The following is a 72,089-nucleotide window of genomic DNA, read 5'->3' on the forward strand; positions in this document are numbered from 1 at the left end:
TTTCTTCTATATTTTTCCTTTTTCTGATCCCTTCCCATACTTGACGAGGAAGCAATATTCCTAACAAAAACAAAATTACACATGCAAAAACTTGACGCCAATCCCAATGTCTGAACTACTGTAAAAACAAAACAAAGAGCGAAAATTGAAAGTTACTTTAAAAGCCTTACTTGAATTAATTACAAATATTTTATTTATTAACAAACATAAGATGGCAACAGTTAAAAATTTTAAATCATTGAGATAACATTTCCGATCATTTTCATACAATTAAAATCACGAGAAATACGCAGACGACAATCTATTACGATTTATCTTTCTTATTGTTGCATTAATAAAACTATTTTTATTCGCAAAAAAAAAAAAAAAAAAAAAAATCAACACCTCTTGGAGCGATTGGAGTCAAAATTGAACCAAAGCCTGTTTACGTATGGATTCACATATATTCCAAATTTCAACCAGAACGTAGCATTACTTCTTGAGATAGGGTACTCACAATGGAAAAAAAGAACGGGCGATTGCGCTACCCCCTTTTTAGCTGTTGACACCAAAATAAAATCAGCTCTTATACCCACTAAGAGCTACTTGTCAAAAAATTTTTGTTTCATTCCGTTCGTTATTTCTTGAGATACAGCAGTCACAATTGATGACAAAAAACGTTCTATAACTGAACCCCCGTTTGAGCTTTTGACACCAAAATTGAATCAGCATCTGCCCCTGTTAGGGGCAACATATGGACCAAATTTTGTTTGATTCCGCCAGTTACTTCCTGAGCAATAGCAAGCACGCGTAACTCAAAAAACGTCCCATTGCTCCACCCCCCTTGGAGGAATTCGCGCCAAAAACCAATGGGCACAAGTTCACATAGGGGCACATATGTGTACCAAATTTCGTTCAATTTCATGCGATAGTTTTTGCTGTAGAGCGGCCACAAAAAACTGGTCACACACAGACGTGACACACATACACACACACACACACAGACAGACAGACAGACATTTTCCAAAAATAGTCGAAATGGACTCAGCACACCTCAAAACGTTCGAATCCGTCAAAATTCGAAATTCGAAAATTTGCACGAATTTAATACTTTCTTCTATATATTAGATATAGAAGAAAGTAAAAATGGAGTGCTGGAAAAACCATTGACATGAGAATTAGAATTTTTCCAAATATAGTAAGCTTTCCAGAAATCGAGGTCATAAACCGAAGAACATTTACAAATTAACCTTTCAGATGAAACAGGGTGTGATACAGGGTACTGTATACAGGGCCACCCTGTATAACTTCGTTAGGAAGTTTATGCAATCTCCCAAAAAATTTTCATGCCAGAAGCCAGCGTATTTCTGTATGGAAAAGTACTCATTTGTGTTGACTACTCATGTCTCTAATATGAATATAGTTGAATAGTATGCTGGCATAGCGATACAAAACACAGTGACGGCTACAACTACAATCTGGCGTGGCATTTTAAATCCTTGATGTATATATATATATATATTTATGATTAATTTACTGTGGTAAATATTTTTTGCCATAACTGACTCGTGGCGGAACCCTTCTCTTCCCTCGACGGAACCCTAGGGTTCCGCGGAACACACTTTGAGAATTGCTGACTTAGAGCATTTATGTCAAAAGCGTATTGAGATAAAATTTCAAATTAAATAAGTTTTCTGAAGTTCTAAAAAAGAAGATTATACTCATTTTGAAATTCATAAAAACAGGTGTACCGAATGAGTTGTTAGTTAAAATGCTATGCTGGCTCTTGATGATCAAAACTGATTGATGGAAAATAGCTTGAGTATTCTATTTACATTGCTGGCGTTAAGATGCCATATTAGTTTAAATATTTTGCATTTCCGTTGCATAAGTGAAAAATCTTTAAACATTATACGCTAGTTGTTATTCAAGAAATAAAATTTATTTTAATAAGTAAAGTTGTGATACATTAAAGCTACAAAATGCAAAATTGGTGCTCGTATACCACCACATGCTGCGTAAGAAATTGTTTTGGCAAGCTTACTGTTTTAAAAAAGTTAAGTGCTTGAAACCAGTTTCAAATACTTCAAAAAGAAAAAGAAAAAAAAAAGAGTTGAAACAAAATATCTACTTACAGTTTAGTTACCGAACTGTATGCGTATCGCTTTGTTAACTCAAAACAGCTATTATAATTAGAACGAAAGGAAAAACTGAAAAATTGGCAGGTTGAGTGTAATTTTTTGCAGATAATGCGTTTAAATTCTCTTAAGTGGGAAACGACGAGTTACTTATTTTATTTCCTTCGGCAAACAGGTGGAAAGACCAGTTTTCTCTTTTATTCGCATAAAATAACACATTCTGAATGATAAGAATATTTCTTGGCATAAAGAAACATTATAACTTTAATTTTCTTTCATGTTTTACTACTGTTTTTTTTTTCATTTCATTTCTATTGCACAAATTAAAGTGGTTTTTGTCAATTCTGTTTTAATTATTTTTTTCATTTTACTTATTTATCAAATATGCTGCTACTCTTCAAGAGAACACCATTTTGTTGACATTGGACTAAAACTATTTCTATAGTGGTTTTACGACATTTCAAACACATATTAATTTTTAAATTATGATTCCTTATGTATTGAGCTTGAAATAACTGCCAAATATTGTTTTTATACTATTTATTAATGAGCAGCAAAATACGAAAAATTACTAACTGCTCCGAAAAATGGATCCTATTAGTTTCTCTAATATGATCACAAGCCAATTACGTGGTTTTCCTTTGCTCCATATTTTGCTGTGAAAAAATTCTAGACATAGAAATTTTGTTTCACGAAATTTTGCTTTTCTTTTTGCTGAAAACGTACCTATTTTTTTTCCATCAAGTTTGTTTATAAATAATGGATTGTTAAATTTTGATTCCCGTTTTTAATATGATAAATGCTACAATATTTATATTATGTTTACATTTAATAATATAATTTAGCTTTATTTTTTGCAAAGTAAAAAAACAAGTCTGTTGGCAAATAATTGTGCGTTTTTCTTGGATTAAATATGCGGTATATAGAAGATAAGTTTTTGTACAGTTAATGTAATATTAAAAAAATATTTTTCATATTTAAAATTACTAAAACCAAGTGACCAATTTTCTGCGTAGAAAATAACAAAAAATAATTTTCGGTATTTTTCTCATTTTATGTAAGCTTAAACATGCTTTACTGCATGTAGTTAATTGACGTTATGTAAATGAGGGAAATTCATAAAACACAACCTATCAAATTGCTGTTCGTTTTTCATAATCTTTTACTCTAAATATAATGTTTATATATTTTTATTTTGAACCCAAGTAATGGATTTTGTATTACAAATTTGTTCCTAAGTGGAGGAACCTCATGCATTCATGTGTATCAAATTTAGTACAAGAGTTAATTATTGCTCGCTTTAAGTTCCTATGGGCCATTCGTAAATTAGGTAAGGATGATTTTGGCCATCTTTGACCCACCCTCCCCCATGTAAGTGTACGCAAGATTTTTCAAAACACTCCCTCCTGTTCTTACGTAAGATTCTATTTCGTTTTTCAAAATAATAAAATAACGTATCTTACATCACTGGAATCGTTATTCAATTCACTATTACTAAAGTAAACTTTTTTGTGTAAAGAAACATTTACTAAAAAGTTGGAACTAAACTGAATGTTTTTTCGACATTTTTTTTTGTATCTGATGCGATAATAATTAAAAATAAACTATGCGATACATAGTATGATTATTTTATTATATTTTACATTATTTATTTTTTGTAAAACAAATAAAAAACATCTCCTTTTAGTATGTATTTTACCCTTCAGACGCAAATGGAATAGGATCCCTGCCAAACCACTTGAACGCACGATTTTTGTAATAAAATATCGACTTGAAAAATATTACGTAAGAATGGGGTTTGACCTCCCCCCCCCCCCCGAAGTAAGCGTATGTAGAAATTTTTCCAATCCCCTCCCCCTTGAGACCCTTACGTAATTTATGAATGTCCCTTTGAGTACACATATCTTATCCACAACTATTTAAAAATAGTGCCCTATTCCCAATATGTGTATGAAACTGTTAGATTTATGAGTGTACTGTACAGGGTGTCCTATCAAGATTGGATAAACTCTACAACAGAAGATCAAACGCTTCGAAAACATGAAAATTTCGAAAATATCTGTATCTCCTCGATCCACGTTTTCGAACAAAATGCGAGTGAAACGCAGGACCTCATATCTGGGGTTCTAGAAAAAGTCTTTAACAGAAACACGAACGTCGGTATTTCCATAAAGTTAGAAGATGTTCCAAATATCCTTTCTCATACCGAGGTGGCATGCCTGCAAAACGTGGAACAGAAGATTACTTTCTTTTTTTTTTTCTGCGCCGGATATGACGTACTACTTTTTCTCTCATTTTTTATGTCGAAAATCATGTGTCGTCAAGATGCAGTTCCTTTAGCAATTTTTTATGTATTCTAAGTAAGAAATCTACCGTTAAGGGGTGGTTTCCAAGGCTGCGTTTTCCAGCGGATTCGCATGCGCCACCGCTGTTCGTAACGGAGGTTCTTCTGCGCATGCGTGCACCGTAGCGTCCGCCACCATTTGCGCAGAGCGGCGAGATCCATACTTGTTTGGTTTGTCCGTCATCCGCTGTCTGCTCCGCTACCTCGCCATATTGTAGAGAGATAATTTGAACATGGCTGAATTTGTGGATGAAGAGCGATTAATTGAATTGATTCGAGCAAATCCAGTGATCTATACAGTGTCAAAGAAATCCTTCAAGGATGTCCAACTTAAAGAAAACTGTTGGAATGAGATTAGTGCCACCTTAAGTGTTCCAAGTAAGTTCTAACCACTTTTGTATTCTTAATTATTATCATTTTCAGTTTTTTATGTATCGATTTGATTTATACTACATGGGAAAGAAATCTATCAAGTTGTACTTGTATACAATTGCCTTCAATTGTACAACTGTTATTTATTGCAGATGTGACCTTAGTAAAACTTACTCGATTATTTAGCAAAGGGCATAAGTCCAACTAGTGCAACTTTTCAGGAATCAATAAAAAGTGATTATTTCAATCAGAAATGAACTAAATTCTGCGAAAATGTTTCTGACTAATCTAACCACAAGTAGGATCATTATCACACCTTAAATTACGTTTCATTTCATCACTGGAATTAATTACATTTTATAACACTATTTAATTAAAGTTAATTTAATAGTGTAAACAGTAAATTTGACAGAAATATTAATAAGTTTTCTTTCAATGCAAAATATCCATACTTGTCATTTTTTGAAAAAAGTAATAGGCTCTATTGTTAAATTGTTGCTCATTAATTTTTTTTATTATTCGATGTTCTTCAATGAAATCCATGTCGTCTACATCAGAAAAAAACCTCATCTCGGATTTTTTAAAAATATTTCATAATATTTCCCGCAACAGCCATAGTTCTTTCGCAAATTCTTTCTTGTATGTTTTCTCTAAGTATAATATTATACTCAGGCACCTGTGGTTGAACTTTGCTTCATAAGCATATTTTTTAGCAGTTTCTATTCCAGATACCTCCTCTGAATAGAAACTTTCTTTTTCCACTATTTTTTATATTCTTGTTTTTTAATTCATTATTTTTTTCACTTTCAACTCTTAGCCTTTCCAAAATATCCTTGTTAATACTTCCTGTAATCGGCCAGCATACATTTAAGTTGTTTTAAATAACTCGTGCAGGTAGTTGTCAAATCTGAAGCTCTTGGTGAAATTGCAGAGAATATTGCACTTTTTCAAATCTTTATAAGGTGACGAAATCGTGCTGATGTATATTTTCAGATTGAAACTGGGGTGTGTTCTGAGAATTCAAAGGTTCATCAGAGAAATTGTGAGGCATAATAGCATCTGATTGCAATCGAATACAAATGTGAGGACCAGCAGTAGGCTGAGAAAATTGATATTTTTTTGCGCGAGTACACACAAACTCTAGAATAAGTATACCGCTGACTTATTATTTTTTTTGATGGAGCAAAGTTTATTTTTTTGTCATGGTGAACTCATGTCTCATGGTAGTGATATGTTTCGCAATGTAAAAGCAAGAAAAATATGTACTCTTTGCCTTTGTTCCAATTGTCATTTAATTTGAAATAGATAGGTTCTATTGTATATAGATACTGTCAACCCCATTTAATCTGGTAACGGATAAACGAATACCCCGCTCATGCAAATAAAATCTCCCGGAACCGAATATTTCCCCATAGGTGTAATGTTAGAGATCCCCGCTTAATCAAATAATTTATCGAATAATAGTGATCAGCTTTCACATATATTTCTCCAGAGTCTTTCCTAGTCTTTTTAGCTTCAGTAAAAACCATTCAAGTTAAGTATATTGAATTTTTACTTTTCTCTCGATTATATTGTCAAAACGAAATTCCCCTAATGTTGCGGATCATGTTAATTGCAAAAGAATGAAGATGTATGACGGCGCAAAAATGCAATTTCTGTTAATTTTTTAATTATCAACTTTCATTTAATCCGATTCTCGTATAAATAGAAATTGGGTTTCAGTCACGAAAATTAGCTCCAATTTTAGTATTTTATTAGATTTGTACGATATTATAAGAATCGTTTCTATGTATATCGCAATTTCTATATATGGTAAATTCCATTTGTGACAGACATGACATGAGACAACTTGTTTGTTGATTTTCAAGTAGTAAATATTAATTGAGAAGGAAAAACTTGCCATGGGGTGATGTGAATACTGACCTCAGTTGTAATAAACACTAAAATTTCGACCTGATAAAAAATATTTGAAATTTATTGGGTTAAAACCTGCTGTGACAGACAAGACAAAATTGCGACATAGATTTTGAGTGACCATATGTTATTATCATTTGCTCTTAATTGGTATGCATGTCAAGTCTAAATTTTTTTGGGAACCAAGGTTAGACTTGGAAATGTGAAGCAGAAAGAAAAATATTAAGAAATTTGTAATCAGTAAAATGATATTAATTATTTATCAGCGTGACAGACATGACAAGGTTTTGCTTGTTAAAAAATCTATGTGGTATTTATATGCATCAAGGAACATGAAACTAGAGGTTAAAATAACAGATTTTCAGTTTCTAAATAAGTCTTGAAATAATTAGTTCTAAATAATTATTTATACAATTATTTTATCATATATTGTTATTTTCTTAAAATTTGACTTCTTTTCTATCAACTAGAACAAAAAACAGTTGATTTAGTTTAAATTTAAAAAATGATGTCTGTGTCGCATTTTCATGGAATTTACCATATCGAATTTATTTCCGCCAATTTGCTACTTCGATATATGGAGGGTACTTAACAATTATACTATTTTGTTGATTACTTAGCTTATTTAAAATAAAATGCTTTTTAATAAAAAATATTTTTTCTTTCTATTACTTAGATATTGATTTATTATTAAGTTTTAAGACAGAAGTTGTCAACCATGAAAGGAAAATCAAATACCCCGCTTAATCTAATAATATTTCTTGGAACCAGCGGTATTCGTTTAAGCAGGGCCGACAGTATATGATTGGTTATTAGAGCAGAAATTCTTGTGGCATTGCTGAAGAGCACATGCTTTACGTTTTCATTTCAAATTTTCCAATGAGCATCGGATACAAAAAATTGATGCATAGGTATGCCAATTAATTGATGTCATGTGCACCATTCATTTTGTTGTTAAAACCTAAAATGTTCTATTGTCTTTCAGCGGAAGCTTGCAAGCAGAAGTGGCGATATTTGAGGGACTATTATACTAGAAGGAGAAAAAAACCAACTGGTACTGCCGCTACATATAAAACTCTCAAGGAAATCCAAAGGATGGAAGCACTTTCCTTTCTGGGGAACACATTGTGCATAGAGAGACCGTAAGTTTCAATACTTCTACATTCTTTAAAATGGGGGCAAAAATATTTAGTAGAGGGGCTAATTTAAGTCTAGATTCTCGGTCTGCATTTTGTGGAGAAAGTTATTTTCAAGAACTTTTTTAATTTTTGTTATTTTAAACTGTTTTTAAATATTTTTGTTTTGTTTTTTTTTTGTATTTTTTCTGAAAAAGAAAGCTGTTTATGGCATAAAGAGAATTTTTTGCAATCATAGTCAGGGTTGGCTTCCACCTCAGTGTGCTTCCTTTGGATGGAAGCACTTTCCTTTCTGGGGAATACATTGTGCATAGTTCTATTCCTCTACTCCTGATCATAGTTCCATTAAGAGATCCCTTTGACTTCAAAAATTTTGCGGACTAGGTAGAATGCATTTATTACTGATTACATGTATGATCACTTCTAAAAACTTTTTTTTCCTGAATGGTGCATAATTGATTTAATCCTTCAGAATTGAAAAAAAGAGGTTTTCTTTTGTATCTTTCTTTTTTAAATCAATGCAGCTTTCCTATTGGGGACATAAGTATAGAAGGGAGACCAACTTAGTGTTTCTAAAATTACATGGAGAAAAAATCCACGTAGCTCTTTTTCTATTTATTCAATTCCTATTATCTTTTACATTTCAAAATATAGTTTGAAAAACACATTTCAACCAAATATTCATTTACTACCTAATTTGCTTGATTACTTAAGATTTATTGAGACATAAATTGTAACACAAGAGAAAAAAAAAGCTTAGGAAGTCCAAGAACATTTATAGTAGGCATAAAATTCTGCTTATACCTGATTTAAAAAAAACTGTATTCTTAAATGTCTTAAACTTTTTTAAAGTTCTGTAATGTTGCATTCCACTTGTGATTCATCTGTAGATACTGCAAAATAGTTTCCGTGTTTAAGAATGCGTGATTTTAACTTTACCTTTATTTTTTTATTCATCGTAGAAAGCTATGATTATGAGGAAATTAATTTATAGGAATTTATTCTTGGTTATTTGTAATAGTTAATAATGTCTGAACTATCACCGGAAATGAATTCTTTGATTATTTATATCAAAGCCCATTTATATCTAGGTATTGTATTTTTTATAATAGTTAAAGATTTTCAAACAGTATTCACCTACAGCAATCTCTACTTATGGGGAAATGAAATGATAATATTTTGCTCTTAGTTATGTAATTAATTACGTCGAAATTAGGTACAAATCTGAATATTGAACATACCTTAACAGTTAATTGATAAAATATTTATGATTTTCTTAGAATGAAATTGTTTTTCTTACAAATAGTGAAAAAACCAAATAATCCCAGTTTAAACCAAAAAAAGAATGGTATATACAAAAAAAAAAAACTTTTTTTTTTTTTTCCAACCCTGCTCGTGGACATTCCAATTTACTCTGAGACAAAATTGTTATTTTTCCGTTACAATTTACTCTGTGAATCTCAATTATCATCTTCCTTCTTCAATATTATAGAAAATTTGAAATTTTGATAATTTCTTTCTAAACATTTAATTAGTATTATAAAAATGTCATACTAAGTAGGATTGTTTAGATTCTTCTTTTTTTTTTATAGGACACTAACAAATGTCAAGTTGCTGAAGCCGGATTTGGATGAAAGTCCTAGCTTTGACAATACGGAATCATCGCAAGATGAAATTGAAATATGCATTCCGACCGAAGACATTTTGGTTATAGAGCAGGAGGAGAGTGACGAAGGTGATACTCCCTGCAAAAAAAGGAAGACGGTTGAAAGTCCGGCTCCTAGCTGCAGCAAAAAATTAACTGCACGGGAAAGAGTTTTAAAGGAACTCAAAGAAAATAGCCAGGAGAGAACAAAATGTATTAAATCTCTCTTGACTGAACAAAATGAAAAAAATCCAATTGACGATTTTTGTAGATCTGCGGCGTCAAGCCTCAAAACTTTGCCCCACCATCTGATGCTTGCAGCAAAGCATGAAATTTTTTCTGTGATTGCCAAGTATGAGATACAGGCCTTGAATGATAATAAATAATTTTTTTTCCTTGTTAAAATAACTTGTTTTATTTGCTTTAATAAGTTAGCTAACACACTATTATGTTTTCTGGGTTGTTTGGTGACCTAGTGATTCATTTGTTGGTACTGTAAAAAGACTTTTCATGCTTAAGAATACATCATTCTAACTTTACTTTCATTCGTGGTATTCTCATCAAGTCATTTTGAGCTTCTAAGTTAAAGAAGATAAAACCTTTTTATAAAGATCAATATATTTTAGTTTTCCCTCACTAATGAGAGTGACTAATTGATTCAAACTGTGTAGTTATGTTTAGCTCAAATACAAGAGTTTATTTGCATTCAAATATCCTCAAACATGGAGGTAGCTTATGGTTAATCAGTTTTCATGCATTATTGTCTTTATTTTTCTGTACAAACAGAAGTGTGGGAATGGCAGATTTCAATAAGCCCTCATAATGCTTAGTAGTAATTAATGAAATGCATGAAGTATGTTCATTACTATTTAACATTAACTGCTAACTTTTCATATAAAATATGCAGTGATAAATATAACAGGGAAAACTCTTGGATATTAAATATTGCCATACTTTATAATTATTCTTTCTTATAACACCATATGAAAATTTAAATATTGTTTAGAAACAACCTAATTAATATTAATCATTGTAATCAAACTCTCAGTATTTCAAATCCATACCTCAATTTTAATGATACTTGTGATTACTTAATGATACTTACAATTATTTACCAGTTTCCGAAGAGATCATACCAAAATCAGTGGTTTAAACAGCAGTTTCAATGATATTTTTAAGACATTTGGCTTGTATTTGTATATAAGATATGTGAAAGATGTTTTTATTCATGACATAACATGTTACCATTATTATAATTTAACAAATCATGCCAGAAATTATTTGCCGATCAAGTGTAAACCAAACGAAAAAATTATTTAAACAAATATTCGGTATTCAGCAACACTGCACAGAATACATTTCAACTATGTAAAACTGAAAATATTTATTTATATGTATTTTAAAATGTGTAAAGTTGTTGGTAGCTCAATGATCATTTCAATGCATAGGAACTAAGTATTTAATAAGCATAGACCAACTTTTAACCAGAAATATATATCTGAATAACACATAGAAAGGGTAGACAAAATACATTTTGAAGATACAGAAATTAAAAAGTAAAAAATGTTTTCACTTTTAAACAGTAAGTAGCACTAGTCTTGGATGCATTATTTAGATGCCTATTTATTGCATAATATAGATAAGTAAAATACTCAGAATTTAAGAATATATAAAGCACTGAGAAAAAAAAAAGCAATAAAGGAAAAAAACGCTTGTTTGATGAAAGCATAGGATAAGCAGATAGATGGTTAATAACAAAATCACAATAGTAATTTTTTCAATGAATGATATTTTATATTTTTATAAGGTTAATGTGCCAAATGTACACGGTCCTCGGAAGAAAAACTAAAATTTTGCCAAGAAAGGGTAAATAAGACAATGAAAGAACTCAAAAAATAAAAAATTGCGAGATATTAACTTTGAAATAGATATTATTAGGCTGGTGTATATGTAAATAATATATTTTTTAATCTAGGTAAATATTTATTTTTATTATTATTTACATTTTGTCAATGATGATAAAGAATTTTACCAAAAGCAATTAAAATTTTAAATATTGAAAAAATATATGAAATTTTAAAAGTAATTGTTTTGAATTTGATACACATTTAAGCTGTTTTTTTATTCAGTCATGAGAATTTCTTTTTTAAAGATTAATTCCACATATTTTCATTCAATGGGCCATTCTACCTCATGGGTGGGAATGAAGTGGCTGAATTTCTATATTTTTCGTTTTCTATCATAGACATTTTCTAGTTCAACTTTTATGACTTTAAAGAGTTAGTTTATAGAAACAAAATAAGAAAAATTACAAACATTTTTGATTGAACATATTGCAAGAAAAGTTACCCTGTTCTATTGACATGGGCATCTTGCCAGGGCACCCGACCATGTTTGCTCATAAAATAATTGGAAAATACCTCCCTAACATTTGAGGGAGCAAAGCTGCTGCGTCTATTCTGTGTTGGAGCTATTCGCTTCATGTTTTTTGTTGGAAGCCTTAGTTTGCCTCCATCACAAGGTACTTTAATATTGTGGTCCCTCAGCATGTTATGCAGTATGCAGCATGCCATTATCAAAAGATCTGCAGTTGAGACTTTCAACGGTATGGGGGTGAAAAAAATACGAAAAACTTGACAAAGAATGCCAAAAGCATTCTCGGAGGTTCTTCTGGCCCTCGAAAGCCTGTAGTTGAACACAGCCATTTTCTTGTTTTTTTGTGCGGCAGCTACAGGATAGGGTTTCATCATCGTTTCAGTTAAGGCAAAAGCTGAATCTCCCAGCAATACATGGGGAAGTAGTTTATTTGAATGAGGAAGAAAACTTGGGAGCGGGAAGGGAAATTGGCCACTTATGATTTTCTGCCCCATCTTAGATTTAGGGAAAATTCCTGCATCTCCCTCTCTGCCATAGGACCCTACATCCACTGCAATAAACTTGTACTCTGGGCCTACAATTCCCAGAAGCACAACTGAAAAAAACCCCTTGTAGTTGTAAAAGCACGACCCGGATTTTTTGGGACATACAACTCTCATATGTTTGCCATCGATGGCACCGCAACAATTGGGGAAATTCCAGTTCCTATGGTACTTGGCAGCAGAATCTTCGAGTAGCTCCTGTGAAGGTTCCGGTAAGAATATGGGCATCAGCTTCAGTACTATTGCCTGAAGAACTTCTCTGACTATGTGGCTAATCCAGGAATGTTTGATCCTATATCCAAAAGCCAGAGACCGCAATGACTCCCCAGTAGAAATGTACCTAAAATGAAAATGTTTCATTTTTAATATAACAAATAAGAGAACAGCAAATTACACTGCTGCTCTGAGGCGGCAATATAATAAATGTTAGTTAAAAGTAACGCCTCAATTAAGTATATTAATATATATTTTATGATTAAAACCTGACGGCACAGACGCTATATTAGCTTTGGCACTCTTGGTTTCCTTAAGAGGTTTTCCATCTGTAGGTAATGTACACATACTCTTTAAAGAAGTTATTAGAAAAATTCAGAATGAAACTCAAATGTCAAAGAGAAGAAAAGGGACCCGATTTATATTTAAAAAAAAAAATGAAAGGAACTAGGAATTAACAAATATATCACTTGGAAGCATTGCAGTTTGCATTGGCCTCTTTTATGCCAATATTTCTAAGTGCATAAAAAGCATGCGCCCATAAGTATGATTACAACACCTGCTGTTGTACCTTTCATTGTGATATATGGAGATAATGTATCAAGTTTTGCACACTTGAAATATTTTTTGTAGCGTCCTGATTTTTTTTCAAAGCTATACTAGGCTGTAAAAAGCATTCAAGATATTAAAATTAAAAATTTTGCTGCTTTTCAAGTTTTCAACATCAACAGTACTATAACAAACTCATGTAAACAGAAAACCTGTAACCAGAAAGAAAATGAATAGTGTTGAGTATTTATAAAATATATAAAGTCAATTGATTGCGAATTCTTTTAAAAATATGCAGATGAAAAATAAAATATCATCACTTTACAAATTTAAAAGAGGTGATTAATAACAAAATATATAAAGGAAACTTTGAATATTAAATTTTGCAATTCTAAGCTATAGTGTTTTACACAATATGAAATATTAGTTGAGAACACTTTAATTAAATGTCAGCTAGTATTCAAAGTTTAATAGCAGTAGATTATAGTGTAAGGAACATTAGGGGTTCTACAAAATTCTGTCACAGAACATGATACCATGCTGATCTGTTATCAAAAATAATTTTTATATTATTAATGCACTAAATGATTATCGATAATTTAAATGGAAATAAATTTACGTTTAATAAAATTACCTTTTTTAAATTAGCATATAAAAAAATTCCAATATTATAGTTAAAAAATGATCCTCAGATGTTATTCAAACGCATTGTACTTGAAATTATAAATGAAAAAAAAAATGCTTACCTGAGGGTCAGAGCAAGCTTTTCAGAGGGAGAAATCGGCTTTTTGTGTCTGTTGCACACTGTACTGGCAATTTCTGATGCTATATTATCGAGAACAAAATTGAAAAGTTCAGGAGTTAGTCTAAAATACTCTCTGAATTTAGTAGTATCGTTCCACAGATGTCGATCTATGAGAATATTATATGCCCCTTCACTTTCTCTATTCTGATAGATGGGATTTATTCTGTCACGAGGAAGTACCTCAATTTCCATGAGTTGATCACTTTCTTCCTCATCAAGGAGCAGACATATCAAAATACACCTTTTCGTTTGCGGATCCATGTTCGCGTCTGACTTGCTGAATGCAAAATGCAATCTCCCGCGCACCGGGAACCTTGTTTGGGCAGTTTTTCGCGTGCGTTTAAGCGCCGTCTTGGAAACCACCCCTGCGCTGCGAGACGCATTGATTCCCGTCGAAACGGACTCTGACGTCATCGACGCGAAGCGCAACGGAGAAAACGCAGTCTAGGAAACCAGAGCTTTAGAGGTTATCTGGTTTTTCTGGAACATATAGTACCATTTCGTTTGAAAAAATAAATAAGTACAGGTTTATTTTATTTCTTTATTTATTTATTTATTTTTTTTTGTACTAGAAATAGAACGAAATTCCAAATAATTGATAACGTTCATAAGTGATATAAAGAGAGCAAATAAGACGGAATACGCTTAGATTCATTTAGTGAAGACAAAACATGTGCTTAGTTTTAGACATATGTGTCATTGACATAAAGCTTTGTTTGTAAAGACAAAAGCACTGTTCAAAGACAGTTTAAGACATTCTGTGTTTTAATTTTATCTTCGTTTTTTTTCTGAATAATGAAAGTGACGTCAAGTAACGATTATTGCATTTTTACTGATATTAATTATTATGCTTATTTTGATTATAAATATTATAAGATGTTTTTTCTATTAGACGGTACCAAATGAAGTGTTAAACAGATTATTTGCTATGACAGTGTTTTACGTTAGAGATTTTTTTTACTTCTCACTTCTTTTGATTGGTTTCCTTGTTTTTTTTATTAATAACGTAAACATCTCAATATCTGCAACTTTGGAAATATTTTCTGCTCATTGATGTGCACAATGATACTCTTAATACAACACACTTTAAATGCTTCACACAATCGCATTTTCTAGCGTTTGAAAAACGTTTTAAATTGAAAAAAAAAAGCAAAAATTGAGAATATTTCTGAAAGCTTTAAACTAGAAAACATGTACCTTAAAATTAATAATACTTAGGTTGGTGGTGAAGCAGCAAGCTTTGAAAACAAACATTTATTCATATTTAAATAATAAATTAGGTTACAAAAATAATTGAACAAGGCACCCGAATTAAACATCCATCCGGGGGCGCATATTTTTTGTGAATAAGTTTATGTCCTTGAAAAGAATAAAACACTGCTTTTACTTAAGTATATAATGAATTTATTTAAAAGAATTCTTAAAATTGTAAAAATATATTGTTTTCACAAAATTTATTTTTTACTGACCTAACTTAATTTTATTTAGATTCAGTCCAGTGCTTGATTTGTGAATCAAAACATTTTCTTTACATTCGTCGGCAACATTTATAGTTGATTAAACTTAATAATATTCCCCAAAAAAAACTATTTCTTAAAACACTAGTAAATTAGGCGAACTTTGTGTGGGATAGTTCGTATTTTCTTGAATGTTATGAGTACTTATCATCCACAAAATGTGAGCGTTTCGCATTCGAATAAATCTGTTTTTAATCAAGTTTTACGACAAGTAATTTAGTTTAACCGACGAAAACTCAGAACATATTATTATATGCTTGAAAAGGATTCTTAAAGCGATTTACTGTGTTATTATCATTATTGTTTTTTTAGCATTTCGAGGAATACGAAAATAGTTTTCTGTTTAAAACAAAGTTTTAAACATGATAAAACAATACATTCATACAATACACATTACAAAAATGTTTGATTACATTTTTCTGGCGTAAGAAGATTAATTGAATACTCTCCAAATTGTGGTAATTGTTTTCTTTCTATTTTCTCAACAGTAAATTGCAGACGATCTAATCCAATTATTATTGTTCACATTTGCAGAAAAGTATTTAAAAAAAAACATACTTTTACACGAATAAAGGTAAAACTACATTCTTGAAAATTTTCTTCTTTTATTTTTTAGCGAAAATAGCTTGTTAACCTTATTTAAAAATTCAAGGACTTTAGTGATTTGTTTTAAGTTTCTTTCCGAGTCAAGCTTTTTTTTCGCTGTACTGAAAATATTTAGAAGCATCTCATTTACAAAACTGAAGCTTTTTAATTGTTTTTGAGTGCAAGATAATTAACAATTTAATGAGATTTGTTGAAGTCAATTATCGGATTACTGTCTTATTGATTAAAATTAGGTTTTTGCGTGGGGAAATTGATTGTGTCCATGGTGTTTCAATTACTTTATAGATTTATGCTACTCGCATTTGCTAAGATAAGTTAGCCTTATGAAACAGTTTATTATCGTAATAATGTTGAACACAACCACACTGCACTGTATAAATATGTACGTACACACTCACACACACACACACATTCACACTTGATCTGCAACGTAATCTGTTCATTTTGGAGCGGTGATTGAAATAGCAACATTATAGGAGTGATTAAAAAAAAAAGATGCGAAAAAAATGAAAAATTTTTGTTATTTGACCTTTTTGTCAATTAAAAATTGTCCTCCTGTTAGTCAAAATTGTCAATCACATTGCCGATTTTTCCGAGAGTTATTCTCTTTTTCATCCAGTTCTACATCTTCCCATTCTTTGTGAATTTTTTTAAACATCTATAGCGAGCACATAATTTATTTTTCGTTTTCTCCATTTGCTGTTAAATTACAATTTTTCCTTTAACTCCACTTACTTATTTTCATTGAAATCAAAATCTTCATTGCACAGTAGTTTATGATTGAATTTGTTATTGGGTTTCAAGTTCCTCTTGCATTCTCATTTTTTCGACTTCGAATTTCTTTTTTGATATTTCACTCCTTCTCTTTTTTACGCATCAAATATCATCTAGTTTATGAAGTTTGTTCCTTACCTAAAAGGCTTTACCAAGCTTTTTGAAAATATATGTTTAACTGTCAGTTTATTTAAACGCATCTGCTAATTTAAAAGCAATTTCTTTAGTAGCATTCACGTATTTTGTAATTTACAGAAATGGTTTCTATTTTCCTTCAATTTTGGTAAAACACCAGTAGGGGCCAGTGCTTCAGTAGTCTCCACTTCAAGTTTTCTTATATACTTTGAAGAAAAAAATGAAGAATAATAATGTGATTTTTGTTGGTACTTAATGTAATTGTCATATTCAATTAATTTTATTCGTCAGTTATTTGAATTTAAAGTAATGAAAATTCTTCGGATGGGAGAATGTCAGATGGACGCTACTGAAATTTTCAGATATTGGACTGGCCGCTAATGGATCAAATTTGAAGCTTGGAGAAAATAAATATGGGAACAAATAGATAAAAAATTGAATAAATTGAAATTCTGGCACCTTTAAAAATGGGACGATTAAGGAAAAGTTGGATTATAATACTCTCATTAAGTTTCAAGAGAGGTAATTAATATTGTAAACCCACAGTTTAAAAATATACTTCACTGTGGTCAATACTAGCGTGTTTTAGACCTTGAAGTAGCCACTACTGAAGCACTGGCCACTACTTGTGTTTTCACCTTACCGGCATTAATAGACAATTGTGTCCAAGCTAGTTTATCTCTGTTGTTTGACAATATGACTTTGCATTCGGCTTTTGAGGTAGATTTAAATTATTAAAAGGGGAACTAATTTTGCATATAACCACAATATTTTGCTTATGATCTAAATATCTAATCAATATCTAAATATTAGCAGGGCTTTCATAATTTTATACGATCCTTTTGAATACAGGTAAAAACATTTTATGCTAAGATGAATACTTATTTCGCGACTTCTTTCATGCATTAAATCAGAGGTTTCCAAAGGGTGCACCACAAATTGTCCATGAAATTGATTCTTACGTCTGTAATATGGAAATAGGGGAATGTGGGACGAATAGAAATTGAGGAGTAAATTGAAATAGTAAAATAATTACCTATATTGCTTCACCACGTACGTAAATAAGATTTTAACTAAATTCTGAAACATACAGCTAATTCTAGTCGAAAAAGAAATTTCTGAAAAGATCAAGGTATACAATAACACCAAGCCTTTTTCAATATTTTATACCTATATTGTATTACTTTGTGGTTATCTGTTGCTAAAAAAAATGCTACTACAAAATGAAAAGTTTCATTAACATTTTAAGTATTAGTTGATACCTACTGATGTCCAGTGCAGTACTTATATAGTTACTATTAGGCATGATTTAAAATGTTTTTTGCAAATCGTCAAGTGCATATGGGGCAAAGTGAATGGGGCAATGGGAAATAGTTCTATTCACATATTTATTCATTCATCCGTTTAATCGTTTACATATCCGGCCATTAATAAATAAATTTACAATCCTTCATTAGTTAATTCATTTATTTACTTATTTTTTATTAATATTTTATTAAGTTAGTCAATTTTTATAAGAAATTATTCATTTTCTGCTTATGGTTTAGTTTTTTGTTCATTAATTTTTTTATTTAGTAACTTATTTTAAAATTCCTCTTAAAAAGTTTTAAAATTCCTTATGACTCCTTCTAATGTAATTTGTTTTCCTGTATAGATGATTATGTACTTAAAGTTTCTCACTCAACTCTCCTATACATTAGCAGTTACGAACGTTACTTTTTGATATGTGCGAAAAAAAGGGCAGCCGTGATTTGCAGTGGAGTTAACCAATATGGACTTTAAGCGGGGTACTCAACTTTTATCTGTATTGAATCTAAGAGTGCATCTAGAAATTCTTCAAGGGAAGGACAAAACTAAATTTTTAGAACTTCAATTTTGAAAAAATTACAAAGGAGAGTTTCCGAACCCTCTCCCTCTAATATAATCAAAAATTGTTCAAAATTGCATTCCTGGAACTGTAGTTTCGAAAAATTAGCTGAATGAATTGATTGACCTCATTATTTCCTCTAACGTTACTAAAGATGGCTTTAAATCGGTTTTTTAAAACTTCCTTTTTGTCAATTTTGCGACGGAAAAACTCCCAAACATCTTCTCTTCCTAATATCCTTGATGATAAAATCAATTTTTTAGAACCCCAATTTTTAAAATTTTGGATAGCGAGTTGATTATCTCCTCCCTTAGCGTCAACGAAATTGGCTCGCAATTACGCTTTTGAGTCTTGAAATACGAAACATTTTCTGTTGAGTTTATCAAAAACTGTCTAAGAAACGCTTTTGGAATTCAGTGTCGAAATATTGTCAGTATACTCCCTCAAGGGAGGGGTGATCGCCCCATCGGCCCTTCCTTGTATCCGCACATGACTGAATCAGAAATGCTCAAGTACAACAGAAAAGCTTTGTACGTTATTTTATAAAGCATTTTAAACAATTTTTCCTTTTCGGGCAAAACAGGCTTACACAAGGCAAAAAAATAGTCAACGTTTATACCTAATATTCAATTGATTTATAATTTTCATTAACTGTTTTTTATCTATTTCAATTAGCTTTGTTCTGAATATAGCATGACAGAAGTAAAACTAAGTCCAGGAAATGGTTTAAATGAAATATATGTATAAAATTATGGCTTAATGATATCTGTCATTATCATTAACTGGTGTAGCATTTAATAATTAATGCTTAATTTAATCACAATATCGTTAGCTTCCTTAGTCATTAATTTGAAGATACTTTATTTTCCCAATACACACAGATGCACTGTTTAGTGAAACATTTTCTCTGTTATAACTATTGCACCTAGTTTTATGACATAGAGAGGCTTCTGAAAATGTATGTTAACATACGCGCTATCAGCTTGCGTTAAGTTACTTGCGCTATCAGCGGTCGTTAAGCATATAATTATTATAACAGTAATGCTATTTACAGACATTTTGCTGGAAGAAAAAGTAAAGAAATTCAACGATTACTTTTGTGAGAGCTAAGTTGCTCATTGTCTTCAATTTGTAAATAATTAATGACTCGGTGAAATTTTACCTTCGTCTTAAACATTTTATTTAATATACAATTACAAAGATTCAATAAGAGATCAGAAAATGTATACCATATTTATATTTAATGATCCACGAACACGGTAGCGGAAGCATTCTTATTCATGGCAATAAAAATACTTTTCTTCTGCAACAGTTGTAATTAATTTTCAGTGTTTCTAAAGAGAAATTAATTTAACTTATTCCTTTGAAACTATGCTGCTTGAAGTATGGAAGTTCGGCCTCTTATCCGTTCAAATTTTCAATTAAAAAAGTTTACATTTTTTTGTATACATGTACGCATTTTACTTTTGTTCTTCACACTAATCGAAAGGTATGGTTAAAATAAGAAGATATATGGGAGCGTGTGGACACTTGATCCCTCAGGAGACTTATTTTCCCTCTCGAACTCGACACTGTAATAACATACAATTTTAATAAGTCGAGTCCGCCCATTAGAATATCGGTTAAAAGAATATTCCGCTTAATATAATGCAATTTCAATGTAATAACCAAAATGTAATGTGTTATTTTTCATCCCGGTTAATGGAACATCTTGCTCTTTAGAATATTTCTTCGTGGAAAAGCGGCTATTCCCTTTAAGCGTGTTCGACTGTAGTAGCAAAATTACGAAGTCGCCAAATTTGGTTTACATTCCCGAAGTGTGACACGACTCGTGTTGCCGCATGCTTCTGAGGTTATAGGTCATTTGTCGGCTTCTAATGAAGATATTGTCTTTGGATTGCGAATCAAAAATGTTGCTCGCTTTTTTGAAGAAACTAAACAGAACTTACATTGCATGAAATATACCAGACAAGCCCTGCTATTACATCCTGAAGTTCCAGTTACATTTTTTTTTATAGTTCCTCAGTCAGGAAGAGTGAATAACTGAGTTGGAGGCAGATGTCATCTCATTTAACCTGAGAGTGCCAACAAACTGGTAGATAAAGTGAATTTATCTCTCCAGCGAGTGTCCGCAACATGTTGCGGTTCGACTCGTGAACTGAAAGCAAAGCTTGGGTATTTAACACTAGAAAGACGGCGTTTTCCGTATACCTAGAAAGACTAGCAGCGGTCATTTTGACCGCCATACTTAAAAGATTAGAAATTTCTTCTTTTCGAGATTTTTAATCATAGAAAAGATTTGTTTCAATGCGTCATAAAGTAATATAACATTTTAATCATAATATGGTCTGCAAATCAGTCTCAGGCACTTTTATTTAAATTTTATATACGATCAAGTGCTTTACATAATTGGTATTGATAAGGAGTAAATTTGTACAAAAAGGAGGAACGTTTCTTATCATGTAATAACTAACAAGAATTTTTCACCATGCATGTGATAGTTTTAAAAAATACTTAAATATCGCAATATATCGTACATTACTATCTTTTTCACCATTTAGAAAAAAGTCATCGTTGTCACTTTGCCTGCATCTGAGCAATAAGCATTTTTTTTTCAATCAGAACAAATATTCGTAGATTTATTTTCGCATTGTTCCCTTTGATGCTGTGTGACTTTTGTTTGAGGTAGTGACTTTATTATATATAACAAAATTGATCAGTGGAGGTTACTTGTAGAAAATGAAGAGTTCTGTTTTTGAATATTTTTGTGTGTTTTTTTTCCGACGATGGACTCTTTTATCTTTTTCTTTTACTGATTTCTATATCTTGCGCATCAGTTTTTATTAGCGAGGTTTCTTCTGATTCTGACTCTGAAGAACATTCTTTTTCTGCAAATTAAGGTTCCGAAAAATGTTCGCATCAATCTGATGAAATCAGGACATTTTCATTGCTAGGAATATATTCCTCTTCAGATAAGTCAGACTGTTCATCCAAACCAGAATATGTTTTAGATAAATCTTCAACAGTTTCAGGAATTCTTGTACTGGTAAGTTTGTCAATGAATCCTATGTTCAACTGTTATTGCTAAAAATTGTTCTGATAAGTTTTGCGATTTTAACGATTCTTCACGACATCCCAAAGAGAATTATTTGACTGAGCACTTCAATATCATTGAAGGAAGTAAACGTCAATGCTTCAAGCAATACACCTGTATTGGTGTCGAAAATAATTCCAACACAAATTTCTGAAATCCACCTGTTTATAACTGCTTCTTTTCAGACCCAAAATAATTTCACGTGTCGCAGTCCCATGCTTTTAAAATTCCTTTGTCAACATTTTCCCTGTGCAGTTAGCAGAAAAATCAAACCATGTGACCAGCAAGTGCTTCTCATTTTCCTAACAGTTGAAAGAATTAAACCTGACCAGCAGGTGCCTATCAAGCCCAAAAGAACATTACTCCCCCTGATTAATAACAAAAAGTCATAGTACACTTATCTAATAAGAGAAAAAAGAAGAAAACGGATGCATAAATGAAGGTTCATTGAGCGGTCAAAATGACCGTAGCCAGTCTTTTTAGGTATAAACATTTATAGCGTCTGTAACAATTAGGCAAAATAGATAAAATTTACTGTTTTAAGATCTTAATAAATAGTTAGGAAAAGTCAGTGAAGGAAAAAGAGCTTGAAAATAAAACGCAGCAAATATGAGCATTTGAAGATCGTTTGCGGTCAAAATGACCGCTTCCGACTTTCTAGTGAGCTAATAATTCTAGTTTAGCTATACTTACTGTACTTGCTTGATGATACAGCCATTGGTAAAAAAGAAAGACGCGTAATTATTGAGCACAATTCACTTCTGCTCGGTTCTGATTGTAAAAAATGTTCTGCAAACCTTCTAAGGAGCTGAGTTGAATCCCGTAACAAATTTCGCAACATTTTAAAACCAATAACATAAATTGATTTCGTTTTTACAGACAAAATTTATTTTTTATAAGACAAAGGAGCCTGAAATCTTTTTCATCAATCAAACAGAATTATAACAACTATATGTTTCGAAAATCGGAAGTTTGACAAGAAATGAAAGACAAAGTCTTGAAAATGCTAGGAAGGATAAGATCCCTTCAAACTAAAAGATTTTTCTCCGTGAGAGAATAATGATTGATGGATGGAAAAGAATCGAGTTTAAATGTATGATTTCTTTGAAATGAAAATAGCATAGATGACATTTGTGAAGTATGAAGTTAGAATTTGTTAATGTATCGGGAAAAGATGTAACTTTATTCATAAAGAAATGTTTGAGCTAATTAATAGATTTATAAAGGGAGAAAAAGCACAACCACTCATTAAGAAAATTACAGAACGAGCTCTAGACATAACACTCAAATCTTGAAAATAAGCCACTAAATAACTTCTCAGTTACGTAATCTAAACAATCCTAACTTAGCAAAAATATTTTTGTGCCTCCTGTCAATTATAAACAGTGTAGTTGTAAATTATATATGTATTTGTTCTTATTACAAGCTTAAATAGATCTGATCAATTTCTTATAGATTTTGTAACTACCTTTAAATTACGCCAAAACAAATCCATTGAACTAAAATTTGGGTAGAGTAAACGTAAGACAAAAATGTGAAACTGTAAGAAAGCTATTTTTCTTCAATCATTTTTCTCGGTGTTGAAGAAGAATTATCTTTAACTTCCAAAAGGTTTTCATGTTTTTCATTGTAAATGCAAGGAAATCAGCATTGGACTTAAATATATGAGTATACGTTGTAAAATCCATGCTATAAGTAAGAAAATCCCTTGCATTTACCTTATAACTTTAAAAATGAATTGAAATATTTAATTACACCCTACTAAACGTAATATATAAATGTGAAACTGTGAGACAGCTATTTTTCTCCAATCATTTAGTTTTTCTCGTGCTGAAGTTATTTTTTTAACTTAGAAAAAGTTTTAAAACCTTTTCTTGCAAATGCTAACTACGAAATAGCATTCAGCTTAAATATGTAAACTGCGCAGTATATGTTAAGAAAATAACTTGCATTCTTTTCCTTGCACCTTTTGAAATTTGAATTGAAAAAAAATAAAAAATTAATTACATTTTGCAGACCATACTAAAGACTTCTACCTAAGAGCCTTCAGTTAAAGAAAATACTTGTGGTGGCAGTTTTTGCTTGAGAGTTTAAACTGAATGTCGTACAATCGTCCTATTTATGGTGCAGTTGAAAAGGACAGGTCCAACCTCATGTTTGAAATTTGTTTTTATCTGGGAATAAAACCCCCCTTTTTTTATAGCTCCGAACATTCGTAGGTATGAGTATTTCGGGAAGAAAAATATGTTTAGGGGAAATCATTAGCTTTGGGCTCCCAACCAGTAACGGACAGAGTTGTTTTCTATTGTCAGTATCAAGTTTGTAATCGTTATTCCAGGAACACTATCAGTGGATTCGCAAAGTTGCATCTTTCAAGATCACAACAAAAACATATTTCCAAACATAAGATTTTATTTGCAGTGCAATTTATTATTTTAATACTTCTCAATCACAAATAACACATTTTCTTTCCATTAAGTTCTTGAAAGGGTTCTTTCATAAGGATCTGAGATTGCTGTTTTTTTTTTTATTTTCTTTTAATTTTTAAAGCAGATCACTGTTACATTGGTATACTCAGCTGTTTTTCGTATCAAATAGGTATATTTTTGCTTTTAACAAGGAAAAAATTAAGATCCTTTCAAGCTATTGTACCCATAACTATTCAAGTAAATGCAAAGTTATCATTTCATTAGGTTTCTGGCTTACCCTAAACCAATATGTCAAATAAAGTTAAATAAAAACATTTAAAGAAATCCAAAAGAGCATTTGCAGATTTTATTGCTTCTAATTAAAATTTCAAAAATCAGAAAAGTGCTCCCAAACTTCAACGCAGAGGACTATAGTTCTGAAACTTTTACAAATAAATAGTGTTGTTGGCTGCAACAAGAAAAAATATCAACGTTGGCCATACCTAATGTCAGAACTGGGAAACTTAGGGGGAAGAAATTGGGAACGGGGACGTATTAGGGATACTTTATCCTATAAAGTGCATTAAAAGTTAATGGGTATTTTCAAAAGTTAATGAACGGAATAAACTGATCTGCATAATAACTTTATACGTTATTTAAAAGTAGTAAATCATGAAAAGCCTAAAAATAAAAGAATTGAGCATTATAAGACGTATATAAGCTAAAGACATAGTTATAAATATCTTTTCTTCTGAAAAACATAAGCAAAAAAGCAATGTTCATCAACAAAAAAGAGAAACTTCTGCTAGAAGAATATGAAAGCAAGATTTTATGTTCATTGGACAATTGTTAACTAGCTTTTTATATGATTAAGTTAAACATATAAATATAAAAAGAGAGGATTTTGAAAAAATATTCAAAATTACATTTTTTTCTAGTTAGTTTAATATGCATGTTTTCCCGCTTATGTTTAAAATTCTTTATTTTCTACATTAAATTTTCTATGATCAATTGGAAAATATCCTGACTAAGTATTTTAAGAAAATAAGCTATCTTAATCTCTATTTTTTATTCGTCGCAGGTTTATAAACTTTTCTACAGCTGAATCATTTATGTTCTTTATGTTAATACTGAACAAACGAGAGGAATGGTTTTGATTTTTTTTTTGAAGAAGATTAGTGGTTTTTACTAACACAAACTTCAATCTTGAATGATATGTGTAGAGGAATGTGGGGCAAAGTGAAATAGTTAATATAACTTTATTTTTTTAGAATGGAGAAATTGAAAATTTGTTCTGAAAATTATGGCACATAAAAAGGGAACTATACATTTTAAAATAAAACTTGCATTGAAACGTTACTTTTTCTTTTTAGCAGTAAACTTGTACCTCCAAAAAAAGGCAGAAAATTTTCTCTTTTGACATAGGGCAAAGTGGAAAACAAAACATTTTTCTAATGAATATTTTTTACTCGATTGTTACAGATATTTTTGGATCAAATAAATGAGTAAATAAAAAACTGAATGAATAAATGGAAAAGAAAGGAAACAAAACAGGAATAAGTAAATAAATAAATTAGTTAATATGTGAGGGAGAAAAAATCAGTGAATAAAATATTAAAGGAATTATTAATGAATGAACTTGTAAGAGTGATTTGATGAAGGATTGTAATAATAGTAAATGAAATGAACTATTTCACTTTGCCCACCATTCTCTTTGCCCCGCATGCCCTTTACTAACGGTACTAAGCATTTAAAATACAAATAAACTTATTATTAAATAAAAAATAGTGCACCGGTGCACCGAATATTATTAGGCCTCACGTAATATTTACAATCTCAATAACAAAATCTTTATCACTTATTATTGACCAAAATAATTCTTGACTTATTACAAAATATTGGATCATGAGTATCAATTTTAGAAATTTGCATGCATTATGATATTCTTTGATTTTTAGAGGTATTTTTTTCTTGACTGGAGTAGACTGTATGTGATAGCAAATAGGCAAAATATTACGAGGTAGATGGCTCTAAGATCAAAGTAAATGTTTCACCATTTCACTTCGCCTCACATTTCCAAACCTTAATTAAAATGTACTTTATTTTGTATACGTATTTTCAAGTTTAAATTAAATTCTTAGCAATAATCTAAAGAAAATGTGAAAAGCAAAATGGTGCAGCAAAAATGAAAGGGATGTAAGTGACAAAAACCTTTTTTTGCTAAAGGTGATTGCCATTTTCGAATACTATTCTAGCTTTAAGATAGTAGTATTTTGAAGTCACTGTATTTTAGTACCTGGTTGTACTGCCCCTAATATATCTTGCCGCAAAACATAATTCCGTTTCTCCTAGCGTGTGCCCTCTCTATCTGAAAATTTTATCTTTCTCACTTACATAATTATGCTGCTAGATAACTCGTAAACTCATATTTGGAGTATGTATAAGTTTCTAAAGAAAAGTGGGGCAGGGGGGAATGGAATTTTTAATAGTGTGACGTTATTCTTATAAATTATAACTATTCTGAATAGTTGTATTATTTCAAATGTTTTGTTAAAGATAGATGGGCCAATAATCCATTAGACAAGAACTGATATTGCTATCAGTTCATTTATATATTTTATTAAAGAAGCAGTTTTCCATTCTCACATTCTGCTTCGGTTGCAAAATAAAGTAAATATTTTTTAATACAGTATTGTAAGGTAACATTGCACAAACTGCTCAGACATAAACGAGAAAAATATTCTTACTTACTAAGGGATGCAATCTGCTACTATTATTGTTCACTTTATTGTAGTCATAAAAAATAAAATCAAAATAAAAGTCAGAAATCAAACAAAGTGTCGTTTAATCTGCACGCAGTTATTCATGCCAAGTCCAATGGGTTCGTTTCCAAAATTTTAAAATTATTTTTTTCTGAAAAAGCATGCTGAAAAAAAAGGTTCTGACCATTTTTTAAATAATTTATTTAAGTTTAATATTTTTAAAAAATTACTTTAATCGGTGTGCTTTTATTGTTTACAAATATTGCCGATGACATCACAAATGATGAAATGCCATTTAGTGTTGCCATTCACTGAGCAAAATATTTAATTCGCATCTTTACTCACGTGTTTTGGCAACGATATGGTTGATGGTAGGCGCAGAGCGCAATATTTGATTCGTTTGTTGATTATCATAACGTGGAACGTATTAGAAAGATGCGCCAAAATGCATCATTTGTGACGTCATAAAGACCACGCCTTGTTTGAAAAATCGGACATTTAAAAAAAATAATTAAAAAATAACTGTTGGGAAAATGAAAATATTTTCTGGGTCTATGTTTTTTTTTTTGCTTATTCTATCAATTTCAGTGACTAAAATAATACTTTTGACTGAAGGAAACAGCTCCATTGCCATTTTAAATTTACCTGTATAAAATTCGATGTAAACAAAGTAGCGAAAGCATTCTTTTTCACGTAGAAAACCAAAGCATTACATCCATGAAATTTTTACTGAACAAAGATTTCACACACTTTAGAAGATTTTAACCTTTGTGTTCAAAAGTCAATATTTTGTAACGCAATCTTGAAAAATACTCAGACAAGTGCTTTGTTTAGGAGATAATATACTTTAGATTGTTTATAGACATTGGAAACTTAAACTATTGTAAACGGTTTTGTTTGAGTTCTGCTGCTTATAAGCTTTCTGCAAAAATCATAGCTGTATTGAAAGGGTAAATGAAAGAAGGTTGCTTGCCATCTATGCAAACATTGGATAATAAGAATAAATGTAAATCTTTATAGAAATTTTTATGTGTGATAAACTACACGCAAATAATTTTATTTATTTTTGATAATACCGATGATCGTGCTGCAAAATTCCTAACATGTTTATTGGTCTTTCAAGTGCATATTTAAAAGCATAATTAATGTACCTGAAGGTTGTTTTCGCTTAAATTATTCGTTCAGAAGCATTTAAATTAATTACTGTTAAATAATTGGGTGTTTAGGGAAGAGGGAAAATACAGATTTATATCTAAAACATTACACGCGTTATCAACAATACCAAAATTGAGTCATAAGTCCAAATTCAAATCTTGATCAAGACGTAGAAACTTGTTTAAAATTATATAGTTATCGTAAATTTAAAGTATTACAAATATAGTCCTGCAAATAGGTCTTTAGTTTGATGATTAGGTAGATAGGAAGTGTAGGATGAAACACGGCATGCAGACGCCTCCTTTTGGTGAGTTCTGGGTTGTCAATGTAATAAAACACAATTGGATTTCCAACAGAGGACTGCATATTTTACAGCTATTGCAAAAAATATATATAACTGGATTATAAAAGAAGAAATACTGCAATGTGCAAGTAAAAAGACGATTTTAATTAATTTCGCGCAACTTTACGGCCCATGTACAAACTAAAAACTGTAAAGGAATGTAAAATATTTTAAAGATATATGAAAAAATGTTAAAAGGAAGTTTTAAAAGGTAATTAGAAAAACCAGATTCTTTGTATATTCATAAAAACGTTTTTAAAATTGACTACTTCTGAAGTTGATCGAACTTCGAAGTTCAGGCGCAATCCAAAGTCAGAAATATTTAGATTTAAAATTATGTTTCTCATATTTAAGATGCCAATCCTCAACTATTTTTGATATTAAAAGTTTCTTTTCGGAAATATTCTTTTTTTTTTTTTTTTGGCCCGCCCCATTATACTTTTGTTTTTTTATATAAAGACATAAAAGCGCTTATGGTTATTTTAATTATTTAAATAAATATTTTAAGGACACTATTATTTTTTTCGAGTATATTAATTGATCGTCAAAAATGTTTGATATCCCTTTCTGTTTTAAAAGAGCGAAATCATTTTTCTAATACGTGTATGCACTGGAGATCGATAAAAGCAGAATTCTTTCTTCGAAGTTTTGTGACGATATGAAATCATTGTTTGAAAACCTGAAGCATAAATTAAAACCTACATTTAAAAGCCATTCTCGATGTAGTTTATTTCAAAGAGTAAATCTCTTTGTTTATTTAAATCTTGTTTTCTTTCAATCCTACACTATTCTCCAATTGGTGTGAAACAAAACATTTTCCAGGGTCATTTATACAATAATCCCTTTTATCTATTGTCGAGACATTTTTTCTTTTTCATTCCGAAATTAAGTGTTTCGTAATGGATGTCTATTGTACTGCTACTTTTAAAGAGTGATTGTTTATCAAATAAAAGATCACTTAGTCGCATAAGGATGAGAGTTTTCGGCTGAAGGAAGTAAAATCTTATTTGAGTGTTTTCGAGTCTAAGCTCCTTACAGTTATCCCTAAGACTTCAATAAAAATATTTTTCTTACACTTTCATTGATATTGCTTTGATATTTGACGGTAAAAGTAAAAGAATCGTACGGCATTGCAGGAAACTTTTTTTTTGGAAATTATATCCTATTTATTTCATCAATGTTTTTCAGTTTCATCACAAGGGACATTGTAAAGAAATATTTTGTGAAATAAGTATAAAAAATAATAAATCAAACTCCGTGCTTTGTCATAATTGGCAAAACATAAGCGTCTCGAGCTGAGGTCTTCAATTCAAATTTTAGCAAGATACTGAATGTTATTCATTGGATAAGTCTGATCACATCCTGGCGGTTTGTATCAGATTTCAAACCACAGGGTCCGCCTGTAACCAGTAAAAGCACTTTGTCTTTGGCCAGTTCATCCAAAAGTAAGATTATACGGTTATTGAGAGTTTAGGTTAGAATCAAAATCCCAAGTATCAAAAAAATTAATCAAAGTACTACAGTACACACCAAATAATAAAGTAGTAGTTTATGTTTTATAACAGAATACTTTATTTTGGAGTAGGTATATTTAATTAAATATCTAATTAATATTAAATTTGTATTCAAATTAAAATTATAAATAAAAAACTTCAAGCTAGTAAGTAATCTTACTCATTATTAAACATTTCCAATTTTTACCAAAAAAGAATGTTACCACAATTATGAAACAAATGATATAACACATTAAAACGTTTTAACTTGTAATTCATTATCTCGTAATACTAAAGTCTAAAATAAGTATCCACTTTTTTTAAACATTATTATTTTTGCCAGCATAAATTAGTAAAACTGGATTTAAGGGAAGAAAAAGGAAAAGAAAAACGAGTCTAAAAACAAACAGTGAAGACAAGTTAAGCTTTCTTACTTTATTGAATGATTTTTTCTTTTCTCATGTGTTTTCTTTACTTAGTTTTAAAATATAATAAGAAAAACACTTTTTGTTTAAAAATATTCGTGTGTCCTTTAAGTGAACAAACTTTGCCAAATCACTCTCATTTAAGAGAGGAAAGTAATTTTACAGAGAAGATCTATGTCCCTCGGGAATTATAAAGGTTTTATCCTTTACAAATATTCTAATCTAATGAATTTAAGCTATTACGAAGTAGGGTATTTGTTTAAAAAGTTAGTTTGTAAAGATACATAAGCTTTCGTCCCCAATACTGTTTGCTTTGAAAGATTTTCTGATTCATCTACAAGAATATTAAACCCAAGTTTCGAAAAAGAAGCTTTTAGTTATTTTTTAATTCCCCGGGGGATATGAAAGATAGAAAAACAAGGTGCCGCTCCTCGTTGAAGAAAACCTTAGTGCAGGAATTAGTAAATGGAGGGAGAAACTCCAATCATTGGCAAAGCAAAAACTGAGGCAAAGACCCCGAATCAAGTGCCTCAACAACGACGAATGGTTGACAAGTTTTGCGCGGAACTAGCGAAAGAAACCTGATTTCTTCCAATGCTTCGCTTCAAAATCTATCACTTAACCTTGGATCTTTGCTTTACGGATGAACATATTCCCTCCCTCCATTTTATCACTTCTCAATAAGTAAACCGTCAGTTAAGTTGAAATAAAAACTCGCTTGATAAATTTTGAATCATTCATGTGAAAATATTATTTGTGCGTGTTGAGGTTGTTTTTTAAGTATTTACTAGAAACTATGGTTCAAAAATAGTAAAAATAAGCTCTTGGAAGTTATCGAATATCTTACGTTCAGAAGTACAAAGAAATGGAATAATAAGTCTGCAAAACAGGCAGTAATTGCCAAACTTATTATTTTATTAATATTCTGATTTTTTATATGCTGTTAACATCCTAAGCAATACTGGGAAACTAGGTTTATTATTTGGAAATACCCTTTTTGTATAAAGGGAAAGAGTCTGATTTTATTTTTGACTCTGCGTTTGAAACTGATAGTTTCTCATCAAGAATTCCAACAATTTTCAATGTACTTAAGATTCTCTTCTAATTCATAAGTAATATATTACAACGCCAAGATAAGTTGAATTTATTTATTTATTTTTTGTTCCTGATCCGTTTAAGTAAAACTGCTTAAAATGATTATAATGTTTGGCTTAGCTATTTGTTTATAACAAAGCAAAGCTTATATTTTTTGATATACGTACGGCTTTTCCAAGAAACGGACGGCATACAGGGCCAGTGTTGGATTTACATAAAAACTGAGAAATTATGTTTTAGGACCCAGCTTTGTTTGGGGCCCCCATCTCTCCAAAAGTTGCATGGTTCATTCCAAAAAATGACAAGTACTTGAAAAAGTTAGTTTCAATTTAAAGTTCTTGAAAACCTTAAACGTTTGGAAACTTTAGTTACAAACATTGGGTTTTAAAATTTCAAACAAATGCAAGGAAGACATGCCAAAATAAACAAATTCAGCTTCTTCTTACGTCCTGCAACAAAAATGTAAAAACACGAGTTGTTACAGTTCCGCAGCATATTACTTAAGATAATTTTTTTTGACTCTCTTGCTACACATCTTGCTATTTATTTAATCCCGAATTTAGTATTAGAAGTAATTTTGTTATTGCTAGCTTTTATCTTACTTCTACTACATGCTGTCAAATCTGTAAAATGACCAAGTTCTCAAAAGTTTCCAATTCAACATTAATACCTATAGAGGTTATTGATCAAGAGTTGCTTGACTCTCGGTCTAAACGAGCTGATGTGTGCATCACATGACTTCCTTTTTCTTCAATTTAATGCCATTTCCCCCATCATTGGCAATTTTAATGTGATTCAATTGTTTACTCTCTAAATATCACCAACAGTAGCCAAATTAAAATCAAATTTAAAATTTGAAAAACCGCCAAATTAGTCGCCAAGTTGGCGACAAAACTTGGCGACCTAAAGACTGGCGATACATCGCCAAGTGTCCGACAAATTATAACACCACTTGAGTTTACATCGAAATAAACAATGATTTTCCCCCAAAAAATGGCAAAAGACCCCCTTAGAAACATCCGAATGCATCCAAAATTGAAAGTGCACAACTAGGTCCCACTAGGAGTCTACGTACCAAATTTCAACTTTCTAGGACATACCGTTTTTGACTTATGCGAGATACATACACACATACACACATACGCACATACGCACATACATACGTACATACAGACGTCACGAGAAAATTCGTTGTAATTAACTCAGGGGTTGCCAAAATGGATATTTCGAGTATCTGTAGTTTCCTAGGCATATATCCACGTGTGGCCGAGTCAAAAAAAAAAAAAAAACTCAACATTCATTCGGGGGTGAGAAAAACGGAAATTAAGGCCGATTTTTGGGTGAAAATTTTTTCGCGAATACAATTCGGAACTCCAGCGCTCGAATACGCTACCTTGCGGTGATTTATAAAACTGCGAATGCAACTAAAACATTGCCACGTTGCGCTCCACTTGTATCTGTTGACGTAAACGCGGTCAGTTTGTTCTGAGTAACGCATTCAACATGTCTAAGAACGCATTCAACAACAGAAATTAATTCGTCCCTTAGTAGTATTCTCGAGCTTCTCAAAATAATGTTAGTTTTCCTTATTTCTTTCAAAAAAGTATTAAATGGTGGAAGCGTAAACAAGAAAACTCTGGATTAACAAAATTGGATAACGTTATACCAGGTAAAATTTTTTATTGTTTTGTATGAATTTGTAAGAATATGAGTTTTTTTTTATCTTAAATTAATTTAACTAATCATATTTTACAGCAGCATTTAGTTGGAATGGACAGTATGCAAAATATTTTCTTGAATTTATTATCGTAGAACAAAATGAAAAATGTTTAACCGAGAAAGAATTTACTTTATTCCTTTTATTCTCAGCTGAAAGGTTTCGCCAAATTTGTTTAGGGTTATAGTTTTGGAATTGTGCGAGCAAAGTAGCCTTGGCGAGATTTCGCGTTTTTAGTTAAACCATTTTTAATTTTTATCATGAGTGGAATAAAATGATAGTAAGATTACAGAATTCGATAAGTAAAAAGAAATAATGGTCAATCAACTGAAAAGAAAACTACCACCATATATAAACTGTGAGTACACATTTTATTTATTTTGTTCTGAGTGAATTTGAATAAATATCAGTTTTTCAATTCGATGAAGAAAAAAAACGAACTTAACAACATTGACTGGACACTTTTCCTCAACCTAATTCCACATAAATGATTTAAATAACCTTTGTTATTACAGTATCCTACTGAAATAGAAAGTATGCAAATAAATTTTCTTGAAAATATTTATCGCAGAACAGATTGAAAAATCCAGAAAGAACGTTAAGAATTTGAACAATAAAAAAAAAGTTCGCCAAAAATCTGTTTATAAGGTTATGGTTTTAAAATTGTGTGAAAGAATAATGTATCTTGTCAAGATTTCGCATATCAGGTAAATCATTTCCATGACGAATGAATTAATAAATGCATGATTTCTTTAGATATCCAATCATATAGTCATAGAAATAAATTATCTAGAGTTAAACGTTACTCTTAACAGTCTGCCACGTATGTGCACTATGTGACAAAAATGTCAACAAATGCCGGAAATGTCACGAAACTGAACTTAATATGTACTAATGTATAGAAAAAACGGTACAAAATGAAAATGCCGTTCGAAGCGAACCAAAAATTTATGAATTCCGAATTCAACATCGTGAAAATGGCTGCTTCATAACAACTTACTGTGTGTTCTGCATTAATTGTTTACTTTCGTAATACTTTTTGGTTTCTAATCTCTTGCTATATGGGTCAGAATAACCAAAAGACTTTGAAAAATCTTTTCAAATGAATAAAGCGAAAAAATCATACATAACAACAAAAATCACAACACTTTTAGCATTTTCTTCGTTACCACATGCGTTTGTTTTAGTTTTTAATTCCGCCATTAGATAGTGACTGCAGTGCCCCCTATAGTTCGTTGGAGTTGCGAATACTTCCTTTTTTGTAAAAGGAAGTAAAAAAAAAAAAACAGAGCTGTCTTTTTGATCTTTTCCACCCAGTGAAGCCACATGCAGTGGTAAGGTCAAAAGAGACAAGAACGTGAAGATGAAAAATATACAGGCGCAAAAAGTGAAAATTAATGTCAACCAACCTTATGGACGATTCAAATGTGTCAGCTGCTCAGCTACCCTAGATTTCTGATATGGCTCCGCTTAACTTAACCTTGTTGAAAAAAATGACACAAAAGCACACATGATTTTGAGAGCTGACAAAACCAAAGAGAATTGCACCAGTGCTCAGTAGGAAACATGGAAATGGGGAAGCAATACAGTAGAAGTTAGTTTTAAAACCTTTTAATGTATTATAACATTCATTTGAATAAATATCACCTAAACGATTAACTGGCATTTTTGTCTGCATGTGTTTCGACTTAATAAAAAAAAAGTCAAGTTAATATGTTTGGTAGTATTACTTGTAAAAAATAATATGTTGTGTGTTTGTTGGCAGTTATATAAATAATTATGTTCCCATAGCGAATAAAAGAATATACTCTCGTTTATATTCGAATATATCTCGTATATATATTTGAATATATATATATCTAATATACCCAATAAACGACTGCTTATTGATTTTATGCTAAGCAAAATACGTAAAAGTTGTTCTCAATGTTTCAAGTATGATCAGAAAGCTGCTAAAAGGACTTTTACCAAATTAATAACCAGATACAGACAAAAAAAAAAAAAAAAAAACATTGAAGAGCCTAAACATATTTATTTTTTAAGGGATGAGTTTGCGAAGAGAATTGAAACCATTTTTTAAATTTACTTTTGTTTAATCATTCAGTTTATTTCAGCTGAAATTGAAAAAAAAAAAAAAATCTGTATCTAAATAATTTAAACCTTTACGCTTTTCAAGTTTCTGTACATGAGTTCTAGATTGAAGTGTGCAGGCTTAGTTAAATTCAATTTAAATTGATTTTGCTTTGTATTTCACGTTTCCCCAATTTTCAATTCTCGTATTTTTGTTTCTAGAGGAAACTTCTTCGGCATAGCTCTGAATAGACGTATTAAAAACAACAGATGTTATATTAAAATTCAAACACTTCAAATGATTGAAAAGAAAAAGGGATTTAAATCCGTTTTTGTATCATAAAATGAGAATAGAAACTAAGAGATCATTTCTTTCGAAACTGTTTTCAAGAAATTGCAAACAATAATTTCACGAATAATTTCGTGGAAAAGTAAATGGATGGGTAAATAAAACGTCTCACTGGTAAACAGAATTCAAAGACCAAAAAGCTCAGTTTTCTACTTCACCGTTCGCAGGATCGATGACAATGAAGGAAGAACGTATCGATTTAATACCAACACATCCATTTTATTCCGGGGCATTGAATAGAAAGTAAAGCATCTTATTATACTAAGAAAATATGCCAGGTCATAGGGCAGGGTTTCGGCGTAAGCTTTTTTTCTCAAAATGGTGGTATGGCTTTTAGCTTAAATGAAACAAAAAACTGAAATGTTTGTTAAGTTGAAATTATGGGAATAAAACTTAAAATATTTAAGTGAGATTTGTAGACCAAACCTATGTGACTTATCCTTCATTTATAACGTATTTGATTCCTTTCAAAGACCAATGCGTAAAATTATTTTTGGAAGTTCAAAGTTTGATAAATACGGAATAATATTTTCATTCATTTTTCGAAAAGTAGTTACTAACTACTATTAAGTAGTAAAACTAACAACAATATTTAGCATGTCATTTCTAAATGTTTGATGCATAATTTACCTTGTTGATGATAAACTTACAAATATTTTGAAAATACTTTCCTTCATCCAGAATATGCAAAACAGATATTTAGTGCCCGTATTTTTAGGCAATTTTGTGAAAAATTCTCATGTGTTTGAAAAAAATTGATGCATTATTTGAAATCAGCGAAAACCTGGTTTTATTTCTCCCGAATCTACGTTTTTTCCGCATTTAACGTTTTTTTCATCAGATCCCACCATCAATTTTGCCGCTATGTATTTCCCGTATTTTACGTGTGTTAACCCAGTCGCTTGAGAAACGTAAAGGAAGAAAGAAAGAAAAAAGTTAACATTTACCTTACAATCACTTTTTTAGGTCCCGAATTTTACTTATCTTTGTTAATTGTTGCATTCCAGAAAGTAAATAAGCTGTTTCATAACGTTTTAGAGTTTTCAAAAGTTTAGGCATTCCATTATAAAAATCCAAGAACAGTTCAAGTAACGTTTTCCTACTTTGAGTTAAAAGCTACGAAGCACAAAATACTAATAATATTGTATTTTCTCATTACAGTAAAAAAATATATTAATTATGCCACCAAAATTAATTTCCAATGTGAGATGAAAAATATTCAGTATGTACGATATTTTTAAGCAAAGTTTTGAAATCTGCATAAAATACTCACTTACTGCATTTTATACTCATACCATGCTACTTCCTTCGCAATCAAAAAAATGTGTGCTGTAGTAGAGATCTTAAACAACTATTTCATCAAATTACAAAGCAAACCAGGGCTGCGGAGTCAGAAGGAAAATGATCGACTCCGATTCCGACTCCAGGATTTTGAAACGTCCGAATCCAACTCCGGATTTTTTTAAAATTTATTTTTTCAAATCACCCCCTTCATGGGAAGGTTGAAAAACTCCTAAACAGAGATTGATTCATTAATTCCTTTTTATGAAATTTTCGCGTTGCATTTTATTGTAACTCCTAAGATGTTGCATTTTATTGTAACTCCTAAGACTCCCAACGTTAGAAATTCAATTTGAAAATCAAATTATAGAATAGGCGCGATTTCTAAAGTGAGATTACTAAAAAGCTCCCCCCCCCCCACCCAAAAAAAATTGAAAAGGATTAATTTGCTACCCTTAAATGTTTAACAAATAGATGCTGATCAAATCCTGTGTTTTCAATTTTTGAAAGCACAGAGAAGAGTGAGAGAAAGAGTTTTGAGAGAAAAAAAACTGTTTTGCTAAGTCAAAAAATTTTTCTTGAGAGTTCCCCCTCTCCGGGTGACACCCATCTGGTGGGTGACACCTCAACTTAATTTCAGAGTTTATGAAAATTGAAATACTTTAATTCTGAAAAAAAAATCCCCAATAATAAATCTTAAAATTTCATCTTAAAATTTCAACAAAAATATTGCACTATTGCGGAGAGAGGTCGAGCACATGTACGTCTGGAGCAAATTTTGCACAAAGTGTGGCGGTATACAGCTTTGTACGAATAGCTTTAACTGTACCTACATTTCTTGGCTTAATTTTTAATTTTCATTTTTTTATTTGCAGCTTCAGAATTAACCTTAATATGAAGATTTTAGGATTAACTATAATTATTGAGTGTTGTAAGCAATAAATCATTTACCAATTTTATTTTGTGCTTTTTTGTACTTTTTAACCAAGCTTTCTCAGATAAAGTTTTTAGAATTAAAAATAACATTTATATTTTATCGGATCTTTTGGATTTGCGCTTTCCTGCCAACACTCTTATGAATTTACCAAGCATCCTGAGAAGTTTCCCGACTAGCTCAAGCGATAATTACATTCCTTTTACTATTTTACAGCAGAGATCGAGGTAAAAAATATAATACAATTATTTTTACTTGAAAGTGATTATTTAGAATATGTTAGGCAACAAAACTGTTTGCTAACATTTGCTATCAGTTAAATAAAGTAACAAAATAAGTAAACCAGGAGACGGCGTAGGTAGCTGTTACAGAAGGTTCGATAAACAATCAAGCCAGCTGGTTGCCACAATGAGTTATTTTCTTGTTAGTAGGTATTTATACATGTAACCAAATTAATTGGTAGTCATTGTTTTAAAAAAATACAAGGAGAGTCAGTGAAAATTAAAGAAAAAAACCCGGAGTCGGAGTCGGCATGTTTTCGAACGACTCCAACTCCTTTACCTTAAAATAATTTCGACTCCAATTCCTTAGCCCTGACAGAAACTCACGCTTTTTGTACTGAAAACAAACTTTTATGGAAAGTGATTCTACATGTATTTAAGATCGTAGGCTGATTTTAGATCATAATTCGTTGAAAAACCAACAATATCTTAAAATATATTTTATTATGGTTGTATTGCACAGCATTCGTAAAGAAGAATTCTTCTTTTGCTTCTTTATTCTAGAGAAGCATGTTATCACTTGGTAATAATTAACTGTTACCGTTATTTCTGCTACAAACCCTAAGATTAAAATTTCAAGTGGAATTTCATATGAGGCAGTGAGAAGCAAAGGGATATAAGTGGAAAGTTTCAAGTTTTAGATAAAACACGTTTAAAGGAAATGCCCTAGGTGAGCTTTCATTGATTTTTTTTTCTAAATGATGCTGTACAGCAATACCTACCAGGGCTACTAGTACTATATCTTGCACCAATATAGAGGAGGGGTTTACCTACCATTTGTTCTGGTTATCTCCAAATTTTTAATTTTGCCACTTACATCCCTTTGCTTCGCACTGCCGCATATGTAAAACCTAAGAATAAAACTAGTACTTTCTTTAACGCATTTTGAAACTTATTTCCTTGCTTTAAAGAAAGGATGCCATTTTTTGGTTTGCTTTTTTATATTCGTTTATTTATTAAACGTATTTTTTCAACGTACATGTATTTTTTCTATTGCTGAAATGGTTCGGAGAAAACATCCGCTATCTTTTCAAATTCTATCAAATAAAATTTCAACGAAATATTTTCGGATAGCAATGGAGTAAAATAGTTTAGTTATGTTATTATACTCATATTCAATGGAAATTAACCAGCCAAAATTAACCAGCTAAAAAGGGCATCTAAGCATTCAGTGTTCATCATCTTTCACTTTTTTGAAAAGTTGCCCCCAGTTTTTTTTTTTTTTTTTCAGTTTTTGATAGTTTAAAAGCTATTATTTTTATTTAGAGGTAAAGAGTATTACATTAGCCATTAACACTCTTATGAAGGGCTTGAGAGGTGCAAAGGTTAAAAGCATGAACAATTAGAGTAACTTTTAGGGTTATTCCAAAAAACTCCAAACTCCAAAAAACCATAGTCAGAATGGTATCGCAAATCTTCAGTAAGGAACCTTCGCGTACCAATCAACTTACATTCCCAGCTATAATTTTGATTTAAAGTGTCATACACACATGAAATAGATTTGATGGGGAAAATATATTTTAACCTTTTAAACGCCGTAATTCAAATTTTTAATTTTTACTCTTAATTTTTTGCTTAAATGTCTCAATTTACCTCTAGTATAGCTAACCTAAACATGTTTTGGCGAAAAAAATTTTTTAAATAGGAATTTCAGGATGTTCCCATTTGCGAACATCGGCGTTTGGAATGAAGTAAACGGGAGGATTGATCTCGAAACTTTATTACTTCGAAATGGATGAAAAAAGATGAACATTTTTGTTTATTTTACATACTATTATACTTTTCTCTTCTGAATGACACTTTTTCTTCCTTATTGTCCATGGTATTGAGGGAAGCAAGATGAGCGGAGTCTTGTTTCACATTCAATGCCCGTTTTCACACGCTCTTCTGACAAACCGTACAACGTCTCTGAGCGAAGGGGACAAGATAATGGTTATCTGTTTTTAAATTCAGAACAGGAAGATGTGATTTAGGTTCAGGTCTGCTTGACACCTTCACTGAGAGTTAATATATCAGCTAGATGTTGCATTTAATCCAGAGGAAGTATTTTGAAAAATAACTGCAGGAGATCCATTGCCTGAAGCTCGGGGAATTTTTCAGTCAATTTTTCGAGTTTTTTTCCCGGAAGATTTTCTTCCAACTTAGCATATTTTCCCCACCTGGGATAGGGTTCTTGTTTCCGCTTCTTTGCTTTTGGAGTCGAGCATGAGGTTGTGTTTCCCTTTTGATATCCTGAATTGTGAAGCTGATCATCTGAACTATTTGAACCTGTATCTTCATCACTAAACATCAAGTCAACATGGCCGCAGACATCTTTAGGATGAACTTCATTTAAGGCTTCATCGTTTATGTGTTCTTCATTACTCAGACTCGCGTGTTTATCAGGCAGCAAAATACAAAGATCATGCTCATGTTCGTCATCAAGTTCGCTGTTGGATAAGCTGTGGAAATAATCTAACGCAGCTTCTAACGTTAAAAACTTGCGAGGCATCTCTAGATTGCTGTTTATACGGAATGATAGTTCAAAAACACTAAATAGATTAAAACTACATTATTCTGAGTCTAAAAACAAAATCGTTGGTACGTATGAGACTCGCTAAAAGAAACAGAACGCACATGAGCCGAGTAATGAAATGAAATGATGAAATGAGACTGGTCAATGTTCATAAAAGGCCCTTATCTTTATCTACCCGTCAGTCACGAGATGCATTTTAAAAGTGTTAAACACATACAATTCATAGAAATTGAGTAGGGTAGGAAACAAGAATCCCAACCCCGAAAACGCGATTTACTTATAATAGAGAGAATGCATGAAGGCGGGTGTGAAGGTCATATTTACAATAGAATAGTGGTGTGAAGGGCAAGCTGATTGATAAAAAATGTATGTTCGTGAATGAAAGAACCGAGCACGCATATTCAACACAAAACAGATCTTCTACAACAAAATATTTGAAATAAAGAGGAATCACACTCAAATTCCGCGACTGACTAAAATCCCCCTCAAATACTATACTCTAAACGCCGATGTTCCCAAATGGGAACGTGTCGGTTCTTATAAAAATAACTCACAAGAAATAATAATTGGAAATATTTTGTTAAGTTGAAATAAAATATATGCCCTCTGGCTACTAAATAACGCCAATAAAATATTTCTTACATCTTTTTCTTTAAAAGCAGATACAAAAAAACTTTCAAAGACAAATTCTAAGTCCAGAAATTCAGTAAATTTGACTTTAATTTCAAGATAAAGGTTAAACGTACTTTAAAAATTAAGAACACTTAAAATAAATTCATACTGTTATGTGTCATTTCAGAAAATATGTTACTACAATAGTTTCGATATTTGTAGCGCGCTACTTCCGACCACTGCTCTGATCACATTCAACAGGAAAAAATTATTTTTCGACTCCCAGTCGTACATAGCGAAAAAGGATCCCAATCTTGTGTCCATTATAGGTGCATACTATGTTCTTGAACAAACAAAAATTATTTTAGCCTTGTGAAGAAACTTCCTCTTTTCAAACTCCTTTTGCAATGCAATAGGTTTTTCATTCGAACCTATTCACGAGAAGAAATTGAGTTTTTTGAGGCAAGACAAAAATTTGTTTTTTAAGAGCTGTTTATTGTGTAACTTTCCGTTCGCTTCTGAAACACTGAAATTGCTTTTAGAGAAAATAAAATAAGCAATAAGATGTAATAAAATAAAAATGCATACTTGTGAATAGTGTGAGTAGTGAACAAAATAGATTTAAGCATTCTTAAAAATTTTAAACTCTATCTTTACTGCTAACAATAAAGATGAATTTTTCACTCTTTTTTAGGTAAATACTGTAAGAACGTTCTCTATTGAAGTAGAAGTAAAAGCATTTTTTAGTAGAAGATACAACTACATAAATAATACGTTTGTTTAACGTTAAAAGTATAAAAGTATTTTTTTTTCGAGGAAAAATATTAGTTACATGCAGAAGTAAAAGTTATTTTCATGTAGTAATAATTTTATCATTAATTAAATCTTTTTTGTGACTAAAAAACCAGCTTAAAGTCCTCAAATATTCGTAAGTTATGGTATAGGTTTTTTTTTTAATCCAAAGAGATATAATCTCTGTTTCTGTGTAATTTATGTGTGTTTTTCTGCAGTTATTCACTTGCAGTGTTGCCAGTCGCATCAACTTTCTGCCACACCTCGTAAGTATTTTTTAACAAGTTAGATGTTTTTGTTTTTAATTTTTTTTATGGCTCGCAATCATTAAAAAGCCGAATTTCATTTATTATAGAAAATTATAAAATTAGCTTATAAGTTACTTACTCATAAGGTGTTATTATATTCTTAGCCATTGAAGCGACATTTAAAAGCAAATTTTATTTGTATTATGAAACATTTCAACTAAATAATTATTTTTGCCGTATTTCAGTTACATCATTTGATGACGAATAAAAATATAGTTGGCAGTGAGTTAAAGCGTTTTTTTTTTAAGCAATGAGATCCGATAAAGTGAAAAATTTTGAAAGACAAACTATTTTGTGCAATTTATTTAAACTGTTTTGCAGAAAACTATTTAATGCGGTTAGTTCAATGTAGACGTGCTTCATCAGAAAAAAATATGGAATTTGTAGTTGCCTTAATTCATAACTTTTCGTTTTTCAGTTTCTAAAAACTTCTTTTAAATGACTAAAAAGTTCTTGTACAAACGATTTTGAACGACGATGATTGATTTATTGAAAGCAATGTTCAATTTCAAAGAAATTTCATGTCGATTTCAAATGTCGCATAAGGTCAACTTAAAACGAGATCGAAAGCATTTCTTCTTACGCAGTAGATTAATAGTAGCACTAATCGCAGGCATTAATGGAAAACAGATGTCTGATAAAATTAATTCCTCCCTGCGACGTCAGGAAATTTAGATTTGTAATTACTTTTCGTGAGCATAGGAATGATCTTATTGGAGCAATTAAATGCTTTAAATGCGAAGGTTCTAAAGCCCATTTGCTAAAATTTCATTCGTTGCCGGAAGTGGATTTTCTGCAACGTACCCTGTAAAATACATTTTCTAATATCCTAAAAGTGCAAAATAGCTCTGAGACAAATATGCTTGCCAATGTTTTTTAGGCTTGTTCCTATATCTGCCACATTTTAATCAATATTTTACCTAACACATGCTTCAAGTGCTCAATGTTAAAAAAAAAAAAAAAGAATAACTTGAACTTTGACATCTTGAATTCAAATTATGTTTTTCGCAATCACGAGTGTGTGTGTGTGTGTGTATGTAGGCGTGTTTGTGTGTGTGTGGGGGGGGTTATGTTTGTTTGTGTGTGGGATGTATGTGTATGTGTATGTAGGTATGTGTGTTTGTGTGCGTGTGGGTAGTTGTGTGTATGTGTGTCTGTATGTATGCGTGTGTGTATGTGTTTGTGTTTGTAGGTGTATGTGTATGTGTTTGTGTGTGTAGGTGTATGTGTAAGTGTAGGCAAATAAGTGACGCAACCTGGAAACGGTTTTCGCTATAGGAGCAGCATCATGAGGCGGCCGGCCGACGGTGGTGCTGCAGAGAGAGGCGGGGGGGGGGGGAAATAAAATCATAGGAATTCAAAACTGTCAAGTGAGAAAAATAAGCAATCGTGATTGCTCAAAAAAACAAAAACAAAAAAAAAAATCATCTGCATACATTAAGTTAAAACGAGCTGATGTGTGCATCACATGACTTTCTTTTACTCCAATTTAATGCCTTTTCCGTATTATTGACAATTTTAATGTGATTCAATTGTTTACTCTCTAAATATCACTAACAGTGGCCAAATTGAAACCAAATTTAAAAAAAAAGAAATTGTCGCGAAGTTGGCAACAAAACTTGGCGACAAAAGGCAGGCGATATATTGCCAAGTGTCCGACAAATTATTACACCACTTGAATTTACATCGAAATTAATAATGATTTCCCCCCAAAAAGGGGCAAAAGATCCTCTTAGAAACATCCAAATGCAACCAAAAGAGAAAGGTCACAACTAGACCCCACTAGGAGTCTTTGTACCAAATTTCAACTTTCTAGGACATAACGCTTTTGAGTTATGTGAGATACATACACACATACTCACATACATACGCATATACGGACGTCACGAGAAAATTCATTGTAATTAACCCGGGGGTCGTCAAATTGGATATTTCGGGTGTCTGTACGTTTCTAGGGGATCCATGTGTGGTCGGGTAAAAAAAAAAAAACTCAACATTCATTCGGGGGCGAGAAAAATGCAAATTAGGGCCAATTTTTGAGTGAAATTTTTTTTTGCGAATACAATACTTCCTTGTTTGTAAAAGGGAGTAAAAAAAGTTTACAGAGGAAACTTGTAAAATGTTCTCACTCTGGGTTTTGTGAAAACTGAAACATAAATGTAAAACTATTAATTTAAGTCACATACCTCAAATTATTTTTGGATGCGTAGGGGTTTGGCAACAAAATAAAAACATCAAAAGATAAATTGTGATTTGAAGAAGCGACAATAGATTTTATACAAAGGAGCAACGTAATGGAAGAAAAAAGAAAATGTATTGTTTTAGCGTCCTTGCAAGAAATTCAATAAAACCCATCGAAATTAGGAATAAGAGTATTTTCTAGCAATTCAATAACCATATACATTTAAAAGAAAAAAAAACGAGTTTGCAATTTTCTCCAGGCGAACTTAAAATTTCAAGTTTCGCAAATCCATCTTGCGTGCTTCCCAACAGATAACTTTTTTTTTTTTTTGTGATGTTCTTTCTCAAATTTTCTTTTGTATCTTCGTGAAATCATTTTAATCAAAATCTGGAAGAAAGTTTAAGGAATACAAGATGTACTCTATCTTATTCTATTATTTTCGTGTAGATCTATTTTTAGTATTACTGATATTTTAAATTTTCTTTTAATGATTTCGAAAATTAACTTTATTTTTTTCGGTTACTGAGGCTTAATAATTAAATTGAAACATTTTACTGCGATCAAATGAAAGTTTCCTACTCCTTACTCGCAGATGTGTGACTTTCATTAAACATTTAACTTATTCCACAAATTCAAAAGAAGGAACTTGGAAAACTTAATTGCAGAAAATTTGTTTACCGTTAAAACTTAATGCAAAAAGAAAGTGAAAACACTTTTAAAGAGTGTTTAATGGAAAGCGTAAGCTTCGACTGTGGAATAATAATTTTAACTATTTTTTTGATGAAGCTTTTAATTTTTCTGATTTATTGATTGGGTGTTCCAAGTAGATTAGCGGCATTAAGCAGACAAAAATTAACATCAATAAATAATACTTAATGAATGTAAAACGTTCGTAACTTTTAGAAACTTCAGCATTAAAAAATGCACAAAGTACCATAGTTTTCAAATTATAATTATTTTTTACATTGTTAATTGTACACGATGTTGTAAATAATGTATTTCTGTAAAATGTTAAGCATATCTAAACACATTGGTGTCCCATATTTAAGTATATTGCATAAAATGTTGAAAACGTGATCAAATATTACTCAATTAAACCAAAACTACTTGTGGAGTGTCTCTCTTGGAAGACTAGACTGTGCAAGGACCAACTGAGATATCAACCGGCTCTAGGCCAAACACTGATTCGGGGTCCGCCTGTAGTCAAACCTTACAATTTTGGCCATTGTCTCAAACAACTTTAGACATTTGGTGGCCTCTAAAGAGTGGGAACGCTAGCCCAAGGCCTAGTTAATCTATTTAGTATTTAGGCCTTGCGTGTATTCAAAACCATCCAGTTGATTTCGGCATAGGCAAAACATATCTACACTTCAGAATGAGTACCAAAAAAAAAAAAAAAATCACCTGCCACAGGGAGACCAGTCAGGCTATGTGTAATTGCCCTAAAGAACGAGTTGAACGATCAAAAAGATCGTCACAACGGACAGCAATTGAAACAACCCGATTATTATCGGAATTGGGTGGCACAAGTGGCGCAAATTATAAAAATCGTGGATAAACCATAAGAGGGCTAAAATGAGGGGAAATGATGTAAAAATTGCCTTTCCTCAAAAACTTAGCTGTAGTGATGCATAATACTGTCTTCTAACAGTGAAAATTTATACAGAATAGTAAAAATGTTGGTATTTTTGCACAACAGAACTTAACATCAATAAAGAACAAGCGTATGTACGATGAAAAAAGCAGAAAAAAAATCTGTATATACAATATACAGTTATCTTGGTTTTATTTATTGGTATACTAGCTGTACCCGACGCACGTTGCTACGCCAACAAAAAAATACATCATTATACTGATTTTCATGACAATCGGTTGAACAGGGCAGAAGTTGCTACTCTGCAGTGCCACCTGGTGGCGAGTGGCTTAAATGAGCATATTATGCACCTTCTCCGTGGAAAAATACATATATATATATATATATATATATATATATATATATATATATATATATATATATATATATATATATATATATATATATATATATATATAGCAATATTCATAATAATCGGTCCAGGTATCAAGTGAAGCCGTGACTATACTCAAATTTTGTACTCACGCAGTTTGCAAGATCAATCAATCGCTAAAAATATCAAAAAGAAAAAGTTTTAAATCCCCCGTTGCATGAAAAGCCATAAAACAATAAAGAAAGAATTTATTTGTTCAAACTCAAGAAAAATGGCAACAGCTAACTTCTTATCAATGAGATCTTTCACGCGAATTAATTTCTGCAGCCGATAATTTTATTCGTATTTATCCAATGGATTGTGACTTAAATTGGAATAAAAAAGGAACTATCGATCGGATCTTTTTCGAACTGGTCTATAAACATTCCCAGTACCAAAAATAACAAACGGTGAAAGTTTCAGCCAAATCTGCCGGGTAGTTTTTGAGTTCATGGATGACATACAGACAAACATTCATTTTTATATATGTAGATACTATGCCTTGCCTTCAATCTTCGAGTTGAACCGAACCATTGCTTCGGTCCCTCGTCTGGTCATTGCTAATTCTGTATTAGTTACCAGTTTGTATGGTACTCTTGGCTTCCTTAAGAGATTTTACACCTCCAGCTCAGTCACTTTCCAATGCCGAGCTGATGAGTGCTAATAAGCACGAAACTGCAGTCCTCGGCTGGAATGACTGAGCTGGCGGTGTATTTCATGCAAAATAACTGAGTTTAAATTTACAAGCTTTCGACAAAAAACAACAACGACAACAACAACCATTGGTATTTGCTTTTTACTGAGAAAATACATGTTTCTGATTGTTGATTGTCTCGCGTATAATCGAGATTGAAATCGAGCGTTCAAATGAAGAACTGATGAATCACTGGAATGTGAGAGACCTAAAACCGAAGTAACCCAAATGCAGAATGGTCTTTGTGTGGCAAAGGTTTCATTTTACGGGAGTATTAACGCGATGACCATAATAAGTCTAAAAGAAAGAGGAACAACCGTTCGTGACACATGGAAAAGACTGACACTATGAGACATTGACGGCAACTCTCCGGGTCGAAAAAAAAACTCAACATTCATTTGGGGGTGAGCAAAATGGAAATTAAGGTCGATTTTTCGCCAATACAATACTTCCTTTTTTGTAAAAGGAAGAAAAAAAAGTTTCATTGCTTTGCCATCATAACTCGAGACTGGTTCATCTGAAATTAAAAATCCGAAATTGCTTTATTAGTTGATTCGTTCCCGTAGGTAACAACGTTGAGTTTGTTTTCGTTGTGTCTCCCCAGTTTCGCCAGCGAGAAATTTCCTTTCCCAATGTTTTTCAGTTTCAGCCATCCCTTTTTGTTTTGTTTAAGGGGGGGAGGAAATTTGAAATGTCAGCTAACCGAAAGTAAACCCTTTTCTTGAATTGATTTTCAATTTTTCACAGCACATAGAAGTCAAAATACCGGTTTCTTGTCAAAAAAAAAAAAAAAAAAAAAATGAAAATGTTGCTGTTGTGAAATTGTTAGATTTTATTATTTTTATTTTAAGTGAAATAATTGACATTCTTACCTGAAGAAACTTACTAACTGATAAATAGTTTTTTTTTTTTTTTTTTACATTTCTGTTTGATCTAGTGTTTAGTTATGCAATTAAATTTTGTGTGATGGCCGCGTACAGTCGCTGTTGATAGCTTATTTCTGTATAAAAATTGATGGAAATTTTACAGAATATTCTTCAAATGTTATTTTATTATGTAGTAATTATTAAAAGAAATGAGGCAGTGAGAAGCAACATGGACATATTTTCAAGTTTTGAGTGAAACACGTTTAAATATAACATCCTGGGTAGGCTTTCATTGTTTTTTTTTCTAAATGATGCTGAACAGCAATACCTACCAGGGCTACTAGTACCATATTTTGCCCCAAGACAGAGGAGAGGTTCACCTACCATGTGTACTGGTTGTCTCGAAATATTTAATTTTGCCACTTACATCCTTTTGCTTCTCACTGCTTCAATGTATATTAAATGTGACTTTAAAAATATCGAAAATGTGTTTTTTCTTTTGTATTAATTTAAATTTACTCCATTTTAAATCCCCCGGCATTTTATGTCCAAAGAGTAATTATATAACTTAATTCAGAAAGTTGTGTAAGTTAAATGTAGCTTTATCTTTTAAAAAAAAGTTTAATAAATACCTTGGTGGTGCAATACTCGCAATTATATAATACGTGTAAAATTATTTTGCAAGAAAACATTTAAGTAAAAGATGCAAATAGATTGAAAATTGGGATTCAGTGCATCGACACCACATAAAATTACTTATATATATATATATATATATATATATATATATATATATAATCGCAGGTTACCACACAAAAATTGATTTTTTTTTGGAAAATGACGTATTCTTCTCCATTTAAATTAATTTTGAAAATTAATGAAAGCCGACCTTTAACAAACCACTGTAAAAATACAAGTATAGGTTTTAAATTTTCGAATGATTTCTAGGAGTTCGTTTAGTTTCAATAAAATTTCATTTATATTGTTATTTTTTTATTTTCTATTCCTTTCTAAATTTATGCATTGCGTTTAAGTATTTTTTTAAAATCTTACTCTGTCGCTCCACTTTTTTATAATTTAGCTTGCGCACGGTAACCTTTTAGAAAAAAATCATGAAATGTGTAAAATATGTGTGAAAATATTTTAGACTTCATGTATAAAGAATGGAATTAGTGATTTTATACTTTTCTTGGGAAAAATTACTGATATACTTTGAGAGCAAAGAATAAGATTAGTATTCATTATGAAATAACACAATTCTCCATAACGTAATTACATTACTTGACGCTTTCATTAAATCAAAACCCAAATCCTATTAAGATAATTTATTACTTCAAACTAATAAGATGTAAGGTACTGTTAATACCTCGATTAATTTGTGGTAATCAATTGTGTAATCTTGTTTTAGCTATGTGCTTGTATGCAGCCAATTGGGTTTAACTGCACCTGTTTGTTTTCCTTGTTCACGTTAAGCTTACATAGTTATTTACTTCTGCGTACCTTTAACAACAAATGCATTTTTATTGATTTACGTTTCTGCTATTTTTATTTCATTTAGTTATTTTTATTCATCGACAGTGTATATTTTGATTGGCTGTTACAACACATGTTTGTTGTTTAGTGTTACTTTGGAGAAATTAAGCTAACTGTAAGCTTAACTTCAACAATTCAGACGTGTAGCACCATTTTTTATATACACTGGGCAAAAACAATTGAGCTTATACTAAAGTATTAAAGTACTGAAAAGTTTTACCAGAAAGGGGGAAACATAGTTTATCTTTTTTCTCCAATTAACTTTTAAGACAGTTAGTTTTAACAAGGGATAAAGGAATTTAATATCCTCTTTAAGGACAAGAACAATACTGGAGATGTCATTTTATCAGATTATCTATTTAGTCGTGTAATGCACAGATAATACTTTACTTAAATTTATAACATGTTTTGTAAAAATATGTGTCCAAATTTCTGGTGAAAAGTCAAAATTATCTACACACCTGTTTGTTTTCTCTGTTCAATTGAAACTCACGTATTTTTTTTTTTATTATGTACCTTTAAGATCAAGGTTGAAGTTCTCCAACTTTAAATTAAGAAAACCTGTAAGCGTTTATGAGTTATACACACATATTAATGGAGACTAGATTCAGGTTAGCTCAATTTTCTGAGCATTTTAATGTACTTAGACTTTTTAAACTATTTTTCTCGCATGTAACAACATCTCATCTGACGTTTGGTTGCTTTGGGATCCTCTGAATCAGTTAATTATATTAGTATTTTCTCTTTTCGAAAAAAAAGTCCGACCACCAGTAATAGACACCAAAACATCTGATTATACCTAGCAACAGACAGAATGAGAAAATGATGCGTAATAGACAAAATTCCATTTTTATTTTCAAAATGTACAAAAGTTCTTTTATTTTTAGAACTAAAGCATTATTAAATTCATATGAACATGAAACACCAGCTGACCTCGTGGTGACTATTCATAACCTTCCGCCACTGCCTTGTAAATACCAACTGGCTCATTAAATTCCCTCGGATAACACTATATGGTTGCACTTTATTCATGGGCCACAGCAACATCAGTTTTACCCGCCAAAAGGCTTATTATTTAAATCCAATCTTATGACTGTTTGTTACTTTACCCTTGTCTGTTACTGGAGACCTTACCCTAATACGAATTTCGTAATGAATTAAAGATGGCTTTAACCAGAATCAGAGTTTACTGTGTGCGTTTACCGTATTTAGGGCTACCTTCAACATAGTATCAATAAAAATTTGTTGACGAAATGATTACAATAGGAAAAAGTTGCAATTCCAAAATTCAACAAAATGTTTTCCTGGAATCAATTTTCTCGAAACCTGTGCGACAGCAAAGCATACATTTAAACAAACAGATCAAGCTACCAACCCCCAAACGTAAACAAATAACTTCGATCAAAGTCAAACTGGACTCGATAATAATTTCATTTTGTTGTCCAATTTCAAAAGCGGCGAAAGGTGCTACTATAAAGCTTTCGTTTCGCGAGTGTGAAATCAGATTTGGGGGATGAACAGAGTCATGAATTAACCAAACAGCACATGTTTTGATCTTGAAGTCGAATTCAGTTGAATCAGACTGGAATTATTTATTTATAAAGACTGTTTACGTATTATGGTATCAAATATTGTTAAGTTACAAGTGAAAACTGCATTAGAGAAAAACGCAGAGTGGACGCTGTTTTTAGAAAAACATTCGAAGTTAAATAGAAATTCCGTTGCTGAATGATTTTACCACACACAGTAGCGCCATCCCCAATTTCAGAATGAATTAACATTACATGTACATTTGATGGTTAAACGAAATCCACGAACAAAGTACAAAAAAATAAATAAATAAATAAATAAAAATAGGAAAACATGCATAAACAGCCGCAAGACGAATACATAATCACCTTTGAAGTCGGTTAATAAATAAAAATTGCTTTTAAATAGTAAATAATTCCCCTGTAAGTTTATGCCCTGAACTATTGCCCTTATTCCCATATATGTGCTAACACGTGCAATATAGCCCACAAAACTATCTAAATATTTTTTATTGAAATTAATTGACTATAAACTTATTAAAGTAATGTCAAATGTACTTTAAAATATATTAACTTATTGTTAAGTTTTCTAATAAAATATGTAACGGAATGTGGGACAAAGTGAAATAGTTAAGATGACTGAGCTTTTTTAAAACGAACAAATTGGAAATATGTTTTGAAAATTACAGTTTATGAAAAAAAAAACATTGTATTCTATATTAAAACTTGCATTAAAACTATTTTTGATTTTTGGCAGTAAAACTGTGCCTTCAAAAAAAAAAAAAAAAAAAAAAAAGGAAAAAAAAAAAAAGGAAAATTTTCACTTTTTTTTCTTGTGGGGGCAAAGTGAAAAATGATATCTGTTCCGAACGAAATATGTTCTATTCTATTCAGAAAAATATTTTTTAACAAAATAATGAGAAAATAAAAGGATACTTTAATAAGTAAAAAAAAATATGAAATTATAAACTTATTAAATAATGTATGAGGGAAAAATAAATGAACGAATAAAATAGTGAATGAATAAGAAAATAAGCAAAAGTGAATTAAAAGGTGAAGTATTTGATAGAGTGTAGATAAGTTAGTTAATAAATTAATACGTAAGTGATTTAGTAAATGATTGAATGAGTAAACACAATGAAATATTTCACATTGCCCCATCTACGTTGCCCCAAATTCACTTGACTAATTGGGAAAAATTTAAAAATTAGAAATATGCTAAATATTAACTAATTAAATAATGCACCGAATATTAGAAGTTCCTTTTAAATATTTAAATGTTAATAACAAAAACTTTACCAATTGATAATATCAAAAAAAAAAAAAAAAAAAAAAGACCTACAAAAAAATATTACAAGTTGAGTATCAATTTTTGAAAATTGCTGAAACAGGGTGTATCAGTACAGCGTTTACAGACTTTCAGGGCAAATAGAGTACACCTAGATAGAAACCACATAGCAATGCATGGTCGAAAACGCTTTCCTGGGACGATACTGACAAATTACCAAAAAGACAAGACACGAATAAGAGAAGAAACCATGTCTATTATCCTTAAGTACAACAAAAAAACTAAGAAAAAAGAACATTAAGGAGCCAACGATCGTCATCAAAGTAGGTTTTCGAAATTACGATCCCGGGCCGTGATGCATTCTACTACCAATTTGTCGGCAAGTGAAATGAAGCTTCATCGCGAGTGCAACAAACAAAAATCGCGTGTGCGCACGCACCGTCATCTCAAACTTCTGCTTACGTAGCGACATCTATCGTATTCACCAGACAAAAACTTACGCGCATGTTTACTGCATTAAAAATAATAAAAATGTTTTTTCCTCTTATTCCTGTCATGTCTTTCTTGGGTTTTGTGCCGTCACTATCGCGTCATGAAAGTGTTAACGAACATGCATTGCTATGTGATTTCCCATCGTTTAGGTGTACTCTATCTGCCCTGAAAGTCTGTAAACGCTGTACTTATACACCCTGCATAATATCATATGCCTTGACTTTCAGAGGTAATTTTTTCTTGACTAGAATAGACTAGATATGCTACTACAAAATTAAGACATTAGCAGATAGGTGGTGCTAAAAGCCGCATAAATATTTCACCATTTCACTTTGCCTCACTATTTCACTTTTCCCCTCTATTTTACCTTGCCCCAGATTCCCCTATTTCAAAATAACCAATAAAAACTACACAAAAAACTTTTACACAACATGTTTAAAGACTTTAAGACGTATAAGGATGTATTTTAATGCTTCAATAGTTTGTAGTTTAAAATGGAAATTCAGTTTTTTCCATTTATGTATAAGTCCTTTAGGAAAGTTTGAAGTCATTTTACTTTCTAAGAAATAGGTGTCGTTCTCAAATAGAGCTTTTTTTTTCTCACTTTTTCCTTTCTTTTTCAATCCCGTGGATTTCGAAAGGAATTTTGAATAGAGAAGATGTAAGAAAACTCGGCCTTTTCCTCCTTAAATCTTTCCTAAAACGAATACAAAATTTTATCCTCAAGGAGATGAAATTCGTGTCAGAAGAGGAAATTTGAGCGATATCGATTCCATGTAAATTGAATGAAAAGTACATTAATCATAGGACTATATTGTCAACTTGTTATCACCTGAAATAAACTTGTTTGATTTATTTTGTGAACGTTCTTTTTTGAGGAAAAGTATTTGAAAATTGAAAAATTTTGTCCAAATCCGTATATAATGCGATGATAGACTGTTTTTGCGTAAGTGCTATGTCGGGTAAGTTTAAAGTCGTTTAAAAATATATTATGTTTATGATAATGAAAAGATAATACCTCCTACATTTTTCAATTAGGTCCACATGTTGTGTAAATTTCATCAGTAATAACAAATACGAAACGAATTATTTACTATCAGAAAACATCATTGGACCTTTAGGGTTTATTACGCTCACAGTCTAGCATTGTACCCAACTTAATTAGGTTATATGAACCACTTGAAATAGGATCATAAAACATATTGTAATCAATACAAATGGAATTAATAAACTAAATTAATACAAACCATTATATAGGTATGTTTTTCATTGTAGACATTATTTATCTTTGTTAAATATGCTAAGAAGAAAAATTTCTTTTTTTTTATAATGAAAATAGATTTCAATTTAAAGCTAATAAAAAAGACAAGTTCTAAGGTCTTTTCCGATCCTAATTTATTCCTTACATTTGACCGTAAAAGAACCAAATAATGAAAATATTTTTCTAACACATTTCAACAAAGACTTAGTTATAAAAAATAATATTTATTGATATTTCAACCATTCATACAGGCTAACTTCTTTTCATATATTGGGACCAGAAATTTTATAGACAAAATAGTTGTTTTACTTTTTTTTTTACGGAATGAGGGGGGCACCCATCCGATTTTCCAAAAAAAAAAAAAGAAAATCGTTAAGAATATTTCAAGCGTTATTTTAGAAAACAATAATGATCAAAAAATAATATTAATGATTTTGTTCATTTATACAGTTATAGATAAAATGTCAATAAGTGTAGTTTTCTGTTTCAAAACTTTTGTAGGTAACACCTCCAGTAATTGGCACTTCCAACAAAAATGTCTTAAAATAAGATTCGTACCCAATCTTTAAAAAATAGAAAGCTATACACCAAATGTATGTACATTTAATTTAAAGATTATGACTTTAATTCATGTTACTAAATGGTAGCAGTGCATAGGAAAGAGAAAAAATTGTGGCTTGTGTCAAATCAGCCATTTTTTTTTTTTTTTTTTGCAAAAGCTTCTTTTCTGACTTAAAAGAAGCATCCGCATCAATCCATTAAAATCTGACGTAATACATATTTTAAATTTTCGTTGTCGAAAGTTTTGTTTAGTTGAAAAGTTTTACTTTGAGTGGGTAGAGATATATTTTTGTCCCTTTTTAGATTTTTGAAATAATGATGGATGCCATTTATTGGTGCTTCAGTTTTGCTAGTCTCCAGTAATTGACACATGTGCCTATAAACACTAATGTGTTGTGCAACATATCACTAGTTTGTTCTCTGATACTTTGGCAGCAACTATATTATATGCGTTCTACTATTAATTTGAATCTTACAGAATATTGTTACATTTTTAAGAGAAAAAATAAAAAACAAATATGTTTGGCCATCAGTCAGATATTGCGACTGTAGAGAATCGGTTCATCTTTTATGCTCTCTTAGAATCATCGGGTGAATTTTCCTTTTTCTGTGGAAACAGCTATAATTCGTAAAATCAATACAGCATACCGACTAATAAAACATTAATAATCTCGATATTTCTTTCTTCATGCAACACTCCAAATTTATTTTTATTTCTCTAAAATACTTTTTCAACTTCAAAATGTGTGATTTAACCTTAATTTATGTAAAATTACCTACTTTAAATTAACAATAATTATGTTTCCTATGATGATACAATTTGTATGTAATGTAAAATTGAAAAATAAAGTGATTTTCCAGTTTACCAAGTGCCAATTACTGAATCACACGGGGTCATACACTGGGGTATCAGGTCCCAATTACTGGTGATTTCAGTAACTTTTTATACATATATTTTTATAAAAATATCGATTTAAATATTTTTTATTTTAGTGAACTAAGTAGAGGCACAGATGTGCATTCTTTAATACAAAAATATTTGCAAGTGAATATTTTTTTCTAAGTAATGAAAACAGAGGTAAGTTTAAGGACAAACTCTTAAAGTGTCAATTACTGGGGTCGTTACCCTATAAGGCTTCAAAAACGAATTGCATTTAAAAAAAAAGGTCCCACATACTTTAACCAACACAATATAGAAAGTGTGGGGCAGTTAGATCCAATTTATGCGTACACTCTAAGTGTTCTTGGATTTAAGTTTTTTTTTTTTTTTTTTGATGGCACTTAACTCCTCCCTCGTCACGTGGTATCCGATGATTTTATTTCGCTGTTTTCAGCAGAAGGTCTACTCGGAATATAGCATTTTGTTGTAAAAGCAGCAGTTTTTAAAAATGTAAGAATAACTAAAATTTCAAAACGCAAGCGAAGCAAGGGTGCTTCAGTTGGACACTGAAACTTTTTTGCACATTAGAGTTCACGCACAAGTTAAAGCTGTCTGTTTGTCTCCTTACAAGATTGTGTACCGATCACCCCCGCATAAAATGGAACTCTGCGTTCGAGGGGGGGTGGTAAAGTGCCTTCTCCTGAAAAAACCTCCTTCCCTGGACAATACATGATGTACCTCTACAAATCATCTCTTAAGTAATTAAGCAAACTGATAAGTAGTAAGATTTAGGCTGAAATATGCTTTTTAGGCTGAATTAAAATGTAAAAGATTGACTAGGAGAAAAAAAAAACAACGAACTACTTGAGTTTTTTCTCAACGGATTTTTAAAAAAAATTAAATTTGTCTGCCTTGCACATTTATGTACCTAATAAGCAAAATTGCATTAAATAGAAATGTTTCCTTTATTAAGAGAACTATTTTTCAAAATACTTGTGTTGCATTAAAAAATAATTTTACACATTTATTTACCTGTTATTTATCTCTAAAACTTTGCTCAAATTTGGGTTTGCTTTCCCCAATTATGTGTAAAATTCATTAAGAATTTTTTTTAAAGAAACGGCCCATTAAAAAACAAAAAGCGTTTGTGTGAAATAGAACAAACCTGGAAGTATAACCAAAAAAGTAAAAGCTTAGTTTCTAAGCTCTTTTTAGCACTAAACGGGAAAAATAGATACATTCTTGGAAATTACCTTTCTATAAAATTCGAAAGTCGATTGGCAACCATCATTGGAGCAGAAACTCCGCCAGAAAAAATAATAAAGAAATTTCCTGATCAAAGTATAAAAGGAATATTTTCATCCGTGCAGTAAGTGGAAGATGAAATAAAAAACAGTTTTTTTCAGTACTTTGAAGATTTTGTAAAAACTTGTAACGTGTAATGACCAGCATTATTTATTTTGAAACAGTAGCAACCCAGCAAATAATTGAAAATATTACGGAACTATATACAGAACCTGCTACTTTTTATGGGGAAGGATTATCCATGGACACTTACTTTACTTTAAGTGTTTAACACAGATAGTTAACACAAAAAAAAAAAAAAAGTTCAGAAAAATCTGTCGTAACTCTGAAAATCTAGATTGTCTCAACAATTCACATTAGTCGATTGAAATAAATAATCCCCCCCCCTCCCTCAAGACATTTCACTCACAAATAATATATTGTTTTAAATACCGTTTGCGTTCAAATTTTTAAATAGTAAGACAACCTTTTGCTATTTACTCTTATGCCTTGTCAGTTGCTACTTACAAAACATTTATTTGGTACATTTCTACAGTGACTCTTTATTTAAAAAAATGTATTTAGAAAAAACTTTATCCTTCTTTTACTTGGGAACGAGCTGTTTACAAATTTGGTCTTCGAATGAGAAAATTATTTCAACCTAATACTGTTTTGCAATGAACCTGATATATATAAAACTCAAGCAATATGAAATCAAAGTGAGAAAAAATAATCATATCCACATTACGAAAAAAATTTCAACTAAAGTTAAAGCTGTGAATATGACTCAAACATTTACTAAATAAAACTTAATGCATATATAGCTTACATCTAGGTCGTTAAGGGTCAGCCGCGTTAGCTACGTGTAAAAAAAAAGTAGCACCCTATTTTCTAAGATAAGAGCAAAATATAAAAATATAATTTTCGTGTTAGCTCTTACGGTAAGCTTGACGCTTATTAGTAAAGCAGATACTATACAGTTTCGTGCAGAAGCGCTTTAACCTCACAAATGCTGTAAGAATCTTTTGAAAACTTAAAAAAGGTTATTCGTTGCATTGAAATAGCCTCATGAATTCGTTATTTTCTATCTTCTATCACAGTTCTCCTCACCATAAGGAAAAATACAATCTTTTATCTTAAAATACATTGCTAAGATCGATTTTTCATGAGAAAAAAAATCAATTTTAGAATACTGAACTTAATGAAATTGGAGCAAAATCTCGATTTTTAACTCTTAAATTTCAGTGCATAATGATGAAAGCATAATGATGGATTGAAATACACAAAAATGTTATCACAGTTGGATTATCTAAAGTCAAGAAATATTTGCTTGGAAAAACCATTTCAGTATATATACAATTTCGCAAAGCTTTACCTAATAGCTACATAAATTTAAAAAAAAAATATTTTTGAATAAAAAAAGAACTGACTTCAAAAAACTAAGACGAACTAAAAAGTGAAGAATAATTGGTCACTTACATAGGATTTCCTGCCGAAACCTATAAATCAAATTTATTTTACATTCCAGTACAAAAATCAACTAAACACCCAATTATAAAATAAGCACTGATTTTAATTACTATACGATGAATTATTTTATTACCTAATTAATTATATAATGTCTCTTAATTCTTAATAACCTTTTGAAGTCGGGGCCTCCTATAAACTACTACCTAACGTAACTGAGTAAGTTTAGCTTTAAAAACTAATTTCGTGTAAGTTAGGGTTTAACTCAGGATTCGGTGGGTTTTCAGTCTGACGCTAACTCGTCTACGAAGCCACAACGTGTGAAATTCAAAGTTTCTGAGATTTCTCCGGGACCCCTTATCAGATCAAGACAAAATGACCATGGACCAGCTGTAAAGTACACCCTTTCAAAGAAAAAAAAAATTCTCGAACCGGTCCAGGTGTTTGGGAGCAATCCGAAAAAAGTATCTATAGTCTATTCAGAAAAAAAAGCTTAGAAAAGTTCTTTCACGGGAAAACATTTCATTTTTTATACCACTATTTTTTTTTTTTTTTTTTTTGAAAGTTAATATAACATTATCTTTGGCATTTTTTCCCTTTCTTTTTTTCGATTTTGCTACAACATATTATTTGTTATGAATTTTATTTTTTCAAACTGATTTTGTGGTGGGAGGAGGAGGGGAGGATATTTTTTCACCAATACTATTCTACATTTTTAGAAGGGCGATTAAGAGAGAGTGGTGCACTTGCATTTTTTTTAATTTGGTTCAACAAATGTTTTACAATCATCCCTTGACAAGTCATCAAATACATAGAACATTTCAAGCTAATTCACATAAATTTTTCTTTCATGCTTCTTTATGGTTAAAATTTCACAACAAATGAATTTATTAGAATTCAAGAATTCAAACTCAAAATTGTACAACATTTCTTAGTTTTTATTTTATTTTATTTTATTTTTTATTTTTTACTATCCAAAATCTTTTACGTGTAACAATTAGAGGCATCTAATCTGAATTTCTGACAAAAAAAAAAAAAAAAAAAAAAAAAGCAAAAAATTATGTGTTAAAATTTAAAGTAGTGTGTCTCGATGGGGAGTAGGGTGGTACAAAAATACATGTAAAAGAAAGTTTCTCCTAGATAACAGGACACCCCTCAATATTTTTAGATTTGTGGATAGTAATATACTGGAAGAATTTTAGCTACCTCTTTCAACTGAAAGAGGGTTCTCAACACTCTCCCTCAAACTTCATAAGCATGAGGACGGGGGGGGGGGTTCAAAAAATACATGGAAATGAAAAAACAATGTACATTTTGTAATATACACGAGTAATATGCATATGCATTGCATTAAAAAAAATATTTAGAAAAAAAGAGCTGGGAAAATTATTTTTTTCTAAATTTGTGGCATTTTCTATGCTACGGCTAATGTTAAATGAAGGGGTCATTGAGCACCTTCTTAAAATTTGAGTAAGAAGCTAAAACTTTTACAGCATAATACTATTAGTAAGTCTAAAAAAAAGCAGGGGTTGTCCTAAACTCTAGCTGAAATTTTTTTTTTCAACCACCCTAATGGGAAGGTTCTGGGTTAGAATCCCGGCCTCGGCATGGATGTACTTTCTTTCTCCTGTCCTTCTCCTTTCTCTGTGTGAATGCTGCTCTGTGAATGGTTGCCTACCCTATAAACGGGGTCCTGTGTGTACTGTGGAAGTCGGACCTCACACTAAATTATGTTACAGTGGGAAAAGTGAAGCAGTGCATCCTAAATTGCCAGTCTGCCTGACAGACAACAACAACAAATTTAATGCTAAATGTTTTTTTTTTTTTTTTTTTGCAAGCTCGAAATTATTTTTTTTTTGCATTGTTAATATATTGAAAACAATTATTAAGTTTCAAATATTTTTAGTAAAAAAAAATGCTAGTCTTTTCTAACATGAAAGATTATTGCTATATGACCTTAATCTAGCATGAAAGATACGTGTTTGTATGTTTAAGCCCTGTAAAATGTAGAGTGTGAAATAAAAATATGCTGAGGATTTAATAAAACTATCATTGAACGGCGATATGGTAGTCGTTGTACGTTTATTGTGTTTTACCTTCGTTGGCATTCATAAGTCGCTGTGACTCTAATGGCTATATGCTCTTCCACTACCATTTTGTTGACTGAATTTCCATGAAAGGACTTTAAAAGAAGTCATTTACCCACCATTCATTATTATGAACAGCACTGGTAATCTTTTTAGATATCGCGTTAGGTTTCTTTGCTGCATCGGAAAAATATTCGTTTTAGAGATAATTTAACTGCAATTTCAGATCCTAACCAAAAATATTGTAACCGTAGATATTAACTATTTATTTTAACGATAGTTCAATCTTTATTTTAAATTACATTCAAAGGTATTGAAGTATTTTCTGAAAGTTTCGGGCCTAAAGGGGTTACTCGAATGCTTAAACCTTAGTTAGGAGCACCTCAAAAGAATTCGAATTATGCATTCAAACGTTTCGTAATGTTAACATATAAAGCTTATGTGCGTAGTCACTAACAATTACAGACGTAAAACTTTCGGAAATTTTAAAATGACGGGGAACTGGGTTGGTTCGGGGAACGGGGGACGGTTTTTCCTGGTAAAAGTGGATTTTTTTTTTTTTTTTACAAACTAAAATGCACTAAATAAGCGCAAAACATAACAAAATGTTTTAAAGATGTATGCAGTCCATGTAATGTTTTTTATTTATTTTTTTTTTGTCAGAAATATACATAAAGTTTTTACTGCTAGATAAAAGCAACCAGTAGCTTTGTTATTCAAAGCACCGAAAATAATCTAAATTTGTCAAATTATCAACCAACCAGTATATTTACGTTCGCTATGATTATGTAAATTGATAAATGAGTTTTTTGATAAAAATCTGCTTTTTGTTTTCTTGGTAAGTCGAATGATTTTAAAAAGAAAGTTTCTCTTTTAAAGGTTTGTTTCATGATTGCAAACATTAGATGAAAGCATGGTGCAGTAAAAAATTCTAAAGTTCTTGAGTTATATATAGAAATGGAATAAAATATTCTTAGTATTATAAATATTTAAGGAATTTTCAAATATAAATAAATGAATAAAAGATGAGAAGGATTATCTTTTGCTTGATTGAAAAGTCTCCTAAAATCCATAAACATGCATTAGTTTTGAAACCTTAGCCCCAATTAGTGGAAATACTTTGTCATTAATATTTCAAACTATTCGTAAATGAGCTGAAATTTTAATTAATTTTTAAATCTTGTATTCTACTCAAAGGAATCCTTCTATGAGTTAAAATAAATGAACAATCTGAGTCTTTACAAAAATCGAAACCAATGCTTAAATATTAAATGTTTCAACTAAATGTGTAAACAATTGATTTTCTTTAAAGCAATATCATAAACTAATATTATACACTAGTTTCATTTTTGACTAAATTTACTAGTTCAGGAGATATTGAAAAAGTTTTATGTGAGTGCATGTAATATAAGTTTCATTTCCTGCATGTACAAGCTCTAGTGCGTAGGATTCTGAAATATTTGATTACATCGATAACATCATTCCTTTGCTCCCGAAAAGTAATTACGAATCTAAACTTTACGATGTCAGAAGGCGGAATTAATTTCTTTAGACATCGGTTTCCTACTAATATACCTTTCAATATTTCAATTTCCGAACTTTCAATTTACCTTTAAAAGAATTGGAATAAATGTTATGGTGTATTATGAATACATTCCGATTCGAAGAGTTCTATCATTTGTACTCAAACCAAGATAAATTTCTATTTAAGGCTTTAAATAATTAGTAAATTGGACTGCTGTGATAAAATAAGTATTGCAATCTTCTCAAACACGTCTAAGTGCATTAAATGGAAATTTTGAAATCTGTAAATAAATTGGAAAATAATGCAAGCGGTAAGTGCAGAAGTTTTCCTGTGGTGTTTAATTAAAACATAACGAACCATGAAAACATAATATCTTTAAAAGTCAAACAACGATGATTTATACAAGCGTTATATAGAAAAATTTAATGAAATGTATCATAATAAAAGTTTAAAATCTAATAAAATTTAATTTCAGTCAGAGGAGCCTCGCACGAAAAATTTGTTTTCATTAAGAAGAATAAAATTTTACCAATGTTACAAAACTTACTTTTACAATTTAAATTTTATTTTAAAGGGATTGTGCAGCGTTTTTCCTACTTTTTTATGATTAATCTTTCAGCGGGAACTTGTGCCTCAGAGGTAATTTCATTTAATAAACCTACGCAAGATATCACTACGTGCGAACGTCTGAGTTTATCTATTCTTCCCGTACCCTAGAGTTTTTTTGCGTCAGTTACAGTCTGTACATGTGCTGTTTGTATCTGAGAGGTACGGGCGGTTGTCTACATAAGTTTTTTCTGCATTCGATACTTCTTTTATTTCAGTAATTTAGTCCAAAATACTATGCTTTTTTAAAATCAACGGCTCCTGTAATTTGAATGATGCTGTTTTGTGAAATGTAGAAAACTGAAAGTAACAAGATGTTCTTAAACAGTCATGCGTGTCTCTCATACCATGGCCTTACTTAATTCTTATAGGCCGTGACAATCGCTGAAACTCATAGCAACAAAAAGGGCGCTACAGCGAATCCCTTTTTCCATTACGTTGCCATTGATTGGTGGATGCAGGTGTTCCCTGTAGCGCCTCTTGCGGTCAAATGGGCGATGTCCAATCAAAAATAAACACGTTGACATTGATTGGTGGATTCATGAGCTAAATCGGTTTAACACAGAATCTTCATAAATTGTCAAAGCCCGTTAAGCGTCAGCGCCAGTGGGGCCCCCCTATGCTCAGATACACTACTTAAATTCTAACACTAAACTCAACTAAACATAAGATTTACGAGGTAAATCTGCGAAATATGCCTAAAACCAATGTATATGGAACAGTGCATCAAAGAGTCTCAGAGCCTGGCCTTTGACTTAAGTTAAAATTAGAAACTTGGTGAACAATTAGCGAATCTTGTCAAATAAAATAAAAAAAAACTATTTTCAAGTAATCAACATTAATTGATCTAAATTGGCAAATATAGAGTACATGTGAGAGAATATATGTGGTGAACTCCAATGGTAACGGAAGGACAGTGTTTCAAAAAAATCGATGCATTTCTGTCTGAGAGCCTGTCAAAATACATATTTTTCCAAAAATTGATGCATAGACTTTTATACAAATCACAGTAAGTTGCTGAAAAAGACAAATCCAAGGACTTTTTGTTAGTAACTTTTTTTAAAATCAAATTTAAAAAGCGGTAACGGCCATTGAACATTTAATCTTCTTTCTCAGCAAACACTAAGATCATTCCCACGTTATTACGCACTTTCAAGCAAGATACTTCTATTTCTTCACCATCTATATGAAGTACCTGTGCAACATCGTTCTTTGTTAATTTCTTTACCTTCCAATCAACTAGCAGAACTTGTCCAATCGTTAATGAATCCTTTGGCATTTTTTTGTGATTTGTTTTTTTGATTTAGCTGTATCTTCCTTTTTAAGATTATTTATTGACTTTCAAAGTCAGTCTGTTGACTTCGAAGAGAAATCTCCTTCAGATGTTAAAGTACTTATTACGTTCAATAACATAACTTGTTACAGGATTCAAACAGCGCATATTTTGTGTGTGATGAGAATGGATATTTTTGTATCCTTTTTTCTACATATTTTTGAAAATTTAGCTATGAATTTACTGAAATCTTTGCTGTACATTTAACGGTTAAATCACTGCTGTCAACAGTTCTTTCCTGTGACTTGTGGACACAAATCTGAAATAAGTTTCAATATTGTATTGTTCCAATAAAAGTTTCAAGTTTTTAAACAAATGTTTCTGCTTGAATTGGCTTGTCATATCACAAACATGTCATACCAAAATGATTTCCACGTTCTTAGGAGTTTTTAAGTATAGTTTTCATGATTTTCATCACATACAATAGAAGAAATCAAATCACGAAACAGTTTTTAATAATTTTGAATAAAAGTAATTTTTTGAAATAAAAGCACGCATAATTTTCATATAAATAATACTTATATATGTTTCAAATGTGATCAAATTGTCACCTTAGCAATAGACCTATTTCATGGTTGAAAAAAAAAAGAATTTTAAATTACTTGCGCAAAAGTTTAACTAGACATTCAAAGGATAAAAGTTAACTTAACGAAAAAGAGATTTTTTGCTCTGTAGAAACACAAAGCGAAAACTTGATTTTGCACTTGATTTTCTGAAAGTCATCAAACTGTTTGGAGAAAACAAGTTAAGATTCAAGAAACTCATTTATTTCTGAAGAGAATTGTATATGGCAAGTGACAGAAAATTAAGGGAGCCAAGAGAGCCAAACAAACTGATATCTAATGTAGAATTAGCACACCAGATGAGTGACCGCAGCAATGGTGCGGTTCAACTCAAAGATTGATGGCAAAGCAAGCTCTCCCTTAAGAGGTTTTTCGCCTCCAACTCATGTGATTCCTATTCCAGGCTGATGAGTGCTAAAAAGCACGAAACTGCAGTCCTCGGATGGAATAACTGAGCTTGTGGTGTATTTTAAGTATTTCTGCCTAAGCCTTGGCTCAGGACGGTAACTTACTACAAAATAATTTATTATCAAATGTCCCAAAACATGGATACAAAGTGTAAAATGCCTCACTATTTTAGTAGTAGTAAAATTAATTCGTCATAGAATTAAAAAAAAAAAAAAAAAAAAAAAAAACAGGCAATATCAAGTGCGATAAATCTAAAAAATAAAAAAAAGTCCTACACTTGCGATTTCCGGAAAGAATAAACCTAGTTTTGTTTTCCATGAGATTGGTATATTTACAAGTTTAAAATTGATTTAATAGCATTTAATTTAATATGGTCAGTATAGACTATGTTACGACATCGGAAAACTGCATGTGCAATAGCTGACAATGTAAATACTCACCGAGTACCATGGAGGGCGAGTGACGTGCAAATACGTGCTCGTCTTATGTCGGAAAATGAGGATAAAATTTTCTTTCCCTTTTAACCTCATTTTCAAAATCTTGGAAAAGGAGACACCGGTTGACGCCATCTGTTGATGGTAAAGCCAATTATCGTTTATCTGTGTTCAGGAGAATGACGGCCTACCTACTAGGTGCTGTTTTACATTTAACCATCAATTTCATGTCAATAAAAGGACAAATATCGAATGGTAATCCGCTTTCTTATTTGAACAAAAAAAAAAAAAAAAAAAAGACTTAATTTTTCCAAGGTATCATGTAAACTAGGCTAATATTCAGTGAATGATAAAAGCTGTATCTAAAGTAAAAATGAGGAAAATGTGTTAGTTATTGCACCCAAACCTGTTTTAGTGCGTTTTTTTTTTTTTGTGCGATTGTTATTTATTTATTTATTTATTTTGTGTGCGGTATATGAAAATTTTTTGTAAAACGAGCGGAAGTTATTTATAAAACAAGTGTGAGGTAGTATCTTCAAGTGACGAAAGGGGCATCCCGAGTCACAGTGACCTCCCAAAAATTTCCTTATTCGCGAAATTTTTTTGGAGTCGGCAAAATTATCATCACTTGGTTTATTTTGATTTCATTTAAATATAGCATTTTGGGTTATTTTCTACGCGAGACTTTTTTTTTGGTCCCTATCAGGGGCGGACTGGCCAGGTCGGCTATTCGGGGATACCCGACTGGACCAACTGCTTAGGGGGCCAACTTAAAATTGTTGACTGTTTTGTGTTTTCTTTAAAAAATAACTTAATTTCTTGCCTCTCAAATTCAAGTAGAAATTGTGCATAAAGTAAAAAATGGGAAAAGTTCTACAGAACTGAGATTGATGTTATGCATCAGTGGTGCCCAACCTTTTTTATTTTTACCTCGGGCCAAACCTCATATTAATAGGGATATCGCGGGTCATAATAAATGTATTTTTTTTCCTAAATAGAATGGGAAAGCAAAGAAAACAAAAGACAATTCTAAACCAAAACTTGCTTCCATTATTACTGCATGCTTATTTTATTGATACGAAATTTGTATCTGTTTTTTAAAAACCAGTACCTATATGACTACTTGGGTTCAAATTTTGCCTCTATCATTCCTAAGACCGAATAAAGATGATTAGTGCATTTGAAATTTTTCATTATATATTTTACGTTTCACATAACATTGAGTACAACGGGTCACATAGGTCAGCTTCGTGGGCCAATGTCGTCCACGAGCTGTATGTCGGGCACCAATGCGGTACATGATATTTCAGTCGTAGACCAGGCTAGCTTTATGCATCCATTTCATGGTGAAATGAGTTTAAGGCTAGAATAACTTTTGAGAGAAATCAAAAACTTGCTCTCTGCAGCCACGAAAATTGTTGACTGCCCATTTCGAATTGGGACAACAAATATAAGAGGACAATATCCTGAATTGGGAGCCAACTGGAAAAAGACAAATGTAATATTCACTATGTACTCAGCTGGTTGTGACAGATTCAACTAAATGCCTTAAGCTGGCATAAGATTTCATTGGTCGATTGTAAATTAACGCTACGAGTACTTTCATCTCAGAATCGCATACGGGGAAGCAAGTCTGGATTACGATAAACTAAATCTGAAACAGGACAAAATTCCAACTCAAAAGGAAGAGTTCCTAAATCTACCATTACTTCACCAAAACCTTTTTGAAGCCTCGAAGTGGATAAATTTCCTAGAAAAGTACCAGAATCCTCCCTCTTAGGTCATCAAACATAGCGTAGAAAACGTTTTTAGGTCTTCAATTTTGAAAAAATTCCTAGAGAGGGTACACGTACTTAACTTAAGACTGTGCATACTTTAACGTACATACAGTCGTAACGTGAACTATACAGCCAAAAATTGCATTTTTGAATCTTCAATGACAAAAAAAGCTCTGGGGACTTCCTGACACTTCAGCGTCCTCAAAGATAGCCTAAATAGACTTTCAATCTTAAAAAAGCATCCTTGTGAACCCTTTAATATCCTAAACGATTTGAAGCTGATTTAAAATTGAGAAAGGTTTTATGATTAAAGATTCGAAGAGGACGAACCTCGCACCCCTTCTCCTATCGTTTCCAAATGAAGCTTTAAGTCGAGGTTTTAGAAAGTCAAATTCGAAAAACTTTGGAAGAGGGTCTCTTGGCTCCATTTTTGGTAACGTCAAGGCTTTCTTCTAAAATTACCAACGATAGTCTATAATTAAGGGCTTTAATGAAAGAACCAGGTAAGTCCTTTTTTTTCTTTTCAATTTTTTTTTTCGTATGGACAATATAGATGTTGCGATTGGTGCAACAACAGAACACAAATGTAAGATCAGACCTCTGCTTTGTTGTAAATAATGAAAGAAAGGAAATAGAGTTTCTATTGGACACTGGTGTGTTGTTTGTTGGTCTTACCAACAGTGAGTAAGTCTGGACTTACCTGCTTCTTGCATCAAGGCCCTCAATTGTGTTTTTTTAGACTTAAATATCGAAAAAATTCCAGACAAAGTCTTCCAAGCTTCGCCATTCCCATAAAGTCACCAAAGATAGCTTTTGAAGCTTCACATTTAGAAATTTCCATGGGGGAGTTACGTAACCTTTTTATTTGCTATATAACCTAAAATTGATTTCAGTTTCAGAAAAAAATGTTTCTCCTAACACCAAAAAAGGGGCAGTGTGCTTTCAGATAAAAGGGCATTTTTTGATATTTGTTTTGTCACATAAAAAAGGTGCCTTTTTTACTTTTTTGTATACTAGGTGCATGCAATATCCAAGTGTTCTTGATAGTAGTTATTTTGAAAATATTGAAAAGTTTTTTAATGTTTAGTTTCAAAAATAATGCTCAAAACATCAGATGTATTCTAATCAGAACTTGTGGATAAGTGATTGAAACGAGGGAGTGATGTTTCAAGTACAGGCTTGTGTGAATCTTTTCCTTTAGAAAAAAATTTGCTTTTGTTAAGTTATGTTGAAACTTTTATGGGGCGAGGAGAGTTTATTAAGTTAAGTGTCAAAGGTTAGCTGAAAAGCGGAAGGGCACGTCACCCTCTTAAAAATCTTGGAGGAAACACAAGGGGAACCTATCTCCTTTCCTTTTGATCTTTCCAAACATATTACAAGATTATGTTTTTAAAAATTCAATGTCGAAAAATTCCGAAACAGAGTGGCCGGATTTCCTATAGTAGCTGAATGGACTTGAAAATCAGGTCGAGTAGACTTCAGTTTTGAAATGCTTCCAAATGAAATCACTGAGCCTCGTTCTCTTTCTAACGTGACCAAAGATAGTTTTGCGTTTTTTAATAGTTCAACGTCGAAAAGTTTTTGTAGAAAGCCCCGATATGCTTTCCTGTTACATTAAATGTACCAAGAGTAGCCTAAAATTGCATATCTAAAACTTCACATTTCGTAGAATTTCCGGGAATAGCCCCCGACATTATATTGTAAACAAAGATAGACTGATATGGACTTCAATTTTGAAAGGAAAAAAAAAAATTGGAATTAAAACGGAATCGTAGGAGAACCTTCTTTCCCTCTCCTCTAAGGTTTTACCAAAAATTACAAAATCTAGCTTTTTTACATCAATTTTGAAAATATAGCTTAGAAGGGAACTAGAACCTCCTCTGCCGATTCTTTTTTCTTTCTATATAGATCAACCAATTTCTAAAAATTTCCAGGGGAGTTTACCTGATTCCTACCTTTCCTCTCGTTTTTCCTATGTTGTCATGTTGTCAGCATAGAAGTATAAAGATGCGTCTTTTAAGACCTGTAACCATTATTAACCTTCTTTCAAGGCACATAAAAAGATGTGCCAGTGTTAGCTTTATTTTACGTTTTACAATTTTCTTTTTTTAGAACTTTAAAACGTGATTTAGAAACTTGAAGGAAAATATGAACTAGCTGTAGTTTAATGCCTTAGCTTGACCTCGGAAGAACCGAGATCCGGCACTGTTTAATTTCATTTTTTTAATTCACGGAGGTGGGCCAAAACCCTCCTTTGACGACTGGGCCAAAGTCAACCAGTCCGCCCCTGGTCCCTATCCACCGCATAAAAATATGGGGCAGTTCTCAAAAAAATGTTCTGTGCGTAATGCTATTTTTTTATTTTTTCCTTCTAACCAAAGCCTTTAAAAAATTATGCTGTTGGAGAATAGTACATGCTTCAATATACTATCAAATTATAACAGTTGACCCCATATTTAGTTAATAGCTACTTGAATAAAATTAAAAAACTTAGCGTTATTCACGGGACATTTCTTCGAGAATCATTCTGGGTGTACAAGAATAATAATATGAGAAATGAATTTATTATTGTTTTTGTACGAGTCAGTTTTCTTCGCCACAATTGCATTACTAATCCTTCAAAATGAGGAAATCTGGATGAAAAAAGTTTGAAACATGTTTTACTTTAACTAAAATTTCTGTGGCGTTAGATAAGTCATAGACACATTGATTTCCAACATTTAAATTCAGATATGCAGTTCAAAATTCTAAATAAAAGCAAAGTTCTTCAAATCATTCGTCAAAGTTGTATGCCTTAGGAGAAAAAAATATTGGTTTATTTTTCCTTTATCAATTATGTATACATTTTTAATGACACTCAAATTGGCATAAATTGACAAAGTGTGATTTAGTATCTATTTGTCGTTAATGGCTATTTGAAGCAAACACCTTTATAGTTTTTATGATTGTTTTTTTTTTCTGTACTACCATTAAGCAGAGAAGTTTAGCTGACGGAAAGAAGAGGGTTGATTACATTGCAGTGCATTCATTTTTGAATGTATACAACTGATTCACCATGCGCATTACAGGTATTAGATATAACATGTCGATTCAAAGAAACAAATGACTAGTAAAGAAAAGGATTTAAAGCCAGTAACATGCACCTTTTTCTTCGGGCTACATGCATACTTTTAAGCCATGTGCAGGTAAAAAGCAGTATCTGCAAAATTGAGTTTTTGAGATATTTGAAAAAACACGCTTTGAATTCTATACTAACAATGGAGATGTTTCCTTCAGTTAAAAGTACCACTTTTAGTCACTGAAATTGATAGAATAAGCAAAAAATAACATAGACCCAGAAAATATCTTTATTTTCTCAACAGTTGTTTTTAAATTTATTTTTTAAATGTCCGATTTTTCGAATAAGGCGTGGTCTTGATGGAGTACATTTTGGCACATCTTTCTACCACGCTTCCACGTTATGATAATCAACAAGTGAATTAAAATTGAGCTCTACGCTTGCTATCAACCATATCGTTGCCAATACACGTGAGTAAAGATACGAATTAAATATTTTGGTCTGTGAATGGCAACACTGAATGGCATTTCATCATTTGTGATGTCATCGGGCAGAAACATAAACAATGAAAGCTCACCGATTTAAGTATTTTTTAAAAAAATCACTCGAACTGAAAGCGAAATCAACATTTATTAATTGTAATATTCGGTGTTAGCTAATCGTTCTTTCATAATGACACTGAATTCATATCACAAACGTTTCGTTTTGGGGAGTTTTTACGTGAAGAACAATGATACTCATAACTCTACTACACCGATTTCATTTACGATTATACTTCCTTTGACATAATATAATCTCTGACATGTAGAAACAAGGCCGAATACTATTTTATAGATATTTCAGATATTTTTATATACGACACTTTTGGATTTTTTTAAAAATTTAATGTAGCATTTTACTTATGACTCAAATATTTTATTTTAATGTTTTGCAGACACTATATCGGGTCGAATACTCTCGAGAAAGGACCAATAAAATTTTTTATTACCATGATACTGAATTAATTTATCGTATTGAATACCATGACCAATGTTGCTTATTGGTCAGAAGGAGAAAAATGTGGTCCACACACACGGGAACGTAACGAAATGCTATCCTAAATGATACCGAAGAAGAATGAAATCATATTTTAGAATTTTACGGAGTTATCTTTAAGGAGTAAACAACAAATTTCATTTAGTACTGTTTTTCTGGTATTTCCAACCGCATGAAATTTAAAGCTAAACAGAAATTTCTCAAGTAAAATAAAGTTTTAATATCCAGAACTGAAGTTAGAATGCTTTGGAACTTCTCTCAAGTTTAAATTTAACGTTATTTTCTGGGTATCAAATTACCTGCGATGTGACTTTGAAAATAATACACATAAAAACGCAAACACAATACACATCCACTTTTAAGAACATTTATTTCTTATAGCACATATCAAGAGCTTTTGTTAATTTTTTTTCTCTAATATCGCTGTTAAAAAAGGGGAGTCATTCAAAGTCACGGTACAAATAGTATTAGCTTGTACATTATTAAAAACCCATTCCTGGCTCTTCGAAATTCGTGCAAACAGATATTTTCAAGAAAGAAATTACTTGTAAATATTTTAATATTAAAACTATGATAGATTCTTCTCTAAAATATTGAAAATGTTTATTTTCAATCCATGCTACAAAGCATTATTTTTATTCTAATGAATGGTGTCCTCATTTTTTTTCTAAAA

The 72,089-nt window shown here is 31.3% G+C and overlaps 3 protein-coding genes across 3 annotated transcripts; 1 reads left to right on the forward strand and 2 right to left on the reverse strand.

Annotated features, from left to right (window-relative positions):
* The first annotated feature begins 4,694 nt into the window (after window positions 1-4,694).
* LOC129216388 (uncharacterized) lies at window positions 4,695-9,914 on the forward strand. Its single transcript, XM_054850603.1, has 3 exons — window positions 4,695-4,839; window positions 7,733-7,889; window positions 9,476-9,914. The coding sequence occupies exons 1-3, from the start codon at window positions 4,695-4,697 to the stop codon at window positions 9,912-9,914; spliced, it is 741 nt and encodes a 246-aa protein (XP_054706578.1).
* A 1,959-nt stretch (window positions 9,915-11,873) lies between these two features.
* LOC129216389 (uncharacterized) lies at window positions 11,874-14,274 on the reverse strand. The gene is made up of 2 exons (XM_054850604.1): window positions 13,955-14,274; window positions 11,874-12,786 (listed from the first exon to the last, which is right to left on the reverse strand). The coding sequence occupies exons 1-2, from the start codon at window positions 14,272-14,274 to the stop codon at window positions 11,874-11,876; spliced, it is 1,233 nt and encodes a 410-aa protein (XP_054706579.1).
* Window positions 14,275-40,348: 26,074 nt separating this feature from the next.
* LOC129216390 (uncharacterized) lies at window positions 40,349-40,810 on the reverse strand. Its single transcript, XM_054850605.1, has one exon. It carries the CDS (start codon window positions 40,808-40,810, stop codon window positions 40,349-40,351), a length of 462 nt encoding a protein of 153 aa, XP_054706580.1.
* Between the last annotated feature and the right edge of the window lie 31,279 nt (window positions 40,811-72,089).

Source organism: Uloborus diversus, chromosome 2 (assembly GCF_026930045.1).
Source record: "Uloborus diversus isolate 005 chromosome 2, Udiv.v.3.1, whole genome shotgun sequence".
NCBI classification, from domain to species: Eukaryota; Metazoa; Arthropoda; class Arachnida; order Araneae; family Uloboridae; genus Uloborus; species Uloborus diversus.

Excerpts from the sequence above, each read along its gene's own strand:
- LOC129216388 (XM_054850603.1), top strand. The coding sequence starts at position 4,695 with ATGGCTGAATTTGTGGATGAAGAGCGATTAATTGAATTGATTCGAGCA. Across the intron at positions 4,840-7,732 it reads TGCCACCTTAAGTGTTCCAA|CGGAAGCTTGCAAGCAGAAG; the intron begins GTAAGTTCTAAC and ends ATTGTCTTTCAG. Across the intron at positions 7,890-9,475 it reads ACATTGTGCATAGAGAGACC|GACACTAACAAATGTCAAGT; the intron begins GTAAGTTTCAAT and ends TTTTTTTTATAG.
- LOC129216389 (XM_054850604.1), bottom strand. The coding sequence starts at position 14,274 with ATGGATCCGCAAACGAAAAGGTGTATTTTGATATGTCTGCTCCTTGAT. Across the intron at positions 12,787-13,954 it reads AAGCTTGCTCTGACCCTCAG|GTACATTTCTACTGGGGAGT; the intron begins GTAAGCATTTTT and ends TTTTCATTTTAG.
- LOC129216390 (XM_054850605.1), bottom strand. The coding sequence starts at position 40,810 with ATGCCTCGCAAGTTTTTAACGTTAGAAGCTGCGTTAGATTATTTCCAC.